Source organism: Pimephales promelas, chromosome 16, assembly GCF_988280905.1.
Source record: "Pimephales promelas chromosome 16, fPimPro1.hap1.1, whole genome shotgun sequence".
Classification (NCBI taxonomy): Eukaryota; Metazoa; Chordata; class Actinopteri; order Cypriniformes; family Leuciscidae; genus Pimephales; species Pimephales promelas.
Window position 1 is genome coordinate 6,270,689 of NC_142784.1, and position 72,089 is coordinate 6,342,777.

General features: G+C 42.6%; 1 protein-coding gene, 2 long non-coding RNA genes and 1 pseudogene across 6 annotated transcripts in view; 1 reads left to right on the forward strand and 3 right to left on the reverse strand.

Moving 5' to 3' along the window:
• Window positions 1–2,600: 2,600 nt before the first annotated feature.
• LOC148973290 (uncharacterized) lies at window positions 2,601–13,859 on the forward strand (annotated as a pseudogene).
• An 11,955-nt stretch (window positions 13,860–25,814) lies between these two features.
• On the reverse strand, window positions 25,815–35,983 carry LOC120478185 (uncharacterized). The gene is made up of 4 exons (XM_039669973.2): window positions 34,908–35,983; window positions 34,251–34,406; window positions 27,400–27,489; window positions 25,815–27,058 (listed from the first exon to the last, which is right to left on the reverse strand). The coding sequence occupies exons 1-4, from the start codon at window positions 35,970–35,972 to the stop codon at window positions 26,750–26,752; spliced, it is 1,620 nt and encodes a 539-aa protein (XP_039525907.2). The 5' UTR covers window positions 35,973–35,983; the 3' UTR covers window positions 25,815–26,749.
• Window positions 28,387–33,199, reverse strand: LOC120485641 (uncharacterized). 4 transcript variants are annotated; one of them, XR_016146804.1, is made up of 6 exons: window positions 32,670–33,199; window positions 32,491–32,568; window positions 31,989–32,055; window positions 31,682–31,733; window positions 30,005–30,168; window positions 28,387–28,931 (listed from the first exon to the last, which is right to left on the reverse strand). It is a non-coding gene; the product is annotated as an uncharacterized LOC120485641 (long non-coding RNA). The 4 variants fall into 4 exon arrangements; XR_016146803.1 differs by lacking the exon at window positions 30,005–30,168; XR_016146801.1 differs by having other exon boundaries at window positions 28,387–30,168.
• Window positions 35,984–69,852: 33,869 nt separating the features above from the next.
• The window catches only part of LOC120495517 (uncharacterized), a 3,500-nt gene continuing 1,263 nt past the window's right edge, over window positions 69,853–72,089 (reverse strand). The window contains exons 3-4 of the long non-coding RNA XR_016146756.1: window positions 71,752–71,824; window positions 69,853–70,295 (exon numbers count right to left, since the gene is read on the reverse strand). This is a non-coding gene — a long non-coding RNA (uncharacterized LOC120495517). The remainder of the gene's footprint in view (window positions 70,296–71,751; window positions 71,825–72,089) is intronic.

Genomic DNA, 72,089 nt, shown 5'->3' on the forward strand with positions numbered 1-72,089 from the left:
TTTCTTGCAAGTGAAGAAATTAGGACAAAACTATTGTAATTTTCCTATACAATAGTGTAAGTAAAATATACTTTTGAAATATTCATTTTCATTTATACAGCAGCCTACATTTATAGACTAGGCCTATATGGATTTTACGTAATAGGAATAATTATATAAATCATTATTACATTATTATAATAATCTTTTATTGCATCCTAAAAGAGACTGAGACTTTATATCATAAAGTCTTTATATCATAGACTTTATATCATAACTAAAAAGATGTTTGATCACTCTTTAATGTCCAGGTACAAGTCGAGGCTTTTGCTTTGTTGAATGTCACAGTTCATGATTTGAAGCCGGTTAAAACTCTTAATTTTGAGCTCTCAAAGTGCACCAGATTGATGCATTTAACCTTAAAATGTACAAAATTTTCTTACGGGGGAGCATGCCCCCGAACCCCCCTAGAAGGACAGAGGTCTCAATATAGTTTTAATAAATCAAATGGGAAAGAACAATAATTTATGAACTTTACTCCCAACTGTTTTTTTAATCAGTAAAACTGTTAGTCTAATGCCAAATTAAAATTGGACAAACTATACATTGTGCCCTACAAGATCTTGTGACCCCACCACAAAAAAAAAAATCTCACTCCAAGCAAAACTCAAAAGTTGGCAACCCTGGACTCTGCATTGCCTGCGATCTGAGCAGTGGTCTGCCAGACTTTGCGCTTCTCCCTGGTCGCCTCAGCGCTGAAAGAGGGAATTTCCTCCTCTCTATGTGAAAGAGCTGCACGCGGCACGTCTTTTTAAAGACGACTCACCCGTGTTCTTCTGGGTGCAGTCGTTTCGCGTCATTTTCTGATGGTCGCGATCGCTGCTCTGTGTGCCTGGGCTTTCAGCATGCAGTAGCAGCGTTCGTGGATGACTCATGATCCTTTTGAATGGGGGCGTAAGCGTCTCTACACTGTGATCTAGACTCAATGATCTGATAAAGTGAGAGTCCCCGTGTCCGTTACTCGTTCTGCTTCTTAAAATAGAAGCTCTTCGACTCGCGGATAGGGTGATATGACGGTGTTCAACGCATTCATGTGTGGCACAACCCCCGACGCTAGTTCCTCGGGCCACACCCACAGCTCCAGTGTTAGAACCAGTGAGCGCTGTATCGCTTCAGACGTCTGCCTCTTTGCAGGTACCGTCTGTTTCGTCCGGCGCTCCAGAGAATGATGCGATGACAATCGCAGCATCACAAGGCGGGCTTGAGTCCGCGGGAAGTGAGGATGCGGCCGCGTTGTCTCCCTCGGGAGTGTCAACGTCGCCGTGTCTGATCCCGCGATGACGGCCATGCTATCTCGGGCCTCCGTGAGCATCGGGTGGGGGTGGAACTCCGCCCTGTCCCGATCTCTCGCGGTGGATAATTGGTTTTTGGGTAACGCTGCCGCCTTATGACCACGGCCAACCCCAATTTCCTTTTTCCCCGAGTTGCATGCGGAACTGACACGCGCTTGGGTAAAAAAAAAAAAAAAGGCCCTGAGAGCGTGCTTCAGTTTCCCCGCCTTTCCTCCCCTCGGTGACGCGGTTGCCTGTGGGTACGCTGGGACTCCCCCGGTGGAGCGCTCTGTTGCGATGCAGCTGCGTCCGCAGGGCGCTTCTCCTGCGGTGCTCCCAGATGCCCATCCAAAGCCTATAGGTTCTCGTCGTCTATGGCGGCGCGATCCTGTAGAGCGGCGGGCAGGCGGCCTCCGCCCTGCATATGATGAGCACCTGCTAGCTGCTCAGGATTGTGCACGAGGAGGGGACGGACCAAGCAGGCTGCGAGCCTGCCGCCGACCTCGCTCTTAAACGGGCGACGGAAGCGGCTCCTCGCTCCCTTGGTCAGGTGATGCCCACCACTGTGGTCCAGGAGTATCATCTAAGGAGCATCATCATTCGGCGGTGCGGTCCAGGACTTCGCCCAGCAGTTCTCGACCGCCTAGGAGCAGACGAAGGCGGGTTTACACTTCTGCCCCGACGGCCAGCTGCTGCCTCACCCAGCCGTCGGCTCAGACGCTTCCGCCTGCTCGCCGTCAAGGACGCCTCCCTGCGGCTCCCTTCCCTCCCACGCGGCCCCAGCAGCATCCTTCAGCCGGTTCGCGTCGTGGAGGAGGCCACAGGTAAGTGTCATAGCCCCCTCAGGCCGCGTGCCCCTCTAACGCCAGGCGAAGCGATGTTCCTGAGGCGGGCTGCTCAGTGATAGTGTCATGTTTTTCTCAGGAGGTGGTAGCAGGGCCCCTCCTTCCCCCGGTGGAGGGCCGGTGGAGAATCTTTTGTTCTAGCTAGCCCCTCGCTGCTCACCCAGGAGTGAGCAGCGCCTTGAGCTGGTTAAAGAAAAACTGACACTATCATTGAGCCCACAGACTGGAATGAGTGCGCACGACGTCACATCGCCCCGCTCATTCCTCTCTGTCTCTGAGGGCGCGGAGGGGAGCAGGTGTCGTTCCTCGACTACACCACTCCCCTCCCCCTTTATCGCCAGACCCTCGACAGAACAGACCCCCGTGGAACGCTGGTCCTTCCCTGGTCTCTTCTGTCGGGGAACGGGGCTCGACGGTGCATCCGCACAGGGTAACTCCTGTGTGCATGCCGGTCTCCCTGTACCGCTGCCCCTCTGGGGGGACGTCTGTGGTTCGCATGACTCCGCTGGTTGAGTTCCTGGGAGCCTGGCTAGAGCTCCCTGACCTCTCCCGCTGCGTCATCAGAACGATCAGATTCGGCTACGCGACTCAGTTCGCGAGGTCTCCTCCCCGTTCAGGGGAGCTCGCTCCACGGTGGTCGGTGGCTATGCCCCGGTCATGAGAGCGGAGATTGCGACCCTACTGGCGAAGGGTGCAATCGAGACGGTCCCTCCTGCCGAGGTGAGGTCCGGGTTTACTGCCCATACTTCACTGTCCCCAAGAAGACCGGTGGGTTACGACCGGTCCTGGATCTGCGCATTTTGAGCCACCGTTCAAAATGCTCATAGCCATACGCGTTTTCGAATGCGTCCGGCCGCAGGATTGGTTTGCAGCGATTGACCTGAAGGACGCGTACTTGTCTCCATTTTGCTTCGACACAAACCGTTCTCGGTTTACCTCGAGGCCAGGCATCAGTACACGGTTCTCCCTTTCGGGGTAGCTCTGTCGCCTCGCGTCTTCACGAAGATCGCCGAGGCAGCCCTTGTTCCCCTTCGCGAACACGGGGTTCGCATCCTGAATTATCTCGACGATTGGCTGATACTGGCACACTCTCGAGAGCAGCTTTGCGAACACAGAGACTTGGTGCTCCGGCACCTAGCCCGTCTGGGCCTTCGGGTCAACCGGGAAAAGAGCAAACTTTGCCCCGTGCAGAGGATCTCTTTTCTCGGCATGGAGATAGACTCGGTCGCCATGTCAGCGCAGCTCACGAACGAGCGCGCACACTCACTGCTGACTTGTCTTCGTCAGTTCGAAGGCAAGAATGTGGTTCCACTGAAACTCTTTTCAGAGGCTCCTGGGGCATATGGCATCCGCAGCCGCGGCAACGCCGTTCGGGTTGCGTCATATGAGGCCACTTCAGCTGTGGCTTCGCGATCGAGTCCCGAGGTGGGCATGGCAACGCGGCTCGCTTCGAGTTCCAGTGACTCCAGCGTGCCGCCGTACCTCTCCCCGTGGTTAAACCTCAGCTTCTCGCGGGCCGGTGTCCCGCTTCAGCGAGCTTCCAGGCATCTCGTTGTCTCCACGGATGCATCTACCACGGGTTGGTGTGCCATGTGCAATGGGCATGCAGCCGCGGGTTCCTGGACAGGACCCCAGCGCCTCATGCACGTCAATTGCCTCGAGCTGTTGGCAGTACGCCTGGCCCTGCACCGCTTTTGAGCACTGCTCAGGGGCCAACATGTACTTGTCCGTTCAGACAACACCACTGCTGTAGCGTACATCAACCACCAGGGTGGTCTACGCTCGCGCCAGTTGTCGCAGCTCGCCCCCCACCTCTTACTATGGAGTCAGAAGCACCTGAGGTCCCTTCGTGCAGTGTACATTCCAGGAGACCGGAACCTGGCAGTCGACGAGCTGTCACGGATCCGCCCTATCTCCGGCGAATGGCGACTCCATCCCCAGACGGCCAGCTGATTGGGATCAGTTCGGGGAAGCTCAGATAGATCTGTTTGCCTCCTGGGACTCATCCCACTGAGCCCAGTTTTACTCCCTGGCCGAGGGCACGCTCGGCACAGACGCACTGGCGCACAGCTGGCCTCGGGACCACGCAAATATGCGTTCCCTCAGCGAGCCTCCTTGCACGGGTGTTGTGCAAGATCAAAGAGGACGAGGAGCAGGTCTTGCTGGTAGCCCCTTATTGGCCCACCAAGACGTGGTTCTTTGAACTCATGCTCCTCGCGACAGCACCTCCTTGGCCTATTCCTCTGACACAGGATCTACTCACTCAGAGACGGGGCACTCTGTGCCACCCTCATCCCGGCCTTGGGGGCTACACGTGTGGCTCCTGGACGGGACGGCGCAGGTTTGAGTTCGTTGCCACCTGCGGTGGCGGCAACTATCACTTCCGCTAGAGCGTCGTCCTCGAGACACCTTTACGCGTTGAAGTGTAACCTCTTTGTCAACTGGTGCTCTTTTTGCTGAGAAGACCCCTGGAGATGTTTGGTCAGTGACGTGCTTCCTTCCTGCAAGAAGGGTTGGAGCGTAGGCTGTCGCCCTCCACGCTTAGGGTTCATGTCGCGGCCATTGCCACGTCTCATGACGTCTCGTGCGCTCCGCACCTACGTCGACAGAATGCGGTGTTTCAGGACCTCAGACCAGCTCTTTGTCTGTCATGGAGGGAGCCAGAAGGGAAGGGCTCTCTCAAAGCAACGGCTCTCTCACTGGATAGTGGACGCCATTGCTTTGTCTTGCCAGCAGCAAGGCCGTCCGTGCCCCCTTGGTGTGACGGCCCATTCCATTCGGAGTGGGGCCTCCTCTTGGGCTCTAGCGCATGGCGCCTCGCTAACAGACATTGCAGAGCTGCAGGGTGGGCGACACCAAACACCTTCGCAAGATTCTATAATCTGCGAATTGAGCCGGTGTCCTCTCACGTACTCGCTTCCGCCAGTACTGGACCCGCTTAGGTGTCTTCGCTTGCTCGCCATTCCACTCCTCGGACTGGATAAGTGCGATATTCCTCATTAGTCTTCCGTTGAAGCCTTGAGTCCTCCAGCACCCATGATGCGGGCACCACTGCTGTGGCTCTGGATGCTGGCTAGGTGCCTCCATGCGCACGGTTCCTTATGGTAACTGTCTCATGTGTATTATCCACTGTAAGCCTCTCTGAGCATGTGTCTTCCCTTGGCAAGCCATCTGCCACCCCTGGAGTTAAATTCTAGTAACCACCTGCGGTTGGTGCTCCAGTGATCTCCATATGCGTCCCTATGCGGCCATATGTGTATTCTTAAGTCCTCTATACGGTAGGCATCTGGTAGCATGTCCCTCCCGGGATATGTTTCCCAGTGTACCTTGGTATTCCTGTGTCAAAGTAGGATCCCTGGTGATACCTAGGTCAGGGGTCTAGACTTTCGCAGGGCACTGGAAAACAGCTGTAAGATGGCGTGATGGCATTGATCCCCAATCTCCGTCACTTCTGACGTAACTCGAAGTGACTACGAAAGGGAACGTCTCGGTTACGGATGTAACCCTTGTTCCCTGAGACATACTGCGGTTGCGTTCACTTCCTCCTTTTATACTCACGGAGTAGGGCGGAGTGCGCTATGCAAATTTCCGCAGCCCCAAGGCATTGCATGCCATTGGCTCGTGATTAAATACTCGAAGAGGATTGGCTTTCTATCAAAAAATCCCCAATCTCCGTCACTTCTGACGTACAGTCTCCGTTCCCTACTCAGGGAATGAGGGTTACATCCGTAACCGAGACGATATTTTATTTGCACAAATATGCCTATTTTATTTATTTTTTAACAATTATTCCATAATTTAATGAGGGCCCAGTTCTGGGCCAGGGCCCGGGACAACAGACTCATTTTTAACTGTGAACTTTACACTATGCAAACTACTTTTCACACCAGTAAGCAGTCACGTTGTTGGAATGGAATGGCGGATTCACATGCCTGTCTTGTCTTGTGCTGTACATGGGTGTTTTGTTGTTTTTTAGGGCCATGTGCTCATGTTTGTATTGTTTGTATTGTTATTTATTTATTTAAATATCTGTACTGTGTTGTCTCTATGGACCTTTGTGTCTGGAATAAAGTTGATTGATTGATTGATTGATGTCATTGTCTGACCCCTCCCCGTTGTTATCTGATTATTGGTTGAGTTCATCCACCTGGGGCCTGTACCATGATGGTAGTTGAACAAACTCAGGGTTGCAGGACTAGTTTCGAGTTGACAAAACCAAACCAATCCAACCAGGCTTTGTTGGTACCATGCTGATCATCAACTTTCTCTGTCAACTCAAGGTGTGTTCGACATCGCCTGCGGCTGGATGCAACCGATCGGCGAGAACAGCCGCGTGTAGGCGGGGAGGAGCTGCAAACGGAGACGTGAAGTCGAACAATTTCTGGTTCCCGTATAGTGACCGCTCACGTGGTGTTTACATGCTTATACCAAAGCTGAAGTGAAATAAAAGCAACATTTACCAAATAAACAGATATTTCAGATATTTCAGACACATTTTCATTCAATACTTTACTGCTTCATACAGAATCTGTTTGAACTAGAATAAAGTTCAAAATAAGCCTAAAATCAATGACGTGGAATCAACGTTTTTTAATCAGTTTTATTTTGATAAACATGACACAATATAACATTGCGACTACAGTTGTTTACTGTTATAAAATATACTGATTTGTGAGCTTTAGTGGAACTAAAGGTGTGAGAATAAACACGAAACGCACGTGATCGTTGTCATGCGGTGAATCCGGCGAATCGTGGAACAGCTGTGACATCATCAGAGCTCGTGCAGCCGCTCTTGAGAAGCTGCGCTGGCTGAGTCCTCCGACTACTCTCGTATCGCTCTCGCGGTACTTTGATGGCATACATCACAGTCACGTGGAGTCAGCGCTGCATCAAGTCGGACAAAATTTCTAACCAATTTCTTCCATGACTATAAAAACCATTACATTACTGCTTCTTTCCTGTGGGATGCAGAACTCTATAACTTGTTAATATCAGTAACTTGGTTGATTTTTGTATGTTGAAAAGGTTGTGCTTGTGTAACTGGTTGAACTTGACACTGTCCATATGATCTCAAATGCAGCCAAGGCCCTTAAATCCTTTCCAGGGATATGTCGAACAATTTTGCTCGGACGTATACTATGACATTGAAAAATCACCCAAACAGAAAGAAGTTTTTTCTGAGTTTCAGTCCTTACTTCATTTGGCGAATAAGAGCCTAATATGTCCCATTAGCAGCAGGTTCCTGCAAATGCTAGATGTGTGCAACAGAATACGGGAGCTTATGGATCCATTGATTGTGCACTTCTACAGCGTCCTATCTCCTCATGATCAACACAAACACAGGTACATGGCAATAGCATTGTTTTTATTATTTAATCTCTGTACTAGTAGGCCCAGTTTGCAAGATCTCATTAGCCCTTCAGTGTTAAAGGAAAAAAGCAATGGATTTTTTTTCTTTCTTTGGGGCAATAATCTAATATATATATATATATCCCCAGGGAGGCGTCCAGGAGGCATCCGGAACAGATGCCCGAGCCACCTCAGCTGACCTCTCTCGATGTGGAGGAGCAGCGGCTCTACTCTGAGCTCCTCCCGAGTGACCGAGCTTCTCACCCTATCACTAAGGGATCGCCCAGCCACCCTGCGGAGAAACCTCATTTCGGCCGCCTGTATCCGGGATCTTGTCCTTTCGGTCATGACCCAAAGCTCATGACCATAGGTGAGAGTAGGAACGTAGATTGACCGGTAAATCGAGAGCTTTGCCTTACGGCCCAGCTCCTTCTTCACCACAACAGACCAGTACATCGACCGTTTAAGATACTTAAACTCCTCCACTTGAGGAAGCCGGGTCCCTGCCTTCGACTGCCGCCCGATCCTCTCTGCACCGGCCCCTTACGGCTCCTCCTGCAGGTGGTGAGCCCACGGGAAGGCGGTCCCATGTCGCTCCTTTGGGCTGAGCCCGGCCGGACCCCGTGGGGAGAGGCCCGGCCACCAGGCGCTCGCATACGAGCCCCAACCCCAGGCCTGGCTCCAGGGTGGGGCCCCGGCTGCGCCATACCGGGTGACGTCGCGGTCCTTGAATTTATTTCTTTCATAAGGGGGTTTTTGAAGGGGGTTTATATTTATATATATATATATATATATATATATATATATATATATATATAGTTAAAGGCACTTTTACAAAAATTTACTAAAATCAGAAAGATTGAACAGAGGTGCCAGAGAGAAATTCACTTTTTATACAGATTAGCCTACATAAGCAGAGTAGACATTTCAATATACATATATATATATATTTCTGTGAGGCAAGTTGGATACCCTGAAAAATCTTCCCCTCAACAACAACATCATCACCTCTTTATCTGTGCTGACGCCATCATTGATTCTCCACGAATCAGTCCGAGGTGCATTCAACACCTTGGCCAAGGCCTTGCCAAATGCTGTGAAGTCTGAGGAGTTGGGACAACTGGATGAAGAGGTGCGAGCCTACCAGATTGATACAGATCTAGGAGCACTGGCCAAATGTTTTGAGGAGAACATTGCACGAATCGATGTTGACTGGTGGAGTAAGATCTTTGCCATGAAGATGCCAGGAGGAGGACTGAGATTCCCCATCTTAAGGGAAGTTGGTAAAGGCTCTTCTGTCATTGTTCACTGGCCCTCTTGTCGAAGGATCGTTTAACATGGATGACATAATTGAGAAAGACAAGGTTAGGCTGAACATTGAGACTTATGAGGGCTTAGTCATTATCAAGTCCCACATGAAAGTAATTGGCAAAACAGCCTCCAATATGCAAATTACCCCTGCATTGAGGAGATTGTGCCTGTCTTCTTATGGGACATACCAAAATCAATTGAAGAAAAAGAAGCAAAACCTTGACAAGCAAAAGGAAAGGAAACTAAGGGAAGCTGTAAAGGTCCTCTCAGCAGTTAGGGTAAAAAAAAGTAAAGAAAGGTTCCACCTCTTCTGTTTGTGCTACAGCCTCCACCTTCTCCACCCCTTGAGTTAACGGCAAAAAGCTGCTGCTACAGCCTCCACCTTCTCCATCCCTGGACTTAAATGCACTGCTGCTCCAGCCTCCACCTCCTCCAGTCCTGGACTCAAACATACTGCTGCTCCAGCCTCCACCTCCTCCAGTCCTGGACTTAAACATACTGCTGCTCCAGCCTCCACCTCCTCCAGTCCTGGACTCAAACATACTGCTGCTCCAGCCTCCAGCTCCTCCAGTCCTGGACTTAAACATACTGCTGCTCCAGCCTCCACATCCTCCAGCCATGGACTTAAATGCACTGATGCTCTAGCCTCCACCTCCTCCAGTCCTGGACTCAAACATACTGCTGCTCCAGCCTCCAGCTCCTCCAGTCCTGGACTTAAACATACTGCTGCTCCAGCCTCCACATCCTCCAGCCATGGACTTAAATGCACTGATGCTCTAGCCTCCACCTCCTCCAGTCCTGGACTCAAACATACTGCTGCTCCAGCCTCCAGCTCCTCCAGTCCTGGACTTAAAGATACTGCTGCTCCAGCCTCCATCTCCTCCAGTACTGGACTTAAACTTACTGCTGCTCCAGCCTCCACCTCCTCCAGTACTGGACTTAAACATACTGCTGCTCCAGCCTCCACCTCCTCCAGTACTGGACTTAAACATACTGCTGCTCCAGCCTCCACCTCCTCCAGTCCTGGACTCAAACATACTGCTGCTCCAGCCTCCACCTCCTCCAGTACTGGACTTAAACATACTGCTGCTCCAGCCTCCACCTCCTCCAGTACTGGACTTAAACATACTGCTGCTCCAGCCTCCACCTCCTCCAGTCCTGGACTCAAACATACTGCTGCTCCAGCCTCCACCTCCTCCAGTACTGGACTTAAACATACTGCTGCTCCAGCCTCCAGCTCCTCCAGTCCTGGACTTAAACGCACTGCTGCTCCAGCCTCCACCTCCTCCAATACTGGACTCAAACATACTGCTGCTCCAGCCTCCAGCTCCTCCAGTCCTGGACTTAAACATACTGCTGCTCCAGCCTCCAGCTCCTCCAGTCCTGGACTTAAACATACTGCTGCTCCAGCCTCCAGCTCCTCCAGTCCTGGACTTAAACATACTGCTGCTCCAGCCTCCAGCTCCTTCAGTACTGGACTTAAACTCACGGCTGCTCTAGCCTCCAGCTCCTCCAGTCCTGGACTTAAACATACTGCTGCTCCAGCCTCCAGCTCCTCCAGTCCTGGACTTAAACATACTGCTGCTCCAGCCTCCAGCTCCTCCAGTACTGGACTTAAACATACTGCTGCTCCAGCCTCCACCTCCTCCAGTACTGGACTTAAACATACTGCTGCTCCAGCCTCCAGCTCCTCCAGTCCTGGACTTAAACGCACTGCTGCTCCAGCCTCCAGCTCCTCCAGTCCTGGACTTAAACGCACTGCTGCTCCAGCCTCCACCTCCTCCAATACTGGACTCAAACATACTGCTGCTCCAGCCTCCAGCTCCTCCAGTCCTGGACTTAAACATACTGCTGCTCCAGCCTCCAGCTCCTCCAGTCCTGGACTTAAACATACTGCTGCTCCAGCCTCCAGCTCCTCCAGTCCTGGACTTAAACATACTGCTGCTCCAGCCTCCAGCTCCTTCAGTACTGGACTTAAACTCACGGCTGCTCTAGCCTCCAGCTCCTCCAGTCCTGGACTTAAACATACTGCTGCTCCAGCCTCCAGCTCCTCCAGTCCTGGACTTAAACATACTGCTGCTCCAGCCTCCAGCTCCTCCAGTACTGGACTTAAACATACTGCTGCTCCAGCCTCCACCTCCTCCAGTACTGGACTTAAACATACTGCTGCTCCAGCCTCCAGCTCCTCCAGTCCTGGACTTAAACGCACTGCTGCTCCAGCCTCCAGCTCCTACAGTCCTGGACTTAAACATACTGCTGCTCCAGCCTCCACCTCCTCCAGTACTGGACTTAAACATACTGCTGCTCCAGCCTCCACCTCCTCCAGTACTGGACTTAAACATACTGCTGCTCCAGCCTCCAGCTCCTCCAGTCCTGGACTTAAACGCACTGCTGCTCCAGCCTCCAGCTCCTCCAGTCCTGGACTTAAACATACTGCTGCTCCAGCCTCCAGCTCCTCCAGTCCTGGACTTAAACATACTGCTGCTCCAGCCTCCAGCTCCTTCAGTACTGGACTTAAACTCACGGCTGCTCTAGCCTCCAGCTCCTCCAGTCCTGGACTTAAACATACTGCTGCTCCAGCCTCCACCTCCTCCAGTACTGGACTTAAACATACTGCTGCTCCAGCCTCCAGCTCCTCCAGTCCTGGACTTAAACATACTGCTGCTCCAGCCTCCAGCTCCTCCAGTCCTGGACTTAAACATACTGCTGCTCCAGCCTCCACCTCCTCCAGTACTGGACTTAAACATACTGCTGCTCCAGCCTCCACCTCCTCCAGTACTGGACTTAAACATACTGCTGCTCCAGCCTCCACCTCCTCCAGTCCTGGACTCAAACATACTGCTGCTCCAGCCTCCAGCTCCTACAGTCCTGGACTTAAACGCACTGCTGCTCCAGCGTCCACATCCTCCAGTCCTGGACTCAAACATACTGCTGCTCCAGCCTCCAGCTCCTCCAGTCCTGGACTTAAACATACTGCTGCTCCAGCCTCCACATCCTCCAGTACTGGACTTAAACACTCTGCTGCTCCAGCCTCCACCTCCTCCAGTACTGGATTTAAACTCACTGCTGCTCCAGCCTCCAGCTCCTCCAGTCCTGGACTCAAACATACTGCTGCTCCAGCCTCCACATCCTCCAGTACTGGACTCAAACATACTGCTGCTCCAGCCTCCACATCCTCCAGTACTGGACTTAAAGAGCATATTGCAGGTAAAAAAAAAAATCGAAATTTATAGATAACCTTGTATGAAAATACCATATGAAAAGTTAATGCAGGATTTAAAATGTTTTAAAACAACATAAGGACACTAATTTAGAAGATAAAGTGAGCGTTTCTTGGACTGCTAGTAAAAACGGCTTTTTTTTCAACATCGCGTCATTTGACGTCATAGCAGGGAGCCGCAGCCTCGGCTCAGTGAGAGCAGGCTGGTGTTCAGTGAGAGCGCTCGTCAGTCAGTGTGCTATCGTTAGTTTTTGCATTTTAATTTATCATCGTCATGGTAAATTATTGTGTTTGTGGAGATTGCAAAAACTCCAGCCTGTCAGGACTTCAAGATTGAGTCCACAAGTTTCCATTACAATAAAAGGGACGGTGCTATATAGCCTATCTTTCGTTCCTGGTGCGGGTTGAGCAGGTGAAGAGACGGGATTTCTCTTCTGCATCGGCTCGGGAAACGCGGTCGTGTGTAGCGTTCACTTCAGATCAAATGATTAGCATCCCGGCGATATGATGGAGTTCAACATGGTATGCCGAAGCAAGAATATTGATCGTGGTATACTACCAATGGCATCAAATAGTGTTATATAGGTTACTAGTCATGTCATGCCCTAAATAAAACTTGTAATTGAAAAACAAAATTGGTTGTTTAAATACTCAAACCTTTAATGTTCTGTTTATGTTATAACCAAGGTGAAAAATATGTATTAAAAATTTACCCGAGTATAGCCTATGCTTTTAGTAGGCTATAGAAATATACTCAAGTAAAGTTTTTATACATTTAATAGTATATAAATCTACCCTAAACATACTAATGTCTGCTGGCCTTTTATAGAATCTGTACAATATTGTGAGCATAGTGTATCGTTAGGGAACGTGTATAGCCTATAAGCACGCCTCTCACCTAAAAGGCACCTGTCCTGTTCTCCACTGGTTCTCCTCACATCACAGCTCAATTTTTCTCTGACCATTCTGTCTGACATTATCCTGGCCTGTCCCTGATCTCTTTAGCATAGCAGGCTCATAACTTTATGGCTTGATCCGTCATACGAGTATTTCCTCAGCGTCCGAAATGTCATGCGATCCATTGTTTTCCTGTTGTGTGAATCGACCGCTCTCCCGCTCATTGCGTCACGCCCGCCACGCCCATTTTCAGACGCGGAAGTAAAATTCTCTCACAAAAACGACTGCAGAAGCGTGTTTATACATATATTTTAAAGAAAATCTAGTTCCTACATTGTTTTTCTATGCATTGACTCGTTGGGTCCTCTAACCTGCAATATGCCCTTTAAACATACTGCTGCTCCAGCCTCCACCTCCTCCAGTACTGGACTTAAACTTACTGCTGCTCCAGCCTCCACATCCTCCAGTACTGGACTTAAACGCACTGCTGCTCCAGCCTCCACCTCCTCCAGTCCTGGACTTAAACTTACTGCTGCTCCAGCCTCCACCTCCTCCAGTACTGGACTTAAACTCACTGCTGCTCCAGCCTCCACCTCCTCCAGTCCTGGACTTAAACATACTGCTGCTCCAGCCTCCACCTCCTCCAGTCCTGGACTTAAACATACTGCTGCTCCAGCCTCCACATCCTCCAGTACTGGACTCAAACATACTGCTGCTCCAGCATCTACCTCCTCCAGTACTGGACTTAAACCCACTGCTGCTCCAGCCTCCGCCTCCTCCAGTACTGGACTTAAATGCACTGCTGCTACAGCCTCCACCTCTCCAGGAGCAACTCCTGCACATGTAGCTAGTCAAACACTGAAACGGGTGTCAGGTGTAGCCAAGCTTCAGGAATATGGTTTCACAGCCAAAAGGCAGAAAAAGTGAAAAGCACTCAAGACGTTTGCACAAAATAGTACTTTAATGGTGGTGCTGTTACTTTTTATTTTTTCTGTTAATTAAGAGTTTCACAAAACATTGTTTGGTGTTATAAGTTAAAAAAAAATTATGTAGATGGCTGATTATTTGACAAGCTAACTACATTTTTTGCATAGATTAAAATAGATTTTAAAATACGCAAACTGGCAGTATTAAAGCAGTTTAAAACATCTCCCCTTAAAACGCTATTGATCTTGACTATTTAAATAAAGTTTAAGAAATATGACTGCCATCCCTGACGCGACGCCGAGGCGTCCTGCTCTTCCCGCACTGCCCAGTAGCCCTGCTTTGCCCTTGCCGCCCAGGAGCCTTGCTCTGCCTGTGCTGCCCAGTCACCCTGCTTTGCCCGCGTCACCCAGCGCCCTGCCAGCACCACCCCAGCGACACGGCATGTCTGCCGATCCAGAGACTGTTCACGTCACGTCTGCCGATCATGAGCCGGTGTCTGTTCCTGAGCCAGTGTCTGTTCCTGTCCCGGTGTCTGTTCCTGTCCCACCCTGGCTGCCCGGGGGAAAGTCTCCGCCCTGGCCACCAGATGAACTGTCGTCTCTGCCCTGGCTGCCCGATGGACTGAGATTTCTCCCGATGGACTGAGATGGATCGGTAGCCGCTCCATAGGGAGGGGGACAAGACAGGACAGGCATGTGACATTAACATGCCTGTCCTGTCTTGTGCTGCTCATGGGTGTTTTGTTATTTTGGGCCATGTGCTCGTGTCATTGTCTGATCCCTTCCCCTTTTTATCTAATTATTGTTTTAAGTTCATCAACCTGTTCCCTCCTGATTAGTTTCCCTTTTTAAGTCCCCACTTGTTTGCATTCTGTGTACTGACAGTCTAATGTTTCCCTTCCCCGTGATCATCCAGCACATTTTATGTTATGTTGTTGTTTTGTATTTATTAGTTATGTTTTCCGCCCTCATGGGTTTTGTTTTGTGTTTATGTTTTCTTTTATAAAGATCATTCTCCTGCACTTGAGTCCTCACACCTTTTGCATTGTACCAGCCGTGACAGGCGGCAGATTTTAATCTCCTCATCGGAAAGAGATAAGTGTATCCACCAGGTGGATGCACCTTCATTCTACGTTTCTATCTCAATCGGGAAGGTGACATTCACAGAATCACCACATTCTGAGTTTCTGACTGATGAGATAAGACACAGCAGTACAGTAAGGTTAAGCTCTTGTAATCTTGCATATTGCCTTAGTCTCCAGCATTGACTGACAGATTCTGGCTCCAACAGCTCCTTCAGCAACACAACCTAGTCCATAAAGGAGCCCATCATCGGCTGACCCACAACGCTTCTTAGTTACAAAGTCAGTGAGAAATGGATCCTGTGACAATTTATCGTATCCAGCTATACTCAAAGAACCCTTTTGGTGCAACTGAATGGAGCATAGTCTTCCATTCGTATCATTAGTAGTTGTATTTACTCTTCCATATGTTTTGTTATTAAATGTCATTAAATATTTTTACAACTGTGTCTGTCTTCCTTGTGTTGATGATCAGAGGCTCTACTATTATCCAAATTCTCACAAATCCATTAGATAAATCTGTTAATACGCTCCTTCCAATTTACATTAATTCTAATTCTAATAACTGAACAGCCCCTTTTGGATTGTAATTATTCGGTTGTTAAGTTGTGACGTAATCACGCTCTGATAATACTGTTTCCGGGTCCAAATGCTGGGTCCTCTCTATCTGCTTACCGCTTTTGCCGTGTCCCATGTTGTTTAAATAGATCGGAGTTAAAAAAAAACAAGTGACATTCAACTGTCATTCTACCGCTCTCCCTGTGACGAGAAAGAAAAGAGAAAATGGCTGCAGTTGATAAGGATGAGCTACACTAATCACCCTATTGGAGTTAAAAGAGTTTAAACCTTTTTTGACTGCCAAGGGTGCATCACTAAAGTAGGACGTGATTGTAAATAAATTAACAGGTTCCGCCATTGTAACGTTAATTAGATATGGACGAGCGGAGCGCTTGGACCCGGAAGAGGCTAAACGTCACGCGTGACGTCAGACTTAACAACCGAATATGATGTTCTGAGGTAAAATGGGGGAGGAGTCATCAGATACACTTTAATAACAGCTTAAGTGATCACTTCATTATTTGTGACTTGAGTACCAATCACTACACCAAACAGGAAGAGAAGAGAATCCACACTGTCACCTGTTGTGTAAAGTGTGTGTTTGGGTGTGTGTAGTATATACGCATTCACATCTAACATTTATCACAAAGACAGATGTGGTTTCCGTATGAGGACTTCGCCAAAAAGCTGCATTTGGCCCCAGTCATTGATGTATTATTAATTATTTTGCTAAGTGTGCGTGTTTGTGTGTGTGCGTGTGTGCGTGTTTTGGGAGGTGGGGGTGTTGATGGGGTTTCATGGAGTCAAGGAGATGGGAGTCCTCAGGGCTGTCTGGTAAACTTTTTCCCTGAGCAGGAGTGGGGTGAGGAGCAGGAGCAGAGAGAGAGAGAGAGAAAGAGAAGGAGGGAGAGAGAGGGGGGTGGAGGTTGGTGGATAGGGTAACCTGGGAGAGACGTGGAAGTTGGGTTAGGTTTGGCCACTGGCAGGTGCCTCTGACATGGCAGCTGTCCACACCCTACCACCCCCGCATCATACCACATCCGACATCTTCCATCTTCACACATATGATGTTTTTGTGGCATTACACAGAGGGTTTAAGGTGATCAGCTAGTGACTATGCCACCCTGGAATATTGCCAGTGACAATAAAGGAAATTTCTGATTTAAAGCAACATAGGTTCATTCAGAGTAATGTGGCAGGAGACATGGATACAATTTTTTTTAATTAAATATTAAAAGCACAAAACAACCACCAATAACACTTAATGTAGACAATTACACCATTAACAATATAGACACAGAGTGACCTGAGGAGTCAGCGGCATCTGAATTCAAGAAAAAGTAGCCAAGGCATGTCAGCAGGGGATAAAGGGCACACAAGACCTCCACAGAAAACATCACCTTTCCAGTACACCTGTGCACAAACACTCCCACACACATGTGCCACTCTTGACATTGAGGAACACCACAAGCAATCCACCCCTGCTTTAAGCACTCAGCTCCTGTAACAACAGAATTAAGTTACACAACTCAGAATTTCACAGTATAAACAGTCGGTTCACAAAGACAATAACTGGAAGTAAGATCTTCACACGCTTCCAATTTGAACATATTACAAACTCTAGCCACAACACCAAAATAACTAATACAAAAGAAAAGGAAAATGATCACTTGTGGTTGAACATATTCAAAAAACAGAATCAACCAAGAAATAAGGGGCTCACATTTACTTGGTTTATCAGAAATAAACTCCCTTAAACTCAAATTGACAATCTTTACAACCACATTCATGACACTGAAAGGAAAATATATAAACAAAACACACGCACACACACACACACACACACACACACACACAAACAAACAATAACAAGCACAAAGGACAACAATCTCAATCTAAATGTCAACAGCGAAGCAACAGCGCCTCCAGACAGTAGTCCCACACAGTCCAACCGCACAGAAGCTAATCGCCCATGCAGACGCGATCTGTACTTAATGCATCTATAAAATTACAAGTTGACAACCAGACGAACTCTCCATCATTTAATTACTAACAGCCATTCATAAAAATCAGTTTCAACAGAAGATCCACACTCGACCTAGGGTAATAATTTAAAACCACATACCTTATGGCCGCAATCTCTGGGAACCAAACCAGACAGACAAGACATACACAAATGCGAGCTGTGGGCTCGTCCAGTCTAATCCAGGACAGCGTGTATGCCAGCGATAACTAAGTGCTTCCATATTGAAATGTAAACGCCCGTAATGGCCATGCTCGAATAAGCCTCACTGAACCTTTGACTGTACACAAACAAGGATGCCACTACAATACGAGTGGATACTTAGGTCAAACTATAGACTGTAAAAATATGGACAAAGCGTCTGTGACGTCACCCATAGACTTTCTGATGAACAGGTTTGAGGCTGTTTATGGGGGGTATGGGCGGCGACATATTGGAAAAGCTTGGGAAATACAAAATACATATGCTCAGAAAGGATACAGAGGTGGTATGATGTCAATCAGAGTTAACCGCCCTTATTTGTCATACGTTTTATATCTAAATATGATCTAAACTAACGAGTTAGAAAAAAATTCACCCCCCTCACAGTTGTCAGGTACTCGGAACCTATCGAAAAATACAATAAAAGTCCATGGGACCAACCGATTAAAGCAGGAATTTATGCTGTGAAAACCAAGGGGGTAATCCATCGACCAGAAGTTGAAGCCTCGCAGGAGCTGCCATCTTGTAGCAGAACTTCACTTGCATTAGCATTCCCATTGACTCCCATTCATTTTGGCGTCACTTTGACTGCGAATAACTTTACATGTGTGGCGTTTGAAGACCCCATTTGTCCTTTATTTATTTCTAATGAAACACGACAATGTATAAAATGCTCCATTACCTTGTAGCTTATGTTATGGCCCCATAGGAGCAGTTTTAGTGAAAGTAGGCTAACGATTGCGTCATACCCATGCGACTCTCTGTCTCACAGTAGAGACAGTATGGACAGGAGAAGAACCTTCCGCGCAATCGGGGAAACGTGGAGGCAAAATGACAAAATAATTAATCAGAATACCTAGCAAAATTGTCTCCTTCTCCTAGCTCATGGACAGCTCCTATTCACACTCTCCGCCTCTGCAAGTTTCAGAAGGGAATGATTCAGATTTCTCATGCCACAGCACTATAAGACAGACGGGTTGCTTTCTTCACATCTATGTCGTTAAGCTCTGTTTGAGTCTGCGCGTCAGGGACGGGAGTGCTAAAAAAAATCGCCAAAAACGGGCTTCAATCGTCTCAATGGAGTTCCAATGAGATTTCATTGGACAACACAATCTACCCTTCACTTCTGTATTGTCACCTCGACGATAAGCAAAACCCTTGCCACTCAATTTCAGGGCCTAAACTACGCCAAAACTGCCCTCGATGTCACAAACTCAAATCTACAGAGAACAATGGATATGTCACAGGTCGAGGGGAGGAACGCTCGGATGACCAACCACCCCCCTCTAACCGAGTCACCACCGTGAGGAGCCGACACCACAGGCACACAACAGAGGACCAAGGAGACAGAGATAAATTTCAAAGGAGTAACAATCTTTATTAAACCAAAGGTTTCTCACAGTTCAAAATACTCTCGTCGATGCACGAAGATGGAGCAGGGGGTTGAAGCCTACTTCCTCCCAGCGGTGCTGCAGAATTCCAGACTCGAGCAGTAAGTATGACAGGTAAGGATTCTTCACGGTACAAAGTACTCTCGTTGGTGCACGGTAATAAAGCAGTGGATTAAAAGCTTACTTCTCCCCAGCGGTGCTGCAGACTTCCAGACTCAGACAGTAAGTATGGCAGGTAAGGATTCTTCACAGTACAGGGTTCTCTCGTTGGTGCACAGTAATGAAGCAGTGGATTAAAAGCTTACTTTTCCTCCAGCGGTGCTGCAGACTTCCAGACCCAGACAGTAAGTATGGCAGGTGAGGATATTCACAGTACACAGTACTCTCTCTTCAGTTCACAATAGGGAGACAGTGAGTCATAAGGTTACTTTACCAGTGGTGCTGTATGCTTCTGGGCTCAAACAGCAAGTAGAACAGGTGGGGATCTTCACAGTACAAAGTACTCTCTCTGCAGTTCACTGTATCACTCTGGGCTTCTGACGGGGGCAGATATAATAATCCTTCCACGAACATGTAAGCATGGATAAGGGCCACTTCTCAACAAAGACACAGCACACTTGTGTTCACTTCAATTCCACAGCAATAAATAAATGTGTATCAATAAGGCAAAAGCACTGCAATTCACTCACACGACAGGGTTGAACAGAGGCCCCACTCCGTCCGTTGCGCTCGTTTACAGGGGTTTCACTTTTAATTCCTCCTCATCACACTCTGAAACACATAGCTCCTCCAACAGTCAGATCCACATTCACTGTATCCTCTTCAAGCGGTTCAAATGTTCATAAGATGAAAACAATTCACTTATTTTTCCTCTCTCCTTCCACAGCACAGATCCAGCCCTAGCTCGGTCCAGCGGTCTTCCCACAAACGATCACTCTGACCCAGCAGCCTCAAATGGGTAATCTCCACACCCCAACGATTTTTCCAAGGAAGCCTGTATCCAGCACTGCCCAGAGTCAACCCACTTTAATGTCTGATCTTGTCAACCCTTTGGACTCTTGACACTCTGTACACCCACCGAACGCACTCCAAACACTCTCTGAATGCCCCTTTTATATCGTGGCTTATGAAACAGAAAGCCTGTGTGAGCGCCGCTCCTCTCTCTCTCACACCTGCAATGCATTAGCGCTAATCAGTACGGGCATGTTTCCATCACACCCGGAACCGTAGTGGAGTGTTGCACCCAATACGTTCCCCTAGGAAACTCGGGACTCTCAAGAAGGTTCCGTTTACTGAGCGAGTTTGTCACCCGTGACAGATATGCGTCACCATATTCAAAACATTTACAAGGAACGATGGATATTCTTCACCGTACTAAAAATCGTCTATAGAGAACAATGGATATGCGTCACCGTACTCAAATCATTTACAAGGAACGATGTATATGCTGTTCTTAAAATCGTCTAGAACAATTGATATGTTGCGCTTTCAACATCGCCCTTAATTCACTCAATTCTGACAGAGAGGACCCACCCAGATCCAAACGGTGTCTTCCCTGAACTCCATATTGAATCCCATTCAATAAAGGGGCTGAGTGGCCATGAGCCCACACCCCCCAGGGATACCCTCTTGTTCCCACCTAATCGCCTCACTGCGCACCTCTAACAGTGCGGCATTTGGTTGGCGGCGAACTAACTGTTTAAGCTCACAACAGAGTGTATTATCTGCCACATGTTCGACAAACTGGTCCCGTAATAAAACAGGGCCATTTAACACAGCCCCAGGAGACAGCTGATTAACTTTTTCCATTGGATCTTCTGGAAAAAAAAGACTTCCTGTAATGCTACGTGGGACTGAGAGCAACCAAAAAACCTCACGTAATGCAAGGGAAATACTATCTGGATCCCCACGTTCAACATAAATGGGCACCTTCAATTTGCACAAAATGCTGCTGCCAGGCTGACTGGTAGTCGAAAGTTCGATCACATTACGCCGATGCTAACCACTCTAAATTGGTTACCAGTCAGAAAGAAAATAGAGTCAAAATTCAAATTTTTGTTTTTAAATCATTACACAGCCTAGCACCGGGGTACCTATCGGACCTATTACACTACCACAACCCATCCAGGTCACTTAGATCTAGTAACCTTGGATTGCTCTCTGTACGTCGATCAAGACTGAAACATCAAGGTGACCGAGCCTTTGAAATAGCAGGCCCAAAATTATGGAATTCCCTACCATTATCAATTAGAATAGAGTCATCACTTGCCACCTTCAAATCGAAGCTTAAAAGACACATTCTTAATGCTGATTCTTAATCTACTTTCTTAACTTAACTTAACTTAACTTAACTTAACTGTATTGTATTCTGTGTTATTTATTTTGTATGCCTGTATTCATACCGACTGCATTTGCAATTTTACTTTATCTTTTGTATTGATTATTTTGTCCTGTTCAGCACTGGTCAACCATGGGTTGGTTTTAAATGTGCTCTACAAATAAATAAATAATGAATGAATGAATGAACGAACGAACGAACGAACGAACGATACCTGATCTCGTCTCGTACTTCCCCCTCCAAATGGTAGAAATAAAAAGAATCCCTGGTCAGATACAGACATATGGCGTGCCCAAATACAGGCCCGTGCCTCCTTAATTCATTCGTTGATGCCAATACCTGACTTTCCATTAAACTTGGGACACCTCCCGGTCCCTGGGTACCAGCACAAATCTTTCAGGCTGACTAGCACTCACACCGACTGGATGAGTAGGAACAGGCTCTGCATTGGGCACATTAGGGCTACGTCCACATTAATCCGGATAGATTTGAAAACGGAGTTTTCGTTTAAAAAAGCTCACCGTCCACACTATCGTTTTCAGCCGTTTTCCGACGTTTCAGTGTGGATGAGAAACTTCTAAATTCACTTTACTGCGTATGCGTGAAACTTCACAAAAGCTCACTGAGATGATACAGATGGGAAAATAAATAATAATGTTATCGCACAATAACAGGATAATTTTATTTGGCAAAATATCTCACCATCACATCATGCGTCCAGGTCGCATTCAGTCACCATATGTTTGGTCTAAAACGCAACTGCTCTCCTGTTTTGCCGCAGGACATGTGAGTAGACTACATTATCTGTTATCTTTGCAGTACTGTGCTATGAAGAATAGCACATATTAAGTAACACAGAAAGTAACATATTTTAGCAATAGTGTAAAAATGAATAACACATAACAGTCACAATACCGATAAACATGAATTGGTACTACATGGATCACATGACTAAACTTATGTCATCGTTTTGAAATACCTCCGGTTTCACTGTCCACACTACAACGCGAAAACGGCGTTTTCAAATTTATCCACTTTGGAGAGCGTTTTCCAAACGATACGTTTTTGTTGACTTAAAACGGCGTCTCAGTGTGGACGGAAGGCCAAAACGGAGAGAAAAATATACGTTTTCAAACGAAAACGTATTAGTGTGGACATGGCCTAGAAGAGGCCACAGAACCGGGTTACGCCAAAGCATTCTCTTGACGCAGCTTCTCGGTGTCTGCCTCTAACTGGGCCCAAAGTTCATTTGTTCTGCCCTCGTTTCATGGGGTCATGCATTGAGAAATCAGATTTTCCTTGACTTTTTGACATATTAAAAGTGATACTATAACAACAATCTGTAAGTTTTAGAATTAAAAACTCACTGGTAGTCCAAATAACAGTTTTTTACTAAAACTAAGCTTCTGAAAGGACTTTTCTAGCTTCATCTTTTTCACTTCCTCAGATTGCTAATATCTTATACAGGGTTGACAACTCTCAAGCATCTGGCGTGACGCGTGACACTCACGCTTTCAGTATCAATCTCACGCTCGCGCAACAAATGTCACACCAAAATCCATTTTTCTCCCCTCTCAATCCATTAATTTCTGTTGATGACTAGACCGAGCATAGGTTCTGAGTCGGAGCCCACTGATGCATGTTTGAAATTTTGGATGACAATCAAGGTAAGCAGATAATAAAATGGTGTGCCTTGTCACTAATGACATAGCCTTGCCTTGCCTGCGTGCCGAGAGTACAGACTTCAACTATAGTTGCAAATGTTGTCTGATGTGCGTTATGTGGGCTAGCTAATCGCTCAATAAAAATAGGCTCATGGTACAAATTATGTTTTGGCAAATCAGGCTAGTGGCCTTTAAAAATTCACCAAATTATCAAAAGTTGTCCAGATTGTGTTGAGCCTGCCACACTCAAATGTGGATGCTGAGTGAACCTTTTCAGTTTTTGTCAAGACTGACCCCACAGACTGTCACTTGATGGCACACTGTAATGGGAATTTCGGATCATTTTACTGAATCGCTTGTTCGATCTTGTTCATTAAAATGAACGAATCTTTTTTCGAGTCATTCGTTCATTTAAAGAGCTTTAAATCGTAAACTTTTTACGGCCAAATTCCCTGAACACATCCACCCACGCAGTCTTTATTATATTCTGAATTAAGAAATCATATTAATGCAGTCAAAAATAATTTACAGGGAACATAATTAGTTTACCTCCCGAGTCTTTCGTTCATTTGTGACAGATGCAGTGGACGGATAGTTCATGATCAGATCGAACCCTGCTTCAGTTCAGATCTTTTACAGTCTATGGTTCAGATACAAACCTCTTGCAGAGGCAGTGAAGCATTTGTGAAACTTGCGTGTTGTGGTTTTCTGGCGAGGTGAAGTAACTATTATGTGTCCCTTTTGTTTTGATATTTCCTATTGTTTAGATGTTGTTGTTTTACATGTTTGTTATTTAATCACTCTTATCTTTATTTTTTATAGTGCAATCAATAAATTAATTGTACATTTTAAAAAATTGTTTCCATTCTATATATATATATATATATATATAAAATTGTATTATTATTATTATTATTTGCATAAACAAGGACTGACATTTTTACAATTAGGGTTAGGGTTACCAAAAAAAAGTCTCTGCACGCACACTGAAATTTTACAGTCTCACTCCAGCCAAAGTCCCAAAGTTGGCAACCCTGCTTATATTCATTTCAATGTCTCATCGGTAATACATATACAAACATATACAGTCAGATGTTTATTTTTTTGGCACAAAAATCATTAATGGGCTAGTTGCATATAGCTGCCATTTTGAATTTCAGATCCAGCGAGAGTGTGTATGGACACTTTTGTTTTCACTTGATGCCAGTTGCATATGAGTTGGAGAAAGCCGTAAATTATATTTTATAGTTGTTTATAGAAGTACACTTTACTGTCGACGAAGAGAAAATGGAATTGGACTGTGGAATTGGAAATGGTGCATACGCAATGTCTTATTCTCTCTGTCTACTGTATAAAAATATATAAATATAACATTTTAAAATGAAATACAGCGAAATAATTTGTGTAAAAACAAGGTAAGATCAAGGTTAGCAAGGTTAGCTCAGTTAGCTACGCATCCACACCCTTAAAGATTTTTTTCTCTCGAAAATATTGGTATTAAACAGCAGCAACACAACAAATGTAGGACTGCATTCATAAAAAAGCCAGCTGTCTTTAACATCACTGCCCTGCTTTGACATTTATATTGCACTATATGCAGTGATGCTAAAATAGCATTCTAAATGCACGCAACCCTTATGGAACAAAAATATATAGGAATATTCTGCAAAATATAATGTTATATATTACATATTACATTTCCATATATGAACTAGTAAGCAAACTAGTGCGTATATTTTTCAATATAATTCAGTATTTGCTTTGGTCATATATGGCTATATTGATACAAATAAAATATATAGAAATTAAAACAATTTTTTTTCATTACATACACTCAAAAAAATGATTCATTGGATGAACTCAATTAAGTTGTGGGCAGGATTTCCATCCAATAAATATATGTAGTCCCAACTCAAATTGAGTACATCCATTCAACAGAATTTAAATGAGTTAGCCTAACTTATTTTTATCAAATTCTTACAACAATATATAATTGAGTTAGCCTTACTAACTTTTAGCAAATACAGCTGAAATAAAATAATTACATTAACTAAATGAAATTGATTTACATTTGTCCAACTCAAACTTACAAAATTATTAGAAAGGAACTTAAATTAAATATATAAACCACTTTTATTTGATCCATTAACATACACATGAGACAAACTGTTTTTTTTTTTTTGTTTTTTTTTTTAATTGAAATACATTTACATTTTAACTTTATTTACTTGGAGCCCATCCACTCAAAAATGATCACTTAAGTACAAACTATTCTACACATTGAAAATCAAACATGTATGTGCAGAGTTGGGAGACATGAAATGCTGTTTTCACAGATCAGCTGAAAGTGGGAATTCTCTTAATAAAAAAAAAAGTTTTAACGGGTATGCCTACTTGCATGATTTGTGATATCACAAATAATTTTGAATTCAAGTTTGATCCAATATTCAATTAATATTAATATGATGTAGAAACTTGAAGCTGTAAAGTGCACAATGCACATACACTGAACATGGGGGTTCATAGGAGACATCTTGTGTTCAGCAGGAAACTTTAGAAGTGTTCATATATATAAATTCTGGAAATGCTAATGAGGTAGTAATAAATTACCCTTTTAAGAATTTACATGTGAAAAGTATACTTTTTCTGATGATAAAAAAAAAAAAAAAAAAAAAAAAAACTTAAGTGAGAAAATATTGTTCCAAGCATCCTAACATGTCAGGAGAGCATATTTCGATAAAAAATATCAAATCAAGACATTTAACTTTTTTTACTTGATAAAACACAAGTATATTAACTTGAATGAACAGTATACTGGTAAACAATGAATGCCCAGCTATCCTAAACATCAACAATAAAGACACTATAGCTGGTTAGAATGCACTGCAAAAAAAAAACTGTATATGCAGTTGCTTGTCTTAAACGATCATTTACATAAAGGGAAAGAAAAAAGCAATAGGCTATGGCAAATTCCACACTACTGTACATTTACAGTAAAAAGAGCCTTGGTGGTTGTTGCAGGTGGTAACAAAAACAAGTGTTTGAGCACGGTTAAGACTAGCAAAATAAAATAAAAAAAATGTATCACAAAACATTCAAAGTCATTATAAACCGCAAGGAAGACATTTTACTGTAACTTAACGTAAATGTCACTTGCAACATAAAAAATACTTCTGGCTATTTGCAATAAAAGAAAAATTGTTAAGCTGTTTTTAGATCAATTTCAATCCATCTTGAGTCATGAAGTCAAATAAGTATAAGAGTCAAGAAATTATGATGGAGAGGTGAAATGGGCAAACTTTATGGGTGTAAACACTTGTCCAATCCCAAATAATCTGTCTTAAACCCTCAATCAAAGGAGATCATCACATGGTTTTGTCCTCTTATGCAAACAGATGTTTCAGATGTTGTAATTTGGCCACTAACAATCCAAGAGAGCGCATTTGAGCAGTTTTTAGATCAATTAGAATATCTCTCGACAGTCATGAAGTCAAATAAGTAGAGAGGAATAGTATGGAGGAGGTAGAGTGAAGAAATTATGATGGAGAGGTGAAATGGGCAAATTGTCTGGGTGTACACACTTGTCCAAGCCCAAGTAATCTGTCTTAAACCCTCCATCAATGGTTTTGTCCTCTTATGCAAACAGCTTGATTTTCAACTGTTGTATCTTTGCATTCAGCTTGTGCCCATCCAAATTCATTATGATCTTCTGGAAAAACTCAAAGGTGTATTTGAGGTTGTCTGGAAAACTCAGATCAAGGGCATAAATGAGCCCAAAAAGCATTGCGAAGCCCATGATGACGCTGCCTAAGTTGCTCAGGACTTTGATGCCTTCAATTACAACTCCAACATCTTCAGGCTCTTGATTCCCATCGCTTCGGATTACATAAATGCCCATGACCGTGGTTGCTAGGTCCCTTTCTGCATCCTCGGTCGCCTGTTCCTGAACACCACAAAAACAGCAAGTGTTTAATAAAGATGGAAAGAGAAATAAGGGGACATAAATGCAGGGCTCCACAGGTGATGGCGATAGAAACAAAAATACATCTAAAAGCATGCGTCAACAGCACAACTTAACCCCTCAGGCCAACAGAACTCTAAACAACCTCCCCACGCCAAGCGCTCACACTCACCCCTAAACTCAAAAACATGTACATCACTTGTCTACACCAGTACATAAGACCACCTCGGTAGGGCTCGGTCAATATAATTAGTGTGTCATGGGAAACGTAAGAGTGAGTAACAGTTCAACACTACTTGACAAACATATTGTGATGAATTTACCAGATATTCTTTGAAGAACGTGTCTGGATCTTCATTGAGGTAGATGATGAGGCATCTCAGGATACACTCCCTTTTGGTGTTGATGTCACACTGAAAAAGAAGGAGCAGGTTGTCTAATTAAGATCAGAGGGTAATTTCAGTCTAAACAGAATGCCTAACCCCTAAATGCCCCCAAAAAGCAAGTTGGAAGTTTTCTTGCATGTTTTACATTTGTGTTTGAGTGGATGTAAAAAAAACCATAATATTTGGATGAAAGCACTATACTAGTAGGCCATTTATCAAGTCTTTAAATAAGCAACTATGGACAATAAAACTACAATAGCCACGTTTCCACTGTCTGGCCAGGGCCGAGCCATGCTAGTGTGTGCCAGGGCTAGTCGCGTTTCCACGGTCACTTGCGTGGGCATACTCGGGGCCAAAGGCCATGATTCCTACAAATATATGCAACCAAAAATACGACCTGAAGAGCTTTAGCACTCTCTCGACTATCATGAAATAAACTAATAATTAAAAATAACCTTTTTTTTCCCGGGAGCTTCCTCTTTTTCTCTGACTGAAAATATCTGTAGCCTACTGGGAGTCGACAGAGTGCTAAAGCTCCTCAGGTCAAATTTTTGGTTGCTTATACTTGTAGGAATTATCACTATTTCTAAATGTGTAAATATGTCCCGTCACTACCAAATAAACCCACTGCGCAACGTGACGTCGATGTGACGTCTTTTTCGTGTCATTTTTGGACGTCCAAATTCGGTCCAATGAAGGGGTTGTTTTGTAACGCCAGACGACGTCTTTTTTTCGACGTCAACTGCACGTCTAATTTGGACGTCTGTGGGACCTCCGTGTAAGGGCTATTTATAGTCCAAATGTGGTTACTTATGGACGTCTTTTCAACGTCAAATTTAGACTTATATTATACGTCGTTTTTCTAACTTATATAACTTTACAACATTACAGTTATACACATACAAATAAATCACAATTCAATAATCACCATTTTAATCTTTATTCAAAAATAAATTGCCATGAATAGCATCAGAAGGGCACCGGACATATCAAGCACAATTATGTACAAATAATTAGATTGTAATTTAATTATGAACAAATAATTAGATTGCAATTGAAGGGCACCAAATATATCTAGCACAATTATGAACAAATAATTAGTTAGTAGATCTCTATGAATGTAGTGTAAGACATTTACAAGTGATGAATAGTTCACACTTTATGCAGAAATTGCAAATGATTAATTCATGCCTTTACACATCTATAACAGGTGTTGAACACTGTAGTGTAAAATTGTAATTTAATTATGAACAAATAATTAGATTGTCATTGAAGGGCCACAGTAAAGCACAATTATGAACAAATAACTAGATTGTAATTTAATTTATAATTCAAGTCCTCTCGTCTTGGCTCATCAGGGAGTTGTGAATCCTCTACCTCCAATCTTTGCGGCGCGTGCTTGAGGTGCTCAGAAACATGCATCTTGATTTACTTCTCTGTGGCTGCAGAATAAAATTTCATGATCCCTCCTACACAAGCAGAAAAATATATGATTTAGATATATGCAACAGCAATCTGCAATCATTCACCAAAGGCCCCACATTTGTAAGCAAAAATATGTTTCCTTGCATCCATTACTGGATAAATACTAAGCCATCTCAGCAACTGTTAACTAACACTTAGGCTGTCTACAAAGAGGCACTAAGCAGACTGCACTTTTTTTTTTAGAAAGCTTGCATTCTTTAATGTGTGCATTAGAATGTTGACCATTGTCAACACCTTATAATAACGTTCAGTTGTAAGTCTGTAAGTGGTTAGTTAATGAACTACTTTGAAAATATTAGTATCATTTGCTAATCATTTATGAATGTTTTGTCAATTCCGTTACAAGTCATTTACAAGTTATTAGTAAATTATTAATGTATAAAACATGAATATACGTTTCATAAATGAAAAAAATAATAATGTATGCATCTAGCAATTAGAGGGGGAAAGTGTTGTAAATGTCTTGTATTCATGTACATATCATTTGAAACAGGTAAGTAACAGTTTTTAACAGTGTGTAAATGCATGAATAAGTCATTTACAACACTTTCTGTATCCCCTAATCTAAAGTGTATAGTAATCGCTAGTAAATGTGTTACAAAGCATGCGTAGATCTTATGCCTTATTGATTCTTGAAGTGGTAATCTACGAATGAAGTGTAAGACATTTACAAGTGATGAATAGTTCACACTTTATGCAGAAAGTGTAAATGATTAATTCATGCCTTTACACATCTATAACAGGTGTTGAACACTGTAGTGTGTACTGCAGTGTAATTGCTGACTAGTGAGGTTGTAGACAGCTGTCTTCTCTAAAACACACGGAGTCTAACCACTGGGCACCTGACATTTATGAAACGTAATGATTAATAATTTACAAAACACGACTATTCAATTGTAAATGACTTGTAATAATTTACAAAACATACATGAAGTGTTAGCATATCACTTGCTTAACATTTATGAATGTTTTGTATATGATTAGTTCATCATCAACCACTTATAAATTACTTAAAACACTGAAATAACAGTTTGTAATAACGTTCAGTTGTATCAACCTGTTGTCCTTTGTGCAATTTACAAAAGTTAGCTTTGTGCTTGGTAGAGGGCTGCATTGGGATTGAGTACCGCCGGGTCCCACGGGAGTGTAACATCCGTTGCGGGAGCGGGCGGTAATGGTCAGAGATTCGGCGGGGTGAGGAAAATAGTCCTGCGCAGGGCTCTACTTGGAAACACATTGGACTCAATAAAAATTACTATTGAGAATAATTTTGCACAAAAAAAATAAAAGGGATTAAAGGGATACTCCACTTTTTATGAAATAGGCTCATTGTACAACTCCCCTAAAGTTAAACAGTTGGGTTTTACCATTTTCTAAATCATTCAGCAAATTTTCTGATATTTAGAAGAGTATATCAGTAACCAGATAGTTTCTGTTCTCATTGACTTCCATAGTGGGAAAAACATATATTATGGAAGTCAATGGGACCAGAAACTGTCTGGTTACTGATACTCTTCTAAATATCAGAAAATCGTAAATAGTAAAACTCAACTGTTTAACTCTGAGGGATTTGTAAAATTAGCCAATTTCCAGACAAAGTGGAGTATCCCTGATAATACAACACATCAACTATTTGTCAGAGCAGACTGTTTTCAGTTGAAGGCTACTTCAACTTCAAAGTAATAAGGACCACCACAGGAAGTCATTCATACCCAGAGGTATAACAGTTTGTACTGACTCACCTTTATGCCATGAGAGGAGAATAATATTGAGATCTGTTACTTTTAACTTTGCTTTCAAATATGATTTAATCAGTCAGACTTTGAAGGGTTAAAGGAGTAGTTCAAATTTAAAAAAATAAATAAAAAAAAGCTTTTGCTGATAATTTACTCTGCCCCATGTCATCTAAGAAATCTATGTCATTCTTTCTTCAGTCGAAAAGAAATTAAGGTTTTTGATGAAAACATTCCAGGATTTTTCTCCATATAATGGACTTTACTGGGAACCAAACGGTTCAAGGTCTAAAAGACAGTTTCAGTGCAGCTTCAAAGGGCTTTAAACGATTCCAGATGATGAATAAGGGTCTTATCAAGGACCCTTTGAGTCATGACTCGAAAAAAGATTAGTTCATTTTGATGAACGAGTTCAAACAGGAGAGTCACGAACGCTCATCACAGAACAGAGCAAGGCAAGCATTTGTGCTCATAAAACTTAAACTTTTTTATTTATTTATTAATGAGCGATCGTTTCGCTAGATAAGTCCCTTATTCATTGTCTGGTGTTTTTAAAGCCCTTTGAAGCTGAACTGAAACTCTCATTTGGACCTTGAACCGTTCCCATTGAACTCCATTATATGGAGAAAATACTGGAATAATCCTGGAATGTTTTCATCAAAAACCTTAATTTCTTTTTGACTGAAAAAAGAAAGACATGGACATCTTGGATGACATGGGGGTGAGTAAATTATCAGCAAAAGCTTTCAAAAGTGAACTACTCCTTAAAGAACTCTAATGATATCTTTACCCCCTGATAGGGTTAATATTGCAAATATTCTATTGCAGATATAAATTCAAACATTTTAAAGGCTAAGAGTATGAGCCATGAGTAAACTGGCCAGATATCTGTGAAAAATAACTTGCGTACCTAAAGTTGTCGACCCCCTGAATTCAGCATTTAAAAGTAAAAAGAATTTCAGTATTTATCAGTAAAGAAATACATAAAAATAAATAAATACCTTTGAGTTGGACAGTACGATGTCTCATTGGCCAACTTATTTCAAAACACACCTAGAGAAATAAAATAAAAATACCAATGACCATGATATTCTGTTATCATAATAGTTAAATTCATTATTATAACTATGACCTTTATAACATGATATTTGCCATCTATTATTTAGCTGATTATTTAGCCTAAAGGCTTCTTAAGGACAAAAAAAAAAAAAAAAAAAAAAAAAAAACTGGGGTTAAGACTTCTTTCAAAAGTATAAATCCTACAGACCTACAACTTTTGAACAGTAGTATGTTTGAGGTTTTGCTTACTAGTCGAGTTCATAGCCGTGGAGATTGTCTTGGACAGGGGGTGCAGTAATTAGGACATCAACATGATCTTAGAAAATAAAATGCAATGTGTCACAGCCAACAATGTTACATAGGATTAGAACATAGGGTTTATTACAAGGAAGCAAGCATATATAATTTCTCTTTTCTGCATTTCACCTCTCCTCTAGCTAAGAAAAGAGAAAGTATATAAATATTATTAAATAAATGCATATGATATTACTATCATGAATAAACAATAAATCCCCCTTTTATTGTGGACGTTTTTTCCTCATGAAATCACTTTTTTAATCAATCTTTGTAACGTTAAGTGACGTCACTGATTAATAATACATCGCATTATTTTAGGCTAACGTTAAATAAATTAGCTTAACGTTACTTCCAATCACCCATTGTAAATTACCAGCAAAAAAACTATCAAAAATTATTATCTACACAAAGATAAAACCCCAAACTTATACAAAACAGCTTTAGAGTAACTTACCTTAGCTAACTTAGCTGCTAGCCTCTTCTGAAAACGATTGAGATGCTAACGGACTTTTTCGAAGACCCAAAATCATTTCTATAAAGTAAATATTCAACAGAAGCGTATCAATTACACGCAATAAAGGTGTCAGGAATATTTTTATGTAGTATTTGTGTGATTTTGTTAACTTAACTTACCTGAACGCAGTGACAACAGCGAGAGACGCTAGTTGGTGTTTGTCAGTTGACGATATCCTGTTTCAAACTGCTCGCGCGCTCCTGTGATTTGAATGTTCACGCGCACGCGCATCAAAGGCACGCACGCAGCATTAAGAAAAACATCTTATAATAATTTATAATGTCATTAATATTAAATCATGAAGTTAAAACTAATTTTTTAGTTCTATGATATTTGTATACCATATTTGCTTTTGATTTTATTTTTATTGTAGGCGGGCCTATTTATATATAAATAAAAAAATAAAAATAAAACAAATATTACAAATCAATAATTTCCAGCAACTGTCATAGACGTCCAAATGCCGTCCAAAAAAAGTTACCCAGTTTAAGGTCAAATTTTGGACGTCAAGATGACGTCCAAGTTGGGTCATGGTTGGACGTCCAAATAACAGACCTAGTTTGGACGTCGAATAGACGTCCACAATTGGTCATGGACCGACGGACCTAATATAGACATGATCTGCACGTCTATCCGACGTCCAATGTTTAGTGGGAACAGACACAACTGAAGTAGAAAGTGTCCTCTTTCTTTTGTGAAACCTAACGGTAACTTGTTTATGTGTGACTAATGTGCAGTTTTGACAAAATTTGACAGTTTTGACCTGGCATTTGACATTGGGTTTTAAATATTCAAGGAAACAACAAATATGTCAGCAACCGGTCGCTTTTATCATGTTTGTTTTGCAATGCACAATATCTCCAGTGATTTCTTTCTTATTAGTTTTCTGATAAAACTTCTATTACTGTATTTTCCGCACTATAAGGCGCACATGATTATAAGGAGCACCTTCAATGAATGACCTATTTTAGAACATTTTTCATATATAGGGCGCACCGGATTATATATATTATTTATACCGGATAAGGCGCATAAGATACTGCAGTTAAACGTTTGACTGGGTTTGCGTTATGCATCCACTAGATGTGCTAAAGGTAATGTAGCGAGTGCGCGCCGCCGGAGGTGAGGCATTTATTAGTAAGCATGAGCGCTCGGGGGCGGGCACGTAACTAACATTCGCGGCCTGACTCATATGAGTTTTCATGTGCGGTGTCTCGCAGACAGCAACAGCTGGCTGATTTGAATGAAACGACCCGGTTACTGTGAACGGGGAGCGCTTTATGAAAGTTCTGTGACGCGCGAGCAGCGCCGGGGACAGTGTCTCTGTAGGTTAGAGTGAGCGAGTTTGCGGGCAAATTTAATAACGTGGAGCGTTATTAACCAATTGATCCATATATAAGGTGCTCCGGATTAGGGTGCAGTGTCGTTTTAAGAGATAATGAAAGGCTTTTAAGTGCGCCGCATAGTGCGGAAAATACGGTAGTTGGAGAAATGATGGTTAGTGTGACGTCGTTCCAGAGAGACATGTTATGGGCATCTTTTAGTGAAGGACAGCGGAGCTTTTGGCACGAGAGTGGAAACGCAGACCAGTAGCTATTAGCCCGGCACGGCCCGTTTAAAGTCCTGGCCCGACAGTGGAAACATGTCAATATTAACCACCACAATACATGCAAAGGGATGTTAGATGTATTTTGACATACCGAATCTGTGATAGAGAGGACTTCCTTAATCTTCTGCCCCTTCACTCCTCCTCTGCTCTTGAAGATCTGCATCAGCTTGTTTGAGAAGTGGTCCAGCTGTGACATGAACTTTGACTGCAGGGGCTTGGTGGTGATCCTCATAAACTCTGCATTTACCTGAAAATAAATGTTTGATTTTACATAGAACAGTCTGAATGTGCGGGTGTGGTAGAAGAAAACAAGCACCAGCAACGCCGGTGTTTGTGCTGAGTTGTGCATGGCTGTGTGCACCTTGCAGGATGTTCCAATCATTTATCACCATTGATGAACCACAAAGATTATTAAATCATTTTTAAAAACAAGCCTAGTGAGAAAAGACCCACAAGGAACCGTGACATGCACAACTCAGCACAAGACTGGTGAATGGCAGGTGAGCAGAGAGAAAATGGTTAACAATAATCCTCAGTTCAACTGTAAATGTACAGTGACAAGAGAATAGACTGCAGCTCTGCAGCTTCTCAAGATTATACACACACACACACGATTCGATGATCTATCGAGTATAGGCCAGATTTGACAATTCTGATTCAACTATGTAAACCTTTAGCACTAGTAAATACAATTGTGCAAAAGTTTCAATGGATAAGAAAAAAATCATACATGTACACATTTACTTACTTCACTTTCCTGGAATAAGGCAGGCCATCTGTTTATGAAATCTTCTATCAGGGGCCTCTGCTCCACAATCTCTAGTCGTCTGTAGGAGAAGGTTTTTCCCATTTTTTCTTTTATCACTACTTCATTGTCACGCTTTTTCAGCTCTGACAATAAAGAAATTCTCTCATTCTCCAAGCTTTCTGTGGTCTCGCCTTTTGGGTGCAAAGGAATATAGTTAACTTCAGCCTTTCTAGGCTTCTTGATGTTGGCTGCAGCTTTACCGTGGCCCTCTCGTTTGTGTTTCAAAGAGTTCACACGGATTTCAGGATGTCCAAGTCGGCCAAGTTTCGTACGGAAGTTTTGCATTTTATACTTAAGCGACTGTTTCCATCCCCAAAATCCTGTCTTGGATCCCAGCTGCCCCAGACATGGATGGGCCCTTGTCAAAGCTGCTGCTACCTCTTCACACTGATAGTCTTTTGGATACTTTGTGTATTTCATCATTTCTTGCGCAAGACCATCAAGGATGACCCCTTTTAGCTTTGGGCCAGGGTTGAAGCATGTTCCATTGGTCTCAAACTCTGTGTTTTTCTGTTGTAGTTCAAATTCAGCTTCATAGGTGAATTTAGGGACTAGAAAAACCGTTGGCCAGGAGGCCAATCGTGAGGACAGAGTTTCTGGGGATGAATGCGGTGTTGATGTGTACAGCGTATCGTCACTGCAGGATGATTGGCTATTGGCTACTGAGGAAACAGGAGTTTCAGGCTCTGAGCAAGTGGTTGCCGAAGTCTCACCAAAAGAGTCTACTGTGTACAAAGTGATGCAGGGCTCCACAGGTGAAAAGATGGGATTACTGATTATTTTCAGTGTGCTTTTGTTTTGAATGTCAGACACTGAAGTTAGATTGATGAACTCATTAAAATCACAATCCATGTACTGCATCCGGAAATCCTCTTTCAATTGAAAGAAAGTCTTTATTAGTACATGTAGTTCTTCCACTGATGCCGGAATTCCATGAGGTAAGTGCAGTTTTCTAGAGTCAGACGCGTCACCAAAAATGATCCGCAGGACAGCCGGACATGCCATTGTGGAACACCTTTAATCTAGAGCAGGAAAAATGGAGGAGGTCAAAAAACAATAAATTAGTTATATTTGTGATTAAAAAAAATTACAAAAAACAGTTTGAGATAATAAGTCTGGCATCAAGAGCTCATACTATTTTTGACAAAAAAAATGACACTAACCTTTAACAATGATGAATCTTTTTAACATTACCATACGCAAACCCTGAACCGTATATTCAACAAGGGGATAAGGGTCCACCAAGTCATTAAGTTCAATTAGTGCAACCTCTCTAGTGGGTGATGCAGACAGCTCAAAACCCCCATAATGCTCCCTATACCAAGCGCATACATCTTTCACTAGAAAACACAACTTCTCCTTCAGAACGCACAGCTGAATGATCTTATTAAATTTAGGCAGTCCATCTACAGATCCATGAACAATAAGCATCCCCTCACTGTAATGTATACCACTGGCAGACACATTTTTTGCTATGTGAACTTCAGTCACATCTGGGTATCTCTGGTTCAGAGTAGACACCACTCCTTCACTAAGGACATCAACAGGCATGATTGAGACATCTGTGACCTCTAACAGTGATTTCTTGAGACTGGAGGAATGTGTGTGGTAGGCAAGCATGAACTGGTGTTTAATAGCTAGTGAACGAGTTATATTCTTAAAGCAATTCGTATGACGTGCGACCTGCTTGAAGAAGCTATGTTTAGCCTCAAATCTCATAGTCCACAAAGCAATTAGAGGTCCAAAGCATCGAATCATTTGTGGATAATGCTCTAAATAGTGATGCTTTGGTAGGAGCTTGATGTCTGGAAAGAGTTCAATATAGCGGAGTCTGTGATCATATATTCTGGCTTCAAGATATGCAAGAGTTTCATCTGTATGAACAGGAGCCACAACCAACTCAACTATGTCCTTAAGATCGATAATTACTTGCCATGCTGGCTCACCTTCTGGCAAAATGTGTCCAATCAATAAGGGAAGAAATCTGAGTAAGGCCCAATTTTCATGTGCATTGCCCCCTATAGTGTTGCTAGTTTTGAATAAGCGTGATATTGGATGGGGGCGATTGGTTTTGTCCCCCCATTTGTATGGAAATGTCTGTATCAATTTGTTAAGGCCCTCAAGAGTGAAGTATTTTTTGGAAATCAACAAATTGATACAGCGTGCTAGTTCAACGGGAACAACACCCTCAAAGAGGTCGTGCACAATATCCGGAGGATAGCCAGTGCTTACATGAAAATAAGAAAGATGGTCTGTTAAAACACACTGTTTTTTGACACCACAGCAAATAGTTGCATTTTCCTGAGCAGACTGGACATGAACATCATGGAGGTCTCTGGTCCTGAGTGTGAAACCACCTGATTGTACATCTGAAACTCTGATTTGTCTCCAGTGCAAAACCTGCATATGGAGCCACCAGAAAAACTCTCAACAAATCCACCTATTCCGTGGGCTCCAAGATTGTCAGCACTTACACACTGAACAGTACCTTTAACAAACTGACCAAGCTGAGAAACAAAGACACCATGCTGTTCTAATGTACCCAAATCTTGCAAGAGAGGCTCTAAAACTTTCGTATAGCCATAGGCCTTCACATCATCTGATTTGCATAAAACGGCCAAATAGATTGAGTTTAGTGTTGAATGGGAACCTGGTGGCAAATTACCTAAAACCCAGTAGACACCACAGAGCTTGTGTTTTTTTCGAGATGTCCCGAGAGGGTTACAAATCTCAAAATCATCCACATAAAGATTTACTGCTATTCTCAAACCTTCCTCAGACAGAAAAGGATTTTGTTTATAGTACTCACCATCTCTTATGGTTCTGTACTCTTTTTGACCAGATAATAGCTGGTTTTGTTGAGTTTTAAGGTGTTCAAGGACAGCTTGATGAGAGAGCAAATTTTGCAAAGACTGTAATATAGGGATGTATTGAAATGTCCTATTCCTCTGGGCATCTAATATATATTCAATTGGCTCTAACACACCAAAATGAGAGGTATAGTACTGTGCACGTTTATACGCAGTAGCAAGAGGGCCATCCTTTGCAATAGCTATTCCCAAAGGATTGGATTTGCATAGAGCAGTTGAAACCTCATCCACTACTGACTCTTCAACTTGTAATTTATGACTCTGGAATACATCCGAAACAACAGATTTGATGACAGGCAAAGATGCTGTACTTAAAATGTAGTGTAGTTCAGAAAGGACCTCGTCAATAACCACCTTTGGAATGTGAACAATGTTTTCTAATTTTAATAAAATGCAACCAATTTTCTCGTCAATAAAGTTTGGCTGGAACAATTCTGCAGCATCACCACAACTTAATGTTTCATTTTCATTATCTGCATCCTCAGACTCTGTAGGCTCATCTGCACTATTAATTGATTGACATAACTGACTTGTACTGATGACATTGGCTTTAAAATCTTTCAATGAATGTTGGTTGTGTTTCCTGTTTTTGTGTGTGTTGAATGTACTGTAAACATTAGTTTTAAATGTGCATCCTACAAACATACAAGGAACCGTTTCATCATGCCTGAGATGTCCATTTATGTGTTGGAAAAAAGCTCTTTCAGTTGCTAATTCTCTGCATGAGCACACGTGACACTGGAATATAGACCCTTCTACTGGGTTTGGACCTTGAGTTTTTCCGTGACTTTTGTAGGTGTGATTTAATAGCTTACTCCATGTATTAAAGGTACAGGGGCAATCGGTGTATGGACATGGATAGCGATAACTGCCCCTTAAGTGCCCATGAACCTGCCTAAAATGTTGCAGTAACAAATACCTGCTAGCTAATTGGAGACTGCAGTCTTTGCACTGCCACATTCATCATCCTAAAAAGGAGAATAAAGACAATTAGCACATATCACATGACAATGATGCAAATCAGTTTTTGCTAGCATTGAACAAGTAATGTTAGTCTTATACCTACCATTAATAGGAGGTTGCCACAAACTGCTTTTCAACATAAAAGATGCAACTGCAAAAGATGAGATGCATGTATTAGAGGTGTGAACAATGGACGACAATTCTCAGGTGATGTAACCAAATAAAAGTAATTATTAATTAGTCAAACACGTTAGTACAATATAGATTAATATTGTAGGTTGAAGTAGAGCACATATTAAAATGAAGGATTTTTAAGTTAACATGCACTACAGATACAGATTTAACTACTGTGACTTTAAAAAAAATCTTTTATTCATCTTTTATTAATCTAAAAATCTAAAATTAAATAAAACCATTTTTCCTAAAGTAAAACAGTCTTTTTAATTAATGATATGCATTCTTTAGAACTACATGGATAGATTCTTTCAAGCAGACATATTTATTTATATAAAAATTAAATATAATTTATCTTTATTAAAGCTATTAACAGTGAATGCTTTTCTCTTTTTCTTTTGTTGCTTGATCAAAATTAAGGACACAGACCACATTTGGTTTATTACCCACTGTCACTTTAAGACATCGGATTGCACTGATGCACATCCCATACACTCACAACCGTTTAAGACATAAGCAACGTAAGTTAGTTTACCAGAATACTCTCCAAACCGGATATTTAGAAATAATGTTTTATTTATTTGTCCATTCAGAACAAAAGAGAGCTCAGTTAAGGACTCGCGCGCTGAGAGTGCACCAAGAAAACCGCAATAAATAAAGCTCTTTTTGCATCGTCACTCTTATTCAGATCTATAACGTTATGTCTGCTCTACTCATTATCCCAGACGTTTACACTTTTTAAAGCTTTATGAGACCGCGGGGTAGATCAGCACGTTACAGTACACATGTGCGCATCTAGCACAAACGCAGGACATCAGACTGAATCGCTTCCCAAATAACTTTAGTCAATATTTAACATTTTCGTCTACTTTTATTAAGAGATAGTTGATGAAAATATCAATAAATTATCGTCATAGTTTGTCATTCAAAACTAGGTTTTATTTAGTTATCGTCTCGGTTTCGTCTGTGAAAAAAAATGTCGTTGACGAAAATAATGACAAATAGGTTTAACACTGGCCGCCATTAATGACACATGGCAGAAAAAAAACGCAGCTAACATTTGCTATCGCAGCAGCTAAAACACAGCTATCGCAGTGTAACGTCAGCCCGGTCTCGGCAGGCCGCCAAAACTAGTCCACCCACAGCCTAATTGCATAAATGCCGAACGAGCCATGGATATTTAATGTTAAACTACCGTTAACGTTATGATATTGACCGCTTCAGTCCTTGATGGCTGTAACTTAACCGCTTTTCGTCGCCATTTTAGACACACACACAACAGAAATTCGGCATCTCTTATTTTACTTTTATTTGTTTATAGGGCATTTTGCCCGGTCCAAAATTGCGGCGACGAAGTGCAACACAAGTTAACCAAAGCAGTCAAAGTGACAAAAGTTAAAAGTATAAAAGTAGCACTAGCTAACCACCATAAGTTAACGTTAGCCAGCCAACTCCATGAGCCAACTCCCTTTAAATTTGAAGAGTGAAATAACTGTAGCACACATTTCTGTCAATATTTCAGTATTAACGATATTTGACAGCAATATACTTTCTAATCAGCTAAAACAAATGAATACTTACCAAGGAGTAGATATTCGCCTTTTATGTCTCATCCACCAAACGTTGCTTCGGCGTTGCACCCAGAGTAATGGAGAGATGGGAGAAAAGAGCGCGCTGTCACGCACATGCGCAAAGGGCGGTCCCGTATGACTCTTTTTTTTGGCGATCCAACGTAAATCAATCTCATAGGTGGAGCTATTAATACATTTTTATTTAAACCAATTAAATATATATACATTTGATCTTAAATAGATATATTTAAATAAAGCAAATTGTTTTTAAATGTGTCACCTCTAAGAAGGCCTTGAATCATTTTTTTGAGTGTATAATGATTCAGTCATTACATGTAATGTTCATAAAGTTTTATTCTGTATTGTGTACGTATATTGCACATACATGTTACCATATAAATGTGAATGTACTGTTTATACACATCTACAGTTGTAATAACAATTATTCAACCCCCATTGCAAATCAGGTTTATTGGCAAAATTGACAGACTTTCAGCTGTTTACAATGAACAAATCAAACAAAAGTAATTGAAATAGTACACCAATTACATAATATAATACATAATACAACAAATGTTTCAAGTGGTTTCCCCAAATCAAATTTATTGTAGCCCTCAATTCATGGGGTCTATACGACCCCAATCGACTTTTACTAAATAGAAAAAAAGGTTCCCTTCATCTCAGTGGAATAAGATTTTGTGACTTTTCATACATTATCTTGATTGATTCGGTTGTTCTGAAGGTATGTAAAAAAAAATGTTATACTTCTGGTCTTCGGGGTCAATATGACCCCACATTGAAATGAATGGGAAATGTGAAAAAAACTAAATATATTTTATTCATGTGTCAAAAAAAAAAGAAAGAATCTGCCATAAATCTAATAAAATGGGAATATTTTTAGATAGAAATGAAGGCTAATACTAGAGCATAAATGCAATGTATCATAAAAAAAAAATCATTTGCAAGATAATGGTGTAGTTGAAGAATTGTGTGGTATATGGATACAAAAGTACTTTATATCTCCAAAAACACAGCATTAATGAATAGATGAGGTAAACAAATAAAAATTATATATTATTTGTATGATTAAAAATGTATATTTTTTGTACAATTACTCAATCTATTGTTGGGGTCGTATAGACCCCGTAGCCCAGAAGTGTAAACAGGAAACGAAGACCATTTGAAGGTTAAAATGCAACTTTAACTTCTCCATTCTCAAAATTATTAAACCCCTTCATGGCAAGCATCTTAGAACACCCTTTTGCTGTTATGACCTGCTGCAAACAAGATGTATAACCGCACACCAGCTCCTGGCAGCGTTTCTGAGAATTCTTCGCCTATTCTGCCCTACAAAGCAAAAAGGCAGTAACTACGCAGAGTGCAGAACTGAGAAAAATTACTATAACTCTGACTTTTTGCAGTTACTGTACAAACGACTACCATTTTTCTCCAAAACGACACACATTTGAGATAAGATGTTTTGTCACATAACAAAGGATGCTTTGAATGTCATAAAAATAATAATAACAACTGTTTGACCAAAAATGCAGTTACTGCCTTTTTGCTTTGTAGGGCAGTATTACTCATGATCAGTGGCCTCCAGTTCAGTAATATTCTAGGGTGTGCGTGCTGCAACCACCTTCTTCAAATCCCAACCAGAGATACTACTGCTGCTGTACCAAGCCTCAATGGACTTTGAGGTATGAGGTAATAAGTGAAGCTGGTAATGCTGTTTGTGGAGTTGTTTAATCCTCCTCTGCTGAGATCTTCACAGATTTAGTCTTCTTTTCTCTTCAGGTGATTTCATCTAAGACTGTGTCATCTTGTTCTGCTCGACTCTTTTTCCATTCTCTTCTTCCCTTCAGTTTGTTTGTTAACAGGCTTATTAAGGTTGAGATGACTCCATGTTTAATATACACCAATTTTGTGGCTCAGATAAAGTCCAGTTCTGGTTTATTTCTTTGCTCTTGGCTGACATGTGGAATTGCTATGGTCTGCTTGTGGCCCAGATCTGGCAAACAGGAGTGGGCCACCCAAGCACCGTCAGTCATTGCTGCATGTGGGCCAGATCTGCATGCCACAAGTGCCAGATGTGGGCCGGATCTGGGCCGAAACAATGTTGCTATGTGGGTTGTCCTGTTGGAAGATTCAATTTTGCCTAAGCTTCAGATTCCTCAATGATAACATTTCATTTTATCCTAAGATTCAATGAATCCATCTACTTTCCCCACACTGCAGGTTTCAAGTGCCAGAGGACGCAAAGCCGCCCCAGAGCATCACAGAGCCACCACCATGATTAACTCTAGTCAGAGTGTTCTTTTCAGCATATGTTTCATTCTTCTTTCTCCAGAAATACAGAATCCCAAAGAACAGAATACCAAAACTTCTGTGATTTATTTAAATGATTGAGCAAATTGGAGCCAAGTTTTCTTGTGTTTTGGGGTCAGTAGTGGAGTTCTAGCATGGAAACCAAATGCGTTTAGTATGTGCTTTACTGTGTAAGCAAAAACCTCAGTGCCTGTTGCCACAAGTCTTGTTGTAGGTCTTTTGCAGTCACTCGAGGGTTTTTATGAACCTGCCATCCTGTTCCTTTAACTTTTAACTTGCAAACTATGCTTCCAATGGTGTCTCTAGGAACATTTGGTACCTTCACTATCACTCTTTGCCATATTTCTAACATGCTGTCAAACTTGACACTCAAGAAACCTAGCCAGTTCACAAATGTCATGTGTTCTAGCTCAAGCACACCTGGTGCAATTAATGAAGCCCTTGATTAGTTGCGTCAGGTATGCATGAGACAATAGCTGTTTTGCAGATTTGTGCTGTTGTGAGGGCCTTTATTCAGTGGTTTGAATAATTTTGAGCCAGCTAAACTCATTAAATGTTCAATTTTTAGCTGATTTCGGGAATAATTAGAATAATAGAATAGAATAATAATATGATTTTTATATAGCACCTTTCCATGGCTCAAGGACGATTTACAATGAAAAAGCAACAATAAAGGCAATGGACAAAGACAGCTGACAAAAACGACAGTAGGCAGATGATGGTGCAAGTACTGAAAATGAAAAATGGTTCCTCCAATGGTTCCTCCAGCTCTGAACAATAGAGGGTCAGTAACAGCTCATAGCCTCACACTCGCTCACCGGCTCAATGGTTCCTCCAGCTCCAAACAACAGGGGGTCAGTAACAGCTCTTAGCTTCTCCTTTCTCCAACGTAGCATCAGGTGGTTAGGAACCCGGCTACAGCTTTACAATCGACAGAACAGATTAAATTTGACAGCCCACTGGTTGGCTCCCCCGAACAAAGATTTAGAGTGATGGTAATGATTTAGTCTCACACACTCATGCCTGCATCAACACTATAACTCGTTACACGTGCTCACTTCACACTTTCAGACACTGCAAAGTCACACATCCAGTGAACAACAGGCCCTCACTCCATCTTTGCAGGGTTAGACAATCCACAAATGGCTTTCCACATGGGGGTATCAGATTTCAAGAGCGATCCTCTAAAGCCCAGTTCTTTCCTTGGTCTCTGAGACTCACAACGAGAGAAACACACACTGCCAGCCAGCGCAAGCTAGTATTCAGAATGTTCTTGGTAAATCTCCATAACATCACTCTTTGGTACCTTGATGAAAAGTGTACTTAACTTCTCTCCTTCATAGCAGCATGGATCTTCAGAGCCGCCCTTAATCACTCTGTTCTCTCAGTTTAATGTTTCAGGGACTCACCCCTCTTCAATGTATAGACATTCCCAAACTTGTATTCACTGCGATTGCTGCTGTCTGCTGACAAGAACGCCACGGGGAACCCAACATGAGACCCAAACACAGAGGACCAAAACACCACCAGTGAACGCCCCACCTTGTGTCTTCAAACTTCTCCTTATCTTTTCCGCATGTGCTCGCTGATAACGGCCTGATTAATTGTCCACAGCTGGCGCTCGGTAACACGGGCGGCCATGACATGCCACTGGAACCGGCCCGGTGTTACACTGGAAGTCACTCCCCCGTGCAACAAATCCCGGTCTTAAAGTTCCTATTTGTCTCACCCGGTGACACTCACACACAAATTGCTGCAAAAGATGCTTTCCAACAGGTGTTTTACCATTCGTTGTAAAACTGTAGACCTATTTTTCCGAACGCCTCACAACCGTACATTCTTCCGTTGAGAGCTTGAATAATAGACAATCCAGCCCAGTTGGTAGCGATGCTGCACCTTTGCCAATTGCAAGCAAACTACTTGTATAGTGTAGCCTACGATACCGCGACTGCAAAAGACTACAGAAATAATACAAACAACTCCATTTCCGTTTCCGGCGGTGGAGTAATACCGTACATCACAGAACATACAATAAAAGTCAAGTCAAGTCAAGTCACATTTATTTATATAGCGCTTTTCACAATACAGATTGTATCAAAGCAGCTTCACAGTGATAACATGTAAGTAGCACAACACAGATCAACAACATTGCTAAACACTAAATAAATAACCCCAACTGAGCAAGCTCAAAGCAAGCCAAAAGCAAGGCGACAGTGGCAAGGAACCAAACTCCATCAGATTGGATGGAGAAAAAACCTTGGGAGAACCCAGGCTCAGTCGGGGGCCAGTTCTCCTCTGGCTTACATTCATATTGTTTAAATATAAATATTAAATATAAATATTGTTTATGAATCAAACGGCGTCATAACATATCGCAGGCGTTGAGTCGTCTCATCACAGGCGTTGAGTCGTCTCATCACAGGCGTTGGGGCATCCGAAATCCCCGTGAGAGGCTGGACACAAAACTGGACCTGACGAACGCCATTTTTCTCGGGACAAGCGTCCCGAGATAACAGCAGAAAGGCAGATGGGAAATAATTAGCATAGCTGATGTTCATAATAATTTCCGTTATAACTCACAAACTCTCCGTAACCCGAACTCTCCGCAACCCAACCATACGCGCCGACCATACGCGCCGACCCGTTTGTCTAAGAGGCTGTCGAGCCCCACTGGTGCGTTAAGCAGTTTCAGTGGCAAACGGTTCCGTATGGCATAACAGAGGACTAGAAGGTAAGCATTATGTGAATGCTTGACTAAAGAGATGCGTCTTTAATCTAGTTTTGAACTGTGTCAGCGAGTCAGAGGCTCGGACCGTATCGGGAAGGCCATTCCAGAGTTTTGGAGCTAAATGCGAGAACGCCCTCCCTCCTTTACTGGACTTCGATATCCTAGGAATGACCAGAAGCCTTGAATTTAGTGATCTTAAGGAACGCGGTGGATTGTAGGGCGAAAGAAGGTCCGTTAAGTACATAGGTGCTAAACCATTTAGGGTTTTATAGGTCAGTAGTAGTATTTTGTAGTTGATGCGGAACTTAATAGGTAACCAGTGTAGAGATGATAAAATTGGTGTTATATGATCATATTTTCTTGACCTAGTAAGAACTCTAGCAGCTGCATTTTGTACTAACTGTAGCTTGTTTATTGAGGATGCAAGACAACCGGCTAATAAAGCATTACAGTAATCTAGTCTCGAGGTCATGAATGCGTGAACTAATTTTTCTGCATCAGAAATAGATAGCATGTTACGTAGCTTAGCAATGTTTCTAAGGTGGAAAAAGGCTGTTCTTGTAACATATGAAATATGATTTTCGAACGACAAGTTGCGGTCTAGTATAACACCCAGGTCTTTTACTGTTGTGGATAATGTAACAGGACATCCGTCTATATTAAAGTTGTATTGTGAGAGGTTTTGTGAGTAGTTTTTTGGACCAATAAGTAATACCTCCGTTTTATCTGAATTTAGTAGCAGGAAATTACGCGTCATCCAGCATTTTATATCTTTGAGACACTCTGTCATTTTAGATGAGTTAGTGTTTTCATCTGGTCGTGATGAAATATATAATTGAGTGTCGTCAGCGTAACAGTGGAAATTAATTCCATGTTTTCTTATAATATTACCAAGTGGCAGCATATATATTGAGAATAGCAGAGGGCCTAAAACTGATCCTTGCGGTACTCCATAGTCTACTGACGTTATCTTTGATTTTTTCCCATTTAAACAGACAAAATGAGAACGGTCCGATAAGTACGATCTAAACCAGCTTAATGCCTGTCCCTGGACACCGGTGAAGTGTTGTAGTCGATCCAAGAGTATTATATGATCTATAGTGTCGAACGCAGCGCTAAGATCAAGTAGGACTAGTATTGAGATACAGCCTTGGTCAGAAGCTAAAAGTAAATCATTTGTAATTTTAACTAGCGCAGTTTCTGTACTATGATGCGGTCTGAATCCTGACTGGAATTTTTCATAGATATCATTTTCTTGCAAAAAAGAGCACAATTGAGCGGACACTACTTTTTCAAGTATTTTGGACATAAATGGAAGATTTGAAATGGGTCTGTAATTTGCCAAGTTATTTGGATCTAATTGCGGTTTCTTAATGAGCGGTTTTATTACAGCCAGCTTGTATATTTTTGGGACATGACCTAAAGATAAAGACGAGTTAATAATATTGAGGAGAGGCTCTTCCACTACAGGTAATAGTTCTTTCAGTAGTTTAGTGGGTATTGGATCTAATAAACAAGTTGTTGGTTTAGATGCAATGATAAGTTTATTTAGCTCCTCCTGTACTATCGTTGTAAAGCGGTTTAGTTGTTCTAGAGGGTCCATAATTGAAGCTGAATCATAAGACACCATAGCGGATTGTACATTTATAATTTTGTTTCGGATGCTTTCTATTTTCGCATTGAAGTAATTCATAAAATCATTACTACTAAACTGTAAAGGTATATTTTGCTCTGGTGATGTCTGTTTATTTGTTAGTCTAGCCACGGTGTTAAATAAAAACCTTGGATTATTTTGGTTATTTTCGATTAGTTTGCGGAGATGCTCAGCCCTGGCTGTTTTTAGTGTCTTTTTATAACGTGACATACTGTCTTTCCACGCGATTCTAAAGACCTCTAAATTAGTTTGTTTCCATTTACGCTCTAAGTTGCGAGTTTCTCTCTTGATAGCATGCGTAGCACTGTTATACCACGGTGCTTTAATTTTCTCTCGAACCTTTTTTAATCTAATTGGTGCAACAATATCTAATGTACTAGTAAGAATGGTGCTTAAACTGCTAGTCATTTCCTCTAGTTCATCTGTTTGTTTGGGTTCACTTAGCAGCTTAGATAGATCAGGTAAGCTATTTGAAAATCCATCTATAGTGGTTGGAAGGATTGTTCTGCCTGGTCTATAACGTGGCGCAACATGACATATTTCAGCAGTACGTATTATGCAAGTCACCATGTAATGATCAGTGACATCATCGCTTTGCGCTATAATATCTATATCAGTTGGATCGGTTCCATATGATATAATTAAATCTAGTGTATGATTTAGACGATGAGTGGGACCACTGACGTTTTGTTTGACCCCAAAGGAGTTTAATAAATCTGTAAACGCAGCCCCTAAAGCATCATTTGTATTATCTACGTGTATGTTAAAATCTCCAGCAATTATTGCTTTATCGACATTTACCAATAGATCCGAGAGAAAGTCTGCGAACTCTTTTAGGAATTCAGCATATGGCCCTGGAGGTCTATATACAGTAGCCAGGGCTAGAGATAATATAGATTTCCTTCTTACATCTAAGAGCGTAACATTTAGCACAAGTACTTCAAATGAATTAAACCTGTGACCTGTTTTCTGAGTAATATTAAAAATATCTTTATAGATTGTTGCAACACCGCCGCCACGACCGATCAGACGAGGCTCATGTTTATAACAGTATCCTGGCGGAGTAGATTCGTTTAGACCGAAATACTCATTTGGTTTAAGCCAGGTTTCAGTAAGGCACAGAACATCGAAGTTATTGTCTGTGACCATTTCATTTACGATAACCGCCTTAGGTGTGAGCGATCTAATGTTTAGGAGACCTAGCTTTAGAAATTGTTTTTGTTGACTGATATTTAGATTTTCTGGTTTAATTACAATAAGATTTTTGCTAGATCCTACACTAGATTTATTGTTTGGCTTCACTAAACGAGGAATAGACACAGTTTCTATATAATGTTCCACACTATGCTTATTAGTTAAGTTTGGACCGCAAAGGCTGTAATTTGGACTTTGACTCATTAGTCATCTGGTGCGTAATGTCTTGGAAATGTTGTCCGACAGCACAGCCGCTCCGATTCGGCTGGGATGGAGACCATCTGTGCTGTACAGCCTCGGTCTTTCCCAAAACAGATGCCAGTTATTTACAAAGTGCAGCCCCTGTTCATTACACAATGATATTAACCATTCATTTAATGCAAAAAGTCTACTGAACCTTTCCTGTCCTTGTCTGTACGTGGGAAGCGGTCCAGACACGATGATCGCTGCTTTAGGCGCTGTGCTGCGTACCGTCTCGATCAGGCTCCTGTAGTCCTTCTTCAGAACCTCCGTCTGCCGCAGCCTGATGTCGTTCGCTCCCGCGTGCAGCACAACAGCTCCGACGCGCTCGTCCCCGTTCAGGATCTCGGGAACCTGTGCAGCAACATCAAGAACACGAGCACCAGGAAAGCAGTGAGTGCGCACTTTACCTTTATCCGAATTAGCGCGGACATGGCGGACTATGGATGTGCCGATGATCACGGCGTCATCGCGTTCCGGCTCGCGAAGAGGGGAGAAGCGGTTCCGGGTGGAGATCTCGAAGACCGGGAGGGGCGGAGAGGCAGCTCTGGCTCGAGTCTTCCGCTCTGTGATCCATGGTCCATGTTGTTTCGGTGCCGGAGTGAATGAAGCCTTAGATGATCGCATCTTCCTCGGCAGAGTAACGTACGGCGTAGATGAACTCGGAGTCAAAGAGTGGTTTGATTTGTTAGCGTCGGCGCGTGATGCTTCAAGCGTTGAGCGCCGATCCAGCAGCTCGGCTTGCTTCACCAGCAGACCGCGGATCTGTTTCTCGACGTATTCCAGCTCCTGCTTCACCGTGAAGAGCTCGAATGTGTCTTCATCTGCACTCAAAGGTAATGTTAGACACGCATCTGATATGTTCGCCATTATAACGGATGATCAGTAAATTAGTAATGATACTACAACTATCATTACTAATTTAGGATTGAAATGTCGGAAATAACCAGGATTCAGTGAAACGGGTGTAAAATGAGACGATCAATAGGCGAGAGGGCACGCGTGGAATGCTAGCGGGCTAAAGGCTAGTAGCCAGGATTTAGGGAGGTTGGATATAAGTAGCGATATCAAAGCAATCCAATTGTTTTTTATAAGGAATACTATCGAGGATAAGTTCACATAATATAAAATGAGACGATCAATAGGCGAGAGGGCACGCGTGGAATGCTAGCGGGCTAAAGGCTAGTAGCCAGGATTTAGGGAGGTTGGATATAAGTAGCGATATCAAAGCAATCCAATTGTTTTTTATAAGGAATACTATCGAGGATAAGTTCACATAATATAAAAATAGAAAGTGCTTGTTTATAAATAAGTGGTAAAGAAGAAAATCAAGGATTTGTGAAGAAATTCTCCGGAGCTACAAACACAAACAACCGATCGCTCGCGATCGTCAATGGAGTCAATGGAGTCAATGAAGTCAATGGAGTTGTACAAAAACTACGATAAAACCTGTTGGAAAGCATCTTTTGCAGCGATTTTTGTGTGAGCATATCAGTGAACACCCCAGACCACTCGGAGTTTCACGTCTTTGTAAACTAAAGTTTTATGTGTTTTATAAAGTATTGTTCCTGTCCACCTATGCAACCATTGTGAAGGTGGGGGGTGCTACCACAGAAACTGAAAATTCTCGGGACAGCAGCATCTGTCTAAAACACAATCTTAACCATTTTATTTCATCAGAAACAATCTTTAAACAGTGCTTTAATTGTAAAATACTGTCCTTTAATATTCATTTATAATTCGTTGTGAATTGATTATTGATACAATTGATATATTTTGCCTACCTGTGTGGATAATTGATTATAATCTGTTGTATTTAGTTGTCCATATGAAACATTGGCAACAAATCCCCTTTACGGATAATTTAATGAAGTTTTATTAACTAAGTTCGGGAAGAGCATGTTCAGATAATTAACACGAGTGGACAGCAATCAGCAATCAATGATGAGAGGGTACAAATAGACTCAGCAGTCTATTTGACTATTTGACAGTTTGCAGCATTCAGTAGATTCGCCGCTTCGGTCAACTACCGGTTACTCGCAGCATGTCTCCAACAAGCTCCTCTGCCGACGAAGAATTCACTTCGGATGCAACTTCTCACTCCGTTGGTCCCACGGTCATCCCTTCTACGCCGGTCGGTGCACCTGAGCCCCCGGCATCTCCTCGCGGCCGCACATCAGCCCGATCAGCCCAGCGCTCAACAAGACGCCATGACCAGTCTTCGCCGCCTCCGGCAAGACTTCCATTTTCTTCCCCAGCTTCCTCCTACCGCTCAGCCGTCCCGACGATCCCACCCATCGCGAAATGGACCGTGGCTGGGTTGAGGCAAGCGCTGGGTAACTCCGATCTACAAGTTCCAAGGAAAATGAATAAAGCGGAGCTGTATGATTTATACGTCTCGTTAAATCCAACTCCTAAAACGACCCACAGGCAGAGCAAAGTCCGCAGGGCTCAAAATTCGCCTGCCCAGTCACCACCCTCGTCTCTTCGCACAGGACGCGGCTCGCTTCGCCCTTCGAGCCGCCGCAGCAACAGGCCCTCAGCGAGCCAGGGCCGCTCTTCAGGTTTCGTCACAACAGCTCCACGATCACCTTTTGATGAGGCCCAGCCCTCCACCTCTGCTTCCGCCGCCGCAATGCCACATACAGCCGGGCCCAGCGGCCTCCCCACAGCCGCTCAATTCTACTCTCCCGCTGTACATAACCCTTTTCCTTTTCAGTGGCCTCCAGCTCCAGTTGCAGACACTAGCGCGAAGCTATCGCCGCTAGCATCACAGACCCAACAATGCCAACAACAGGTCTATCCAACAGGTTACAACCCCGCCCACTTCCAGTGGCCTGCAGCTCCAGTAGCTCAAGCAAGCGCGGGCCCGCCTCCGCTTGCAGCACAATCTCACACCGCTTTCTATCATCCCTCATATCCTCCAACTAACTTTCCTTCTCATTTTACAACAGGTCATCCAATCGCGAGGGCACAGCCGTCAATCGCAGCCCCGGATTATACCCTTCCCAGTTCCATTATACAAACTAAATCACCATATTCTCTTTTCAAAGCCACTCCGATGCCTGTTCCGCTCAATGCAGTTGCCATGGAACCCCCACCAGTTTCTCAATCCATCCACGCTCAGATCCTCTCAGGTATGGACATAGACCTCTCCACTCTGTTGTCTCTCCTCCCTGCAGCCGAATCAGACCGCCAAGTGGATTGCGGCGATTTTTCAGTGACCCTGAAAAACACAAACACACACTCATCTCGCGTCCTTTCATTTCCCGAATTTACGATTGCTTTTTCACGTTTCACGGAAATCATCTGTTCAGCCTTCCCCCACAGGCGGCGCGAACTGAACGATTATCAAGCAATCATTGCCGAACTCGCGCTGTCCAATGGGGGAGGGCATTTCTACACGTACCATAAACTTTTTTCTGCAAAAAGTGCCGTGCGAGTCGCACAATGGAATCAGTGCACATACTGGGGTGCACTCTACTCGGATCTTCACAGCAGGGTATTTTTAGGTTGCAAAAACATTACCTGTGCAGTTTGCAGGTCAGTGGCTCACTCAACCGCAACATGCCCACAGGTTAACAGTACCTCTCTTCCCTTTGTGGGAATAAGTAATAATAAATCCACCAGCTATGTGCCGCGTGCAGCAACCACCAGCGCAATTCAAGATTCTACGTTTGACGAAAGCAGGCAGCCCTGTAATCACTTCAACGCAGGCAAATGTCAAAGAGCGCCCTGCCGCTACATGCACATCTGCAGCTTTTGTGGCGACGCCCATGCTCGCATTGTATGTCCAGTCTTCAAGTCTGTGAATAAAAAATCAAAAAATTATTTGGCGACTCCTGTGAATATTTCGCACATGCAACACGAACTAGCTCATCATCCAGATGCCGAATTTACAGATTATCTGCTGTCAGGTCTAAAAAACGGCTTTAAACCCGGCTTAGAATGCCCGCTTTCTCAAAACATCATATGCAATAATCTCCAATCTGCCCTGACAGAACCTGAAGTTGTAGAAAAACTGATCAAAAAAGAAGTTGAGTCCGGCTTCATGATCAATCCGTTTGACAATCCTCCATTCAATCCGTTTCGTGTCAGCCCCATTGGAGTGGCTACAAGGAAATTCTCGGGTAAAAACCGCATAATAATCGACCTGTCAGCCCCGCACAATTCTCCGTTCCCAAGCATAAACAGCCTGATCCCTCTCGATGACTTTTCGCTCAAATACCACGACATAGATCAGGCTATCGACATGATTAAAATCGCAGGTCGGGGTGCTTGGGTTGCAAAAATCGACATTACTTCTGCTTTCAAAGTAATGCCTATCCATCCAGGTTCATGGCACCTATTTGGAGTTCGCTGGCTCGGGAAATATTATTTCGCCGTTCGTTTAACATTCGGTTGCAAAAGCAGCCCCAAAATATTTGACATGTTATCAGAAGGCGTTTTTTGGATCCTGTCGAACAACTATGCCATCCCTTACCTCATTCACTTGCTAGACGACTTTTTAATAATCTCGCCTCCCGATGCTATTCCAGCGGCGCACATACTCATGGTTCAAAACGTTTTCTCTGAGCTAGGAATTCCTATCGAACAGGAAAAAACCATGGGCCCTGCAACGTCCATCAAGTTCCTAGGAATTAATTTGGATTCGGACAAATTTCAAGCATCCCTCCCCAAAGAAAAAAAATCGACCGAATAATCCTCGTCTCCTCTACTTTCCTTGAAAAATCCAATTTTTCAAAACGCGAACTCCTGTCCCTGCTCGGTCATTTAAACTTTGTAATACGCATCATCCCGCAAGGCCGCCCGTTCATCTCGCATCTCCTCTCACTCGTGTCCTCTGTCCATTCATTAGAAGACCGCATTTCTCTAACTCAAGCATGTCGCGACGAACTCAGGCTTTGGTTAACATTCCTAAAACAATGGAACGGGCTTTCCTTTTTCTATAACAACCTCGTTTCATCCCCCATTGACATCCAATTGTTCACAGATGCCGCACCCTCAATCAGGTACGGGGGATTTTATCAAGGTCGTTGGTTCGCGGCTCCATGGCCTCCGCAGCTTCAGGATATAACTCAATCCTCAGCTTTATTCGAGCTTTACCCTCTCGTAGTAGCAGCTTTTCTGTGGGGGAAAGAATGGGCCGCTAGCAGCGTTTTAGTGCATTGCGACAATGACGCAACAGTACATTGCATTAACAAAGGCCGTTCCCATTCACCCGCTCTGATGCCACTCTTAAGGTGTCTCACCTGGATCTCAGCTTGCGACCAATTCATTATCATTGCTAAACACATCCCTGGGTCAAAAAAAAACCAAATTGCCGACTCCCTGTCTCGTTTTCTATTCCAGAAATTCAGGATGCTGGCTCCAGAGGCGGATCAATTCCCAATTCCAGTTCCTCGCTATACAGAGCTAATATTCCCGTAACCCACCCGTTAAAACCACTGCTCGAAGCATCACTTGACGGTATCCTCCAAGCAGTATCTCCCAGGACCCTTCAATCCTACGTCACTGCTTGGAGATGTTTTAAAACATTTCATGTCTCTTATAACTTATCTTTCCCTGATTTTTCTCTTCTTTCAATCACCTCTTTTATGTTCTACCTTAATAGCATTAAAGGCCTACAAGTCGGGTCCATTAAAGGTTATTTGAGTGGCGTCCAGTTTTTCCATAAACTGATGTATGGCGCTCCTTCCGTGGAGATAAACAATTCACAAACCTCTCTCCTGATTAAAGGGATTCAACGATCCCAGCCCACCCGCCCCGACGCCAGACAACCCATAACGCTGGACATTCTCACCAAATGTATTCAGGTTCTCCGTTCAGGTTACCAGCCCCTTAGTTCCGCTCGCACACTCGATGCCATGTTTATCCTAGCCTTTTTTGGTTTTCTCAGATGTTCAGAAATCGCCATCACTTCTAAATTCGACCCAAAAATCCACCCCACCATCTCAGACTTATCAGTAATTGATGGCGAAACCATTTCATACTTGATTAAACAAAGTAAGACTGACCAAACCAAAAAAGTTTCATTTACATTTTCAACCTCGCTTCGCAAATCCAACCATACCAGTCAATTCTGGCATATCTGCAATGGAGAAGTGCTCAGGCTAAATCTCCTCTGGAATCCCTGTTTTTAGACGAATCCAAAAAACCTGTGACACGTTTTTGGTTCCAGAAACACCTTAAATCTGTTCTCCAACAGTCAGGCATTCCAGCAAAGAATTTTTCTAGTCACTCATTTCGCATCGGGGCAGCAACTTCAGCAGCCCAAAAAGGCCTCTCCCAACAGCAGATCCAAGCCCTTGGGAGATGGTCCTCTGATGCTTTCCAAAGTTATATCAGGACCAACCGGTTCCACATTAAAAAAGCTCACCAAACCCTCATCGGGTAAGGAGAAAAGCATTGGTCTCACAACGAATGGAGTGAGAGCTTTCCCAGTAGAGCACTCATTTTTCCTCTCTTCAGTTTCCTCTTTTCGTCCAGCGAGCATTGGTCTCACAGCGGACGGAGTGAGAGCTTTCCCAGTAGAGTACTTACATTTTCTCTTCCATCCAGCGAGCATCTGGCCTCACAGCGGATGCAGTGTGAGAAAATCTCCTGGGCAAGCACTCATTCTTCCCTCTTTTCAGTTTCCTCTTTCCGTCCAGCGAGCATTGGTCTCACAGCGGACGGAGTGAGAGCTCTCCCAGTAGAGCATTACATTTTCTCTTTTCATCCAGCGAGCATTTGGTCTCACAGCGGATGCAGTTTGAGAAAATCTCTTGGGCAAGCACTCATTTTCCTCTCTTCAGTTTCCTCTTTCCATCCAGCGAGCATTGGTCTCTCTGTGGCTTTCATAACACTTTCTAATAGGTTTTGCATATGTTTCATGTTTACAACTTGATCCATACACCCGCTAAAATGTCACGATTCCAACAACACATGATAACAAATAATTTAGCTAAAAAATTAACACGTCAAAATGAAAATGCAGATACTTACAAGATAAAATTAGGAATGAATTTTACCTGTTTTTTTTTTTTTTTACCGACAGCTGAATGCCATGCTCTGTCTAGTTTAAAATATTTCAAAATGGTGGAAATGTTTATCGCGATTTTATGTCTCAGTAGGGCTGTTGCCATCCAGCGGTTGAAAATTGTAATAACATTTTTATTTTATTTAAAATGAAAGACAGTCAAATAATATTGTAGATTTTTTATTAATGTGTGACTGTGACAGCAATGTCACCGATTGCCTCGATTTCACCGGGTGGGCTAAAAGCATAGAGCTAAATCGTGACTACAGATCGACCAAGTCATGATATGACACTGGCACCTTGTAGATATTTTTTACCACTGTGAACATGATGGGATATCAACCAATGCGTTGCCTGCCCAACAATTAATTAAAACTACAAATTAATCAGTTTTGACTAGAAGTGGGCTATATTTAGCCGGGCTGACTATACAAGCTAGATCGTCTTCGCACAGCCTGTGATGTCAAAGAAATGAAACCAAACACCTTGTAATCACATTTGACTTTGTTTACATGATGGAAAATCATACATTTTGCAAGTTATTTTGGAAAAAATTTCATGTAACCAGATTCAATGTTATTCTGGCTAGAAGTGGGTTACACATAGTCGGACTATATCGGATCTATATTTAACCTAAATGGTGAAATGAGGGCTATTGCTTCCTAGGGATCTAGCCTACATTTCTCATTTTCATTTATGGAGATATCTGCCATGCTTTATCATTTTTTTTTTTTGTCAATTTTTATTTCGGTAACACTTTACAATAAGGTTCATTAGTTAACATTAGTTAATGTATTTACTAACATGCACTAACCATGAGCAATACATTTGTTACTGCACTTGTTCATCTTTGTTAATGTTAGTTCATGAAAATACAGCTGTTCATTGTTTGTTCATGTTAGTTCACGGTGCATTAACTAATGTTAACAAGATTTTAATCAAGTATTAGTAAATGTTAAAAATAACATTAACAAAGATTAACAAATGCTGTATATGTGCTATTCATTATTAGTTCATATTAACTAATGTAGTTAACTAATGTTAACTAACGAACCTTATTGTAAAGTGTTACCTTTATTTCTATAGCACTACTAAACAAAACACCAGTTGGCCAGTGTGCTTTACATCAATACAAAAGCTTTAGTTTAGGTCATGATTTTTGTCCCCTGGTGGAAAACAAAGTGTTTTAAATGAAAATTAGTTCAAATTTCCACTATACGGCAGCAGAGGTCACTCAGCTTATATGCCACAACTACACTAATGTAGTTCTTTTCCAATTTTTATTTTAGATGTATTATAAAATAGCTATAACGTCAAATTATAATAAGTAAACTAACTAATAAGTAATGCATTAAATACTTTAAAATATTTTTAGATTTTTAAAAAAAATCTCATTATTACCTATTTTTAAACTTTAGTTAGAAGGACATGTGAAAAAAAGAGCGCTTTTAAAAATATCTTTAATTCTGCTAAAACTATCCAGCCAACACAGACTTGTTTTCTTATTCTCGTCAATAGCTGCGTTTACATGGATCCTTATAATCAGATTAAAGGCTCGATCGGATTGAGCTTGATCAGATTGGAATTTGAAAGGAATGCACATATGCAATGACATAGAAACGATGTAATGACTTATGATGTGCGGTTGTTGTTGTTGAAGGGAAGATGGCATGCGGTAAGCAAAATTGTTGTCCCAAGTCCTTGGTTCGGACTTTCATCCACAAACGCATTGTTCTGGGCTCTGGCAGGGGCATTTAAATTGCTTGATAAATACAAGCAGCACAGCACAAAACATCCTGCACTCGTAGACTCCTAATTAGCAGCTGAAATAGGTAAATGTCATTCTGATTTATAAAACAAAAAAAAGAAGCAATGGTAAGAGGGTGGTTGCTATGTGCATTGTGTAACTACTGCACTGTGTGCGTGTGTAACTGCACATGTCTAAAGATCAAATCAGATTCAAAGCTTGTGACATGTATACGCGCACATCCCGATCATTTTATGTCTTGTCCATGTAAACACAGTGTTCGGATTCATTAATCAGATTGATTTCATTCTGATTGAACCATGTAAACACAGCTTAATGTTTCTGCAGATCTATTAGTCTGCATTACACTACAGCACTTAATGCACAGGTCTATTTTTAAAAATGTTTTGACCTGTCCATTGTTACAGTTATCATTGATAATCATACCAATTTCAGGAGCGACTCATAACAATGGTTACATGTGGTTTACATGCATCCACAAAAATCTGTTAGTAATCAGATTGACAGCTCAATCAGACTGAAAAGCCTTTATGTAAAAACCTGAATCAATCCAATTGAGCACGATCCAAATAAAATTTTGATCCGATTGAAAGGGGTGGTTTATTCCTTTTCTAATACGATCGAGAGAACATATAAACATTTGATCAGATTGAAAACCGAAACTGAAAGAATTGCGCATATGCAATGACATTGAAATAGTGTAATGACATGAGCTGTTCTTCCTGTTTCCTGTTGAATAAAGTGTAATATAAATGAGTGTCCCGTCATTCTAAAATTCTCCTTTCACTGCGTCTGTGAAGTAGAGCAGGACAACATCCCACCAGTCCTGGTTTCGGATTCTCATCCACAGACGACTGGATTTGGGCAGTCAGTAGGCAAGTCAGCAGTGACTGTGCGTGCTCGCTCGTAAGCTGCACGTACATGGGGACAGAGTCGATATCCATACCGAGAAAAGAGATCCTCTCCACGGGGCTCAAGTTTGCTCTTTTCCCAGTTGCCGGAGCAATAGGTCCCTGTGTTTGCAAACCCGATCTTGAGAGTGAGCTAGGATCAGCCAGTCGTCGAGATAATTCAGGATGCGAACCCCGTGTTCCCGGAGGCGACCTTCATGAAGGCATGAGGAGATAGGGCTAGCCCGAAATGGAGAATGCGTTTGGCGTTGAGCATTTTGAACGGCAGCCTGTGAAGGGAGCGGTTCAGCCCGCGCAGGTCCAGGATTGGCCGTAACCCACCGGTTTTCTTCAGGACAATGAAGTACAGGCTGTAGAACTCTGACCTCATTTCGGCTGGAGGGACAGTCTCGATCGCACCCTTCGTCAGCAGGGTAGCAATCTCTGCTCTCATGGTAGGGGCGTTGCCACCGACTATAGTGGAGCGGACACCCCTGGGAGACCGCGCGAACTGAAACGCGTAGCCTGAACCTGATCGTCCGAGCGACGCTGTGGGACAGGTTGGGAAGCTCTAGCCAGACTCCCAACGACAAGCGGGGTCATATGAACCACAGACTTCCCATTGGTGGTGCAGCAAGGCGGAATGACTGGCCCGCACGTGGAAGGCAGAGCGGCCCGGTTTGTGTTCACAGTCATTGACCGCGTCCTGACAGAAGAGACCAGGGAAGGACGAATGTTACGTGGGGATCTGCTCTGCCAGGGGGCTGGGAGGACCGGCCTGGGACATGGGGCGTTGAGGAGCTGGGGCCAAATCTGTGGAAATCACCAAACCTAGGGAGCGTGCGGTCGCCCGGAGGGCAAGGTCGGGGGCGGCGTGCAGCTCATTGAAGAGCCCTGGGTCTGTCCTGCCCTCATGCATGTCTCTGAGCATCTGGGCCTGGTAGACCAGCAGAATGGCCAAAGCATGCCGCGAAGCAGCTGCCTGTCCCACCGCACGGTAAGATTTCGCTACTAGTGTAGACGAAAAACCACAGACTTTGGATGGGTGCTTAGGCTCGCCGCGAGAAGAAGCACTCTGTGGACACAGTAGCATCGCTACAGTGCATTCAACCGAGGGGAGCCCAGTGTACCCATGGGCAGCTGCTCCATCGAGGGGAGGACAGGCAGATGAAATCAACAAGCGGCAACAGGAAGACATGGTGGTCTTCCAGGACTTCGAGACCTCATCATGCACGTCCAGAAACTAAGGTAAAGGGGTTGGCCATGGATGTGAATTGGCGGCTGAGCCCAAAAACCAATCACCCAGCCGTGAGCGCTTGGGACAGGGCGGAGACCTTTCTAACCCGATGTTGGCGGCGACCCAGGAAGGCATGGCAGTCATCTCAGGGTCGGACTCGATGAACAACTGCACACCCAAAGGAGGCAGCGTCGCCAAATCCTCACTCGATGAATCCTGCCCACCTTGTGATGCAGCGACAGACATTGCATCATCCTCTGTAGTGCCAAAGGAAATATGTCTTTATTTCTGCTAGCGTCCTCCTTTTATACTCACAAGATGAGGCAGAGTCATGCTATGCAAAATCCGCAGACCCATGGCATTTCTTTGCCATTGGCTTGTTTTATATTGATCAAAGCTTTCTAAGCGAAACCCCATTTGTCGTCATCCGTCTGAACTCGGAGTGACAATGACAAGGGACACGGGAACTCTGTATATTCATGCAGTGTGCGCATGTCAAAGTCAAAGTCAAAGTTTATTTATATAGCACTTTTTCAAAAACAACAAGTGTTTAACAAAGTGCTGTACACATACATACTTATGCGATAAGTACCAAACCAACATGACCAAGATACAAAAAATAAAAGACAGTAATACAATAAAATAATAAGAAAATAAAACAAACTCTCACACTGCGTCAAATGCCAAACTGTAATAATACGTTTTAAGATTAGATTTAAAAATAGTAATGGTTTGGGACTGCCTGATGTAAAAGGGCAACCTATTCCACAACTTCGGTCCTGCCACTGAAAATGCTCGTTCACCCCTAGATTTTAGTTTCACACGTGGGACTACTAAAAGCAAATGGTCAGCGGACCTAAGCGCTCTAGACGGAGCATAATGCCTAATCAGTTCCGTCATGTACCTAGGAGCAAGGCCATGAAGTGATTTAAAAACAAACATCAACATTTTGAAATTAATTCTAAAAGAAACTGGTAACCAGTGAAGAGAGGAAAGAACAGGTGTAATATGTTCTCGCTTTTTTGTACCCGTCAGCAAGCGAGCTGCAGCATTCTGGACCCTCTGCAGTCTAGAGAGAGAGGCCTGACTAATGCCTATATAGAGGCCATTACAATAATCTAGATAAATACTAGATAAATTACAATAATAGAGATAAAGATATGGAGGAGTTTTTGAAAGTCTCTGGAAGACAGAAATGATTTCACCTTTGCGAGTTGTCTCAATTGGAAAAAGCTCGATTTAACTACCAAGTTAATCTGTTTGTCCAGTTTAAAATCACAACCCATAGTAAAGCCTAGGTTTTTGACATAGGGCTTCACTAATGGATTCAACTCACGAAGATCAAAATTCTGCGATTCATAAGTACCTCCGGGGGTAAAAAACATAACCTCTGTTGTGTTTTCATTAAAACATAAGAAATTTTGTGCCATCCAGGCCTTAATTTCCTCAAGACACTGTAGTAAAGGCGCTAATGTACACGTGTCTTTTCTATTCAGAGGCAGGTAAATCTGGGTGTCATCAGCATAAATATGAAACGATATTCCAAATTTCCTAAAAATATGACCCAGGGGCAATAAATACAAGGCGAACAACATAGGCCCCAAAATGGAGCCCTGAGGGACCCCAGACATGAGAGAAGCCGTTGAGGAGACAAATTCTCCAATGCGAACTGAAAAAGTTCTTTCAGACAAATACGACTTGAACCATGCCAACGCAGTACCCTCGATGCCAACACATTCTTCCAGACGTGAGATTAAAATCCCATGGTCTAACGTATCAAATGCAGCTGAAAGATCCAATAATAATAAAATCGCACAATTTCCTGAGTCGGTAGTAAGTAACAGATCGTTTGACACCCTCAGCAATGCAGTTTCTGTACTATGAAGAGATTTAAAACCAGACTGAAACACTTCATGGATACCATTCAAACTTAAAAATGCATTTAACTGTTCAAATACAACCTTTTCGAATAATTTAGACAAAAATGAGAGTTTAGAGATCGGTCTAAAATTAGCAAGGAGTGATGGATCCAGACTAGATTTCTTAATAACTGGTTCCACCACTGCTTGCTTGAAAGATTTGGGTACAATTCCTGTGGCCAGACTACTGTTAATAATAGCAAGGACCGATGAGCTAATAGCTTCAAATGAATCCTTTAATAGTCGTGGAGGAATAATGTCTGTGCAACATGTAGATAATTTCATTTTGACAAAAATCTCCCTCAATGAAGTAAGAGACACCGGCACAAACTGATTCAGGGCAGCTGAGCGCTCAATTACAATAGGTTGGAAAGTCAAAGGAGATACTATATTCGATCTAAGTTCATCAATTTTATCAATGAAAAAGTTCAAAAATTGTTCGCACAGTTCAGCAGAAGGTTCTAAGCAAGCAGCTTGCGGAGTATTCAAAACACTATTAATGGTGGGAAACAGTACAGATGGTTTATTGGAGTTACTACTGATTATATTCGATAGGTATTTTGATTTCTCCAATCTCACACATTTTTGATATTTAGACAAATTGTAGCGTAGAATGTCAAGTGAGATTTGTAACTTATCCTTCTTCCATCGGCGTTCAGCCTTTCTGCATTCGAGTCTTATAGCTCTAGTAGTAGTATTCAGCCAAGGTTGAACTCTACATCTATCTCGAACTGTCCTGAAAGGGGCAACAGTATCCAAAATGCTTTGGCAAGTTAAAAAGAACGATGAAGTTAATTCATCAGTAGTTAGTCCCTGTGATGGCATCAAATAATCCAGCTCAATTGAGTTGAAAGCCTCAGAAAATAAATGTGAAGTTGTGGGCTTTATTATCCGACGAAGACGTTTTGGAGCAGTCTCTTTATAGTCACAAGAAGTACATATCTCAAATAGGACAGGCAAATGGTCAGAAAAAGTGGCATCACAAACGTTGATGTTACTAATAGGCAGGCCATATGTCAACACCAAATCTAATATATGCCCACATATATGAGTCGGACAAACAACAGACTGAGTTAAATTAAAAGACTCCACAAGGTTTAAAAAAGCTTTGACTAGAGGCTTTTCAGGACAGCACACATGAATATTAAAATCCCCCACAATTAAGACCCGGTCATATTTGATCATGAGACTGGCTAAAAAAATCAGAGAAATCATCAATAAAATCTTTGTTATAAGTAGGTGGGCGATAAACCACAGTGCACAGTACAGGATGGTTCAGATCAAATTCAAAAACATTAAGTTCAAAGCTGGAGTAGGAGAAAGCAGGCAAATGCCTACAGTTTAAGTGTTCTTTAAAAATAGTTGCTACTCCACCTCCCCGTCCGGTAAGCCGTGGAGAGTTAAAATAGGTGCAGTTCAGCGGTAAAACTTCAGAAAATACACTCGACTCACCAGCCCCGACCCAGGTCTCAGTCACACACAACATATCCAGGTCCTTGCAGGTAAAAAAGTCATTCAAAATAAAGGATTTGTTGGCTAATGATCTAGCATTCACCAAAGCTATCCTCACAGGAGTAGAGTCTTTCAGCGACGGAGATTCACAGACCAAGGACCGATGGAGAGTTGCATCCACACCTCTTTTAAACCGGGAAGCCTGAGTTGCAACCGGGGATTTAAGGCCCACAGACCGATGGAAAATTACATCCCCAGTTCTTTTAAACCTGGATGCCCAGTAGGTTGTAACCAAAGGCTTTTTATCCGGGTCCACATCAGTCAAAGGTACCAGCCACCTGTACACAGGATCCACAGAGCGCCAAGGCGCATAGCAGCGATAGTCCACATTCCACTCCCTGAACATCCCGCGAGGATCAGCATTCGGGAACAAAGCCAAGAAAGTCTTTATTTTCACCAACCGACCACCTCGTTTACCACGGCGTCTGAATCGCTTCTTTCTCCTGGGAAAACATGGGGTTCGGCGGAGATCAGCAGGTATTTCACACAGGAACGGTGGAAGAGAGGAATTGTTTGTTCCACCCCAGCTCACAGAATCGATCGGGACATTATCCAAACCAGACCTGATGCTTAAAAGCGTTTGGCGATCGTACGCTAATAGAGAGTCTGTAGTATTTAAAATAGTGGATAAAAACAAAGTAAAAATCCACACAACCGGGAGCAGCAGATGGCCAGCCATACAAGCAGGCGCCATCATGACGTGCACATGTCAAAAAATCTATTCCAATTTGAATCTTGTGACAGATAAATGTGCACATTAACCCGATCATGTTTAGCATTCATGTAATGAATTCAGTCCAATTGAAACAAAAGTTGTGCATTTAAACCTAGTCAATGTAGCGGATTCACTCCTGTAATTGGCAATTTGGCGCGCAGTTTTCATACTTTATGCTTTGCTCACCCACTTTTCTACAGAATATTTCTACAGGGCTCCAGAGCTATTTGCAAGGCAATTCCAGGATAATAAAAAGATAGGCGATCAAAAATAATTCAGGATTCTAGCAAGACTGTTCCTGTTTTTAATATTTACTAACATTGCAATCTGAATTTGTTTTATGTGCTCCTGCAGTACAAAAAGTAAGAGAAAAAGGTAACTTAAAAGAGTTCACATGCCAGCCATGCTTTGTCTCTGTATCCTCACAGTAAATATATTGTCTGCTTGCTGCTGCTGCTGCTGCATAAACACAATATTGCATATTCACTAGCTGCTAATATACTTAGTAATTCACTCTAAGCATTAAACAGGACTGTTAACATGACACGATTACACCTTGAATATGGTTACTTCATAAAGAATTGATGAAAAACACCACGAAAACACATAATGATATGGTATAAGAAAGACCATTCACTTACCTTAGATGTTGAATTTCAGAGGATTTCTGAATGTGCACTGCACTACTAATTGGCTATTGATACAGAAGGAACCAATCAGCTGTGCCCTCTTATAGAAAATGGTATAATAGAGAATGATATGATTGCATACAGCTTGATTTAAGGACCTGTTAGCCTGTGCCATCTAGAATTTCATGACAGAAGTTTGTATTTCTGCTTCCTACAGTGATCACAATCCCTGGGGCTAGGTGCTACTACATCAGTGTTATTCACCAAACTGTGTAATGACAGCACTCTTCTCAGCCGCTCCAGAAAGGGACGCAAGCCGGACAAAACTATATGTGTGTTTTTTGCCGATAACGATAGTTCCACCAATAAACGGTCTGTACCGATATATCACCGTGACGTGACCTCTAATTTATACGATGGAATTTATACTATATTTATATATTTATACTAATTTATAGGAAGCCAATGCAGTGTTGACAGAACCGGGCTAATATGGTCATATTTCCTAGTTCTGGTCATAACTCGAGCTGCTTTGTTTTGGACCAGCTTAGGGATGTCACGGTACCAAAATTCCAGTAGTCGGTATCGATACCATTAAAATGTTACTCGCTTCTCGCTACCAATTTCGGTACCACAGATTTTAGGAATAAGTTTTGAGGTAGGGCTAGGCTTTGGGGTAGGGAAAAGGTTAGGATTACATTTACAGACAGGAATGTTTTTTCAGGGTCAACAATATACAGTATATTCACCCAGGAACGCGCCTAACTCTGCAAAATCAGGACAGGCCATTTTGTGCACCTTTGATATTACACATTTTATAGATTTATTCCATTTAAATACAATATTTTCCAAAATGTTTCTGTTTAGCAAGGCAAGAAAAAAATATTCAATTTCACCAACATGGCATGACAGCCGCTAATTTCATTCATAAATGTTACTAGGCAACCAGCAGTTGGAATCCCTACTAGCAACCCAACTATTTTAGGAATGGCAGCACACAGAGACAAAGTCAAAGGCTGTGTGAATTAGTCCTAATGTGGAGGCCAAAGTAAGAAACTTCCTACTCGATTTAAAACAGGACTGGTAACGCCACTTAATGGCATTGATGTGGATGCTTTACATAGACCAAATAATGCACTAACTTTGGGTTATTACTTAACATTGCCTTTAAAAATACTTGTATGGTACAGTATAAACATTATGAACACAAGGCAAAACAGAGCGAATTAAACTTGAGTATATAAATAGTTGTAAATTAAAATGATTTTTAACTTTATTCTTATAATAAAAATGAAATTATTTGAACGTTCTGACAAACAATCAGTTTCAGAACATGGAGTAAGATTTGTATAAACAAAGCCATCTTCACAATCATCATGTAATGAAAGGGCAATTGTTTTTTCCCCTAATGACAATAATTAAACGCATGTTAAACTGAAATGTTTAACGCATAGTATTTATAAATATTACAGAGTCTGGAAGCTGTGAATTATTACAACAAAAAAAAAAAAATATCAAGCAAGATATCTGGGACTCCATTAAAGCACTTTCTTGACAAAATTTTGTTTAAAAAGCCAGTAAACACTTTTCACGTTCATATGTTAGTCATTCCACTTTGATTTTTACCTGAATCCTACATTCAGACTTTGCCAACTTTTTGCATGGCTTAATGAATTACTAAAAGTGTGTGCAGTGTAACTTTCAACAACTTTGAAAAGTAGCAACCAATAGTAAAAATAAAATGCAACTAATTTGAATCGTTTTATTAGAAGTTCTTATATAATTTATTTCTTTACAGGTCTGCTTTCTGGGAAACAGACTCTGCACCTTGGGTTATGTCTATCTTTGAGTGTTTTTTCTTTCCCAAAAAAGAACATTATGCTGATAGATATTTTACTTCACAGCCCTGTGACTGCAAGCAATCCTTATGCTAATCTGTGAAATGTTAACATTTGAATTATTTTAAAATGTTAAGATCTTCCCCCCCCCCCCCCTTAAACTCCAAGGGAAAATGGGTCTGAGTTCACCCTTTCTCCTTCTATCTCCCTCGTTCTCTTTTTTTCTCTGTTGTGTTAGATAGAGAGTAACCTTTCAGGGGGTGTCATGCCCCAGGGTATCTATTCAATACCACTGTGCCCAGGCGGGCAGGCTTCTCTCTTTTCGTCTCTCTTTCTTACCTCAGGAAAAAGAACAAAAAAAAAAAAAAGTGGGGAGGAATGTTTATTAACACCTCCGCCGGCTCACTTGGCCCCGCTGGGGTGACCTGATTATCGCCTGTCTGTAATTATGCTGAAACCAGAGGTGTGCTGCTCTTCATGTGGGGGTCCTGATTATGGAGGCGAGGCGTTCTCGGCATCTACCCAAGAGCCTTGATGAGTATTAACACAGGAGTCCTGTTGTTTGTGCAGCTTTGTTGTTAGGTATATATGCTCATCAGGCAGATGATACCTAAGGCAGGAACTTTGAGAGTCAGAGGGTGCAGGTGGAGTAAAAGGTATTATTGTGGTGTGGTTTTTTTTGTGTTTTTTTTTTTTGTTGTTGTTTTTTTTACATTCCTTCATCATGAGCTCTTTTGTCTGCGACTGTTTTGCAAAAATAATAAAATCAAATAGCACATAAAACTTTGCCAAATTCCAATGCTGCAGCAAACAAAGCAAAACTTTGCGGCCTAGTTTTACAGACAGGGCTTAAGGCCTGTTCACACCGGGACGAATTTCGCGCGCGTTATTTGTCGACGTTTAACGCCTCGTGACTAAACAATGGGCGCCAATGTGAGTGTTCACACCGACGCGAAAAACGCCACGCGTAAAAGCGTCATTTTTTAAAAAACGCCTCGGGTTCGTTTTTTTGGTCTGACGCGCCGCGTCAAAACCTATCCGACCAACGAGATTGGCGGCTTTGCTCACGTGTCTGGTACTTCTGAAGTTACAGTAAAACGCAAGTTGAGGGCGCTCAAACACAAAACGGTCTTGCCGAGCACACATACGGCGAAGAAGAGACAAGATACCTATGGGCAAGATGAATGTTGAGCTGCTGGTCTCGGAGCATAAAGAGCTATAAGATAATATTTATATTAGTATTTCTGTAATAATAGTATAGTATAGGGTGACCAACAGTCCTGTTTTCCCGGGACATGTGTAAAACGGTCACTTTGTGCTTTATAGAAATCTGAGCTGAGATGAGAACTGCGCAGTTAGATTTTGACAAGTGAGGAGAGAACCGCTCTGCCGACTCTTTGTATTCTTTCTTTTATTTTATTTTTCTATTGTGACCAGATGTTTGTTTGTGTTTTTTTTTTCTCGCTCGATCCCGATGTATGAGGAGGACGAGTGTGACGTTTGAGTGGTTTCATTCAACGCGGGGAAATACGACAACTCTCGTCTCTCGTGCATCTGTTCATCCGACAACTGCTATGTTTTTATCTCTGGGCAACATCTCAACTTTGCGTTACACATGTCCTGTTTCCACGTCCTGTCCTGACTGTTTTTAAGTGATGAAAATGTCCTGGTTCTCAAAAAAACTGCTGGGAAAGATCAGTCCGACAGCAAAATATAGATGGGCAAACAAGGTGGACGAGGAAGAAAAACAAGATAAAGAGGATGAAAACTAAAGATATAAATAGATTTTGTTAGTTCGTTTTTGTAAGTTTGTGAGAGATATTTTTTGTTACATTTGGAGGCATTTCTTTTAGTTATTTATTATTTATATATTTATTTTTCTAATACAGAAGACATTATTTCTATCATTATTTCATTCGTTTTTTTTCTATCTGTCATAATAAAACATTAAGACATGAATATGATCACCCTAGTATAGTATTCTATTATTATTTCTGTTTTACATTAAGCGCCATCTAATGTCAGGGAATGAATTTGCATGTTCACCCGGCTCATCGTCAGCGAAAAACGCTTGGGTGTGAACACAAAAAACACGTTCAAAAACGCTGACGAATATCGCGCGCTGATATTCGTCCCGGTGTGTACGGGCCCTTAGATTAAGCCAGGATTAGGCCTTAGTTTAATTATAACATCTAAGTAGCTTTTATAAACGTCCCTTTAGCCATGTTTCCACCGCAATTACCAGGAACTATTTGTCCCAGGAACTTTTTTCATAGGAACTTTTTTTGCCCGAGACCGCTTGTTTAGAGAGACCGCGGACTTTTTTACCCGGAACTTCATTTAGTCCCTGGTTCCTGCGGTGTAAAAACACACCGAGTACCATCCCAAAGTTCCTAGTTCCTATAGAGAAAAAAAAACAAAAAAACATTACTGATGTGCATCTTAAAACAAAACAATGGCACTGGCTATTTTAAGATTAAGTTGCTTAAGTGCAAGTTGCTTTCACTTAAAACAGAAAACATGCATTTTAGTCTGGGACTTCCCAGCAAACAAGCTTCTTTGGGGCCCGAATGGGGCCCTTGCGGGCAGCCCACTGCGGGCCCAGATACCGGCGTGAAATGCGGGGCACGTGTGGGCCCCACACTTCGGGACCCAGGTGGGGCCCCAGTGGGACAGCCCACAAGTGTGGGCTGACTGTGGGCAGGCCCACAGTAAGTAGAGTGGACCCCATTGGGGCCAGTTGTGGGCCCACGGTAAACCCTTATAGGGGCCCATGTGGGGCCATTGCGGGCAGCCCACTGTGGGCCCAGATACCGGCGTGAAATGCGGGGCACGTGTGGGCCCCACACTTTGGGACCCAGGTGGGGCCCCAGTGGGACAGCCCACAAGTGTGGGCTGACTGTGGGCAGGCCCACAGTAAGTAGAGTGGACCCCATTGGGGCCAGTTGTGGGCCCACGACAAACCCTTATAGGGGCCCATGTGGGGCCATTGTGGGCAGCCCACTGTGGGCCCAGATACCGGCGTGAAATGCGGGGCACGTGTGGGCCCCACACTTCGGGACCCAGGTGGGGCCCCAGTGGGACAGCCCACAAGTGTGGGCTGACTGTGGGCAGGCCCACAGTAAGTAGAGTGGACCCCATTGGGGCCAGTTGTGGGCCCACGGTAAACCCTTATAGGGGCCCATGTGGGGCCATTGCGGGCAGCCCACTGTGGGCCCAGATACCGGCGTGAAATGCGGGGCACGTGTGGGCCCCACACTTTGGGACCCAGGTGGGGCCCCAGTGGGACAGCCCACAAGTGTGGGCTGACTGTGGGCAGGCCCACAGTAAGTAGAGTGGACCCCATTGGGGCCAGTTGTGGGCCCACGACAAACCCTTATAGGGGCCCATGTGGGGCCATTGTGGGCAGCCCACTGTGGGCCCAGATACCGGCGTGAAATGCGGGGCACGTGTGGGCCCCACACTTCGGGACCCAGGTGGGGCCCCAGTGGGACAGCCCAAAAGTGTGGGCTGACTATGGGCAGCCCCACGGTAAGTAGAGTGGGCCCCCATTGGGGCCAGTTGTGGGCCCACAGTGGGCTGCCTGCAATGGCCCCAAATGGGCCCCTATAAGGGTTTGCTGTGGGCCCACAACTGGCTCCAATCGGGGCCCACTCTACTTACCGTGGGCCAGCCCAAAGTGTGGGCTGACTTTGGGCTGGCCCACACAAATTATAGCAGGCTGGATGTGGGCACACTGTGGGTGCAGTTGCAAAGTTTGAGCACACAGAGTAGGTACACCCATATTACTATATGCAGTACAATTGGACTTGTTAGCAGCAATAAATCGAGGGTCATGTTTTTTCCCCAAATAATTTATTTATATTTAATAATAATTATAATTAATGATAATACAGTTTAAAACAGCAATAATCACAGAAAACAGGGGATTGAAAATTAAAAATCAATCCTCAGGGGCAACAGTAGTTCTGGCCCTTCCTTGCCTTCCTCCATCTCTGTCCCAGGGATTACGGAGCCATGTCTTCATATTGGCTTCCACCTCACATGCAGTGACTTGACTGCTTTTTGTCACAGCATCTAAGTGAGAAAGGAACAATTGAAATACAAATGTTAAAAACAAAATAAGGGTTGTACTGTTGAACCATTTCAACCTAAGAAAGTTTTCAACCTGCACTTTGAATGAGGAAACGTCTTCTGATTGTTCCAGGTGCTATTTATAAATGCTCAACTAAGAGAATGACTGAATAGGTCAATGAGAGAGCTGCGGTTTATAATAACATTTAGTTGTAAGTCATTTTGGTTGGTTAATGATGAACTAAGCTTTTACAAAATATTCATAAATGATTAGCAAGTGATATACTAACATTTTATGTATGTTTTGTCAATTCTGTTACAAGTCATTTACAAGTCATTAGTAAATGATTAACTGATTTTTTATGAAACATGATTATGCGTTTCATAAATGTTTATAAGTGATGTAAATTATTGTATGTTTTGTAGATTCAGTTATAAATAATTTACAATTGTTTAATAAAGGTTTTTATTTTCTCCCTACTTATTAAAATTTAAATTTAAAATTACAAACAACCACCAGCCTGAAAAACATGTTGTATGAAGACTGTTTAAAATACCCCTCCTAATCCTCACAGAATTTGCAAGACAGAACTGATAACACCTGGGCTTATCGATACTGCGGTCTTCCTTAAAAAAAGCTTGTAATTATTTTTTTTGTACTCGTAATGATTTGTCATTACAAGTGTACAGCTATGTGAGTGGTGTTATTAAGAGTGACCACGGTGAATATATATGAAAGATATTAATAAAAATGATGTTAATTCAGCCAGTGCACATACCTCTGTTTGCTTCCTGTTTTCAGGCGAAGCCCACAGTAGTTGATTGTCGAGTTCACGCGCGCGATCATAAGTGAATATCATCTTAAACCTCTGTGTGTTCAACATCTGATTCGGATGAACTATCCATTTGAGCTGATATTCTCAGAACACCACACAGTGGTAGGTTTGAGACGATATAAATGAACTCACGTGTGAGATCAACAATCGACCACTGTGGGCTTCGACAGAAAACAGGAAGCAGAGGTATGTGCGCTGGCTGAATTAACATCATTTTTATTAATATCTTTCATATCTACTGCAGTCAGATTGACCGTGGTCACTCTTAATAACACCACTCACATGGCTGTACACTCGTAATGACAAATTAAGGATGTTAAGAGGCTAAAAGCAGGTTTAGACCATGCCCCATTGAAGTCAGCAGGGTGCGAATTTTAAAAAGATGATAACACAGTGTAGGCAACACCGATTTTTGTCTGTACTGACAGCACTCCAAATGTACAAAAAAATTAGCTCAATGTTAAAATTGACCGGAGTTGTCCTTTAATTTGGCCCCAGGGCCCGTTTAATGTTTAATACCGGGTTTTGGTTACTATCCCAACGTATGGGTGAGTTCTTATGGATGAAGGTCTGTTGTGTTCGGTCTCTTGGTTTGTGGTAGTGGCAGCTATTGTGAAACTCACCTTTGTCATGTACTGGGTGTGGATGGCATCAAGATCTGGTCCTGAAGAATCACAGGGTCAAATGATATCTCATCTGGTAACAAGAGCATAGTAACTTTAGAAACTCCAATGATATCTTTACCCCCTGATATTGCATTGTGGATATAAATTCAAACATTTAAAGGCTAAGAATATGAGCCATGAGTAAACTGGCCAGATATCTGTGAAAAATAACTTGCGTGCCTAAAGTTGCTGACCCCCTGAATTCAGCATTTAAAAGTTAAAAGAACTTTAGTATTTATCATTAAAAAAATACATGAAAATAAATAAATACCTTAGCGCTGGACAGTATGGTGTCT

Excerpts from the sequence above, each read along its gene's own strand:
- LOC120478185 (XM_039669973.2), bottom strand. The coding sequence starts at position 35,972 with ATGGCATGTCCGGCTGTCCTGCGGATCATTTTTGGTGACGCGTCTGAC. Across the intron at positions 34,407-34,907 it reads CCTTATTCCAGGAAAGTGAA|GTAAATGCAGAGTTTATGAG; the intron begins GTAAGTAAATGT and ends ATTTATTTTCAG. Across the intron at positions 27,490-34,250 it reads TCCTCTCTATCACAGATTCG|TGTGACATCAACACCAAAAG; the intron begins GTATGTCAAAAT and ends CTTCTTTTTCAG.